The following is a 61,955-nucleotide window of genomic DNA, read 5'->3' as shown; positions in this document are numbered from 1 at the left end:
CATTTTTTGTACCACCAAAAATGGTATAGGATGGGTGATATATACTTGTTCAAATGTGAGCCAATATGCGGACCATCCCATTTTTAGCGATTTAGTTAACTTAATAAAAAATCAAAGATATAATGGAGATCCTTATCCAAATTAATGTTAAAAAAAAAGATTATGACTTACGAATGTGAGCTCTCTTCTCCTTTAAGATGTTGTCACCTAGCCATTGCTGCTTTTGTCACTATTATCGTCATGCTTCATTATCGCATAAGAGGTCACCAACTCGCCATCATAAATGCGAGCCCTCTTCTTGTGTAAGATGCTACCGCCTTACTGTTGCTACTTCATCACTGTTCTCACTACAACTTCGACATTAAGTAAGATATTGTTGTTGTTACTTTTGTCGCTTCAATGATATTATTGCTTCACCAGTACTACTAATGTTGTAGCTTCCCAAGTACACTACTACTATTCTTTTTCTCCTCATCATCTTTCTTCTTCTTCCTTCTTCTTTCACCACTTCTTCCCTCTTTCTTCCTTCCTCCTTCCTTCTCTGTTTCGATATCGCCCCTTCCACTTCTCTCTCTTTTTCTTTCTCGCCAAACCCCCAGCATACACCACCAGTATACCATGTGTTAATATACTAATATAGACTGATATATACCATTCGAAATGGGTTTAATACCTGAAAAGACAAACCCTAAATCAAAGTACAAATTATAACATTTTCAAAGTTGAAATCCATATTTATAAATGTTAGCTTCAATAAAAGAGGGACATCAAATAATCAGTTATCATGCATCACATCAATAAAAATACTATCACCGATGAAAAAAGATAAACCCTCATGGAGAAAATGTAGAGAAAAAGACTCCAACAACAATTAACAAGAGAAGAATTAACATGCTTCTAAGGGGAAATAATGTCATTTAACAGTAATAACTTTGACCTAAAGATGGACTCCTAATTTAACACTATGGAAACTCTTTTTCACTTGAAGAGCAAGACTAGTAGCGGTCAAATGAATGCGCCAACCACCATCTTGTTTGGGGAGAGTAATAATATCCTAGGAAATTAGATAAAGCCATTAGTATTATTAAAGTTCTACTATAAGAAATCCTTAATATAATATTCTGAAATACTTTCTTAAGCATTAAGACATTTAAAACATGAAAAAGGGTGATATTTAAAAAATAATAATGAGGGTGATCCAATTCTATATTTTGATAATAAAATCAATTGATGAGTTTACAAATTAATATACTTTTGAGAGAAGCGGCGTAGGAAATATATCGACCAAAGACTCGAACTATCAAGGGCAAATTGTCGAAGTAGGAGAATCATAAATTATGCTAAGAAAAGTATTATGTTGGACATTGGGCATAGAGTTGGACGATTGAACTTTATGGTATAAGTTTGGGCATCTTGCTAGAAGGATCAGATATTTTGCTAAAATATCAGATATCGTAGAAAAATTGACATGTCGATGGATCGAGCGATATGTCGATGGAAAGGGTGACATGCCGGAGTTTCAAATAAAGTATCGAAAGATTGGACGACTTGCCAAAATAAAGTATTATTCAATATATGTTGTTGAATTGTTAAAGTCTTGTTTGGTGTCTTTTTAGTCAAACTAAGTTAGGATTAGGCCAAAACCATGCCAACTTGTTGATAAAGCCAATAGGCTTTGACCAAGGTTAAATTAGGCCTATTAGAAGGCTAAAACAATGGACTTGAGTTAGCTCGGATAGTGGTACTGCTAGGCCCCAGCGATGGTACCACTTAAGTCAACCGATAAGCACAAAACAATATTTGTCAATGCTATTGGTAGTGGTACCACCTATATTGATGGTGATACTACTTAATATTTAAAAATTATGATAGTTGTATTGTCCAAAAGTCTAAAATTGTAATATCAAAAGTTATAACGGTAGTACTACCATATGTCAACGATAGTACCGCCTATGCCTTAAAATTTTAAGAATTTAAATTTTTTGGCTCTATTTTTTAAGCCTCTTGGGGCCTATAAATAGCCCACTAAGGTTTGGTTGATGGAGCATCAATTTCTGAGTTTGGTGAAGAGTTGTAGCTCTCTCTTTGGATATTATTTGAGTCTCTTTCTCTGAGTTTAGAGGTGATTCTGAGTTATAGGAGATGAGAGATATTATAAAAGAGTGAGTATAGAGGTTCTCTCATAAGCCTATTAAAAGGATAAAAGCTATAATAATGATAGTTGATTTTCATCCATTGGAAAAAAGATCAGTAGTGAAAGCCAATGACCTCGACAAAAGAGAAATCAAGAGTAGATATAGGTCGGAAAGATTGAACCACTATAAATCGATTTGTATTACTTCTCTTAATTTTGATTTGTTGTTACTTACTAATTTACTTTACTCACAACCCTTACTCATATTTTTTGTTAATTTCATTTCCAATATGGATTTATTGATGGACCTTTAAAATCGATTGAAATTTACTGTAATACTAATTCACCCTCCCCTCTTAGTGTCATTATGATCCTAACACCTACTAGCCTAGGATAACTTAGACCTATTCCAAGAATCAATCTTACCATTAAGACCTCAACATAATATCAAAGGGCGATTTGAGAATTCTATGAGCGATGATCATAGTACTAAGGTATTTAAAATAGAACTTTCTCACTTTGATATTAAAGGAATGGACATCATATCTCTTACCAACTCTCATGCTACGAGAAAAAAAAAATCATATTTACTAAGATTAATAAGTTGATTCATAAGAGTCTCATAAGCCTTGAGATTATCCTTAATGGTTTCGCAAAATATTTTATTCACCCTAAAGCATGTCAAAATATCATTTGCATATATAATATGAGAGAAACAGATACATTTTTAAATTTAAATAGGGTGAGCAATTTATTTTCAATAGCCTTAAGAAATAGGCAAGAAAGGATTTGGGCCACAATGATATATAGATATGGGGATAATAGTCCCCAATACCCCTATTGCTCTTGAAATACCTTGAGCCCTTACAATTAATAAGATATAAAAAAATATAAATAGAAATATAATTTTTAATCCAAGACAGAAATTATATAAAACAATTTAAAAGAGTATAAATGTAAAAAATGACATCCCAAGAAAGACGATCATATTCTTTTTCAAGATCAATTTTAAACATAACTAAAGGACTCTTACCCTTATTTCAAATGTAGAATGAATCACTTCTTAAGCTATCAAAATATTATCATGAATACTTCTACTCGAGAGAAAAATTGATTACTCAATATGAAACAAATTATTCAAGAGAGATTTGATATGAGAAGCCAAAAGCTTAGACAAAACATTATATACCACATTACCTACAAAAATGGGATGAAAAATATAAAATTTTTCTAGGAATTAAATATTTAGGGATGAAGACAAAGAAGGTTCTAGCCTAATCAACCAACAAAAAGGCATGAAAATATAATTAATTAAAGACCTCAATAAGATAATCTTTTTTAGTATCTTAGTAGCATTGATAAAATTTAAAAGTATACCCATCAGTCCCAGGATTTTTACTAAAGTCGAACGACCTAGAAACTTACAGATTTTATATTTGTTAAAGTATCTAATTAACTCAGAACCTTGATCATTAAGAATACTATTCATATTAGGCTAAAGGGATTTAGAATTAAAATAAAAAAAGGGCTTATTCATATCCCCACCACAAAATTGAGAATAAAAGAAGATGAATTTATGAGAGATAAGCTCAGGTTGATAAATATACTATTGGTCACTCTGAATATTATGAATGAAATTTTACTTATATCTATCAATAATTAAATTATGATAAAATCTCATATCCTTATCCTCGTTCTGAATCTATTTAAACTTGATCTTAACCTAAGTCTTTAGGTAAACATACATAGTAAAAGTCTGAATGTGATTACAAAGGGATCCCAACTCTATAACATCCTTGTTTAAGATAATAGCAATGACATCTAGAAGCTCTAACTTATTAATATCAACCTTGGCATTAATATCACCCAAAGTATTCTAATTCCACTTAGACAAGACTCCTCTTAAGTAATAAATGTTATTAAATAGAGAAAGCATCTAAATATACCAAATATGATGGTAATTTTGCAATGAGTTACTAATAGAAAATATATTTTTCTAATGGATTTTCTTTCGGATATTTCAAGCTATGACTATAAATAAATGGAACAATTATGTTGTTTAACCTAGTCTTTCTTAATATTTTTAAACATCTTATATATGGCCTTAATATTTTTAAATATTTTGTATATGAAAATAAAATATATAAACCTTATACTATATAAGATCATTGGACAAACACAAAATGATGGTGATTGAAGTATCTAATAATATGAGAATCCAATTTGAGAAGCCAAACTCAAAAGAGGTCATGTTGAACATAAAAGCATTTATGTAGTTGTTAATATAAGATAATCCAATAATATGCTTTTGTCCTATATCAATTTGTGTTGGATTGGGAAGAAGGAAGAAGAGGAAGCAGTGAAGGAGAAAGAAGAAAGAAGATGGATCAACGGAGGGAGGAGGAAGAGGAGATAAAGTAGTGAGAAATGACATGAAGAAAGAAGAGAAGGATAAGAAGAGAGTATGTACCAAAGAGAGAAATGATGACTAATGGGTAAGCACCATCCATGAGAAATATGGTGATTCTAAGGTTTTCATATATAATTTAGATTATATCACTTAAAACAAAAGCAATTCGCATACCGATCCACATCTAGACTAGTACGCATAATATATTTTATACTATTTTAGGTGGTATGATGATTTTTGCTACATATGCAATTTTGTTTGATGGATTTTACCTTCAATTATTTTATTTTAAAAAATCAAAATCTTGCCTAAAAAGAAAATCTTACTTGGATAAGCTTAGGTTAGTTTCATATGATGGTCTCTTTTCCTCTTTTCTAGGTGTTCATATTATGATAAAAATAACATTATTTGTAATATAAAAGAATACCAATGATCATAAAATGTACTCATAGAAGCTTGCAATCAGCTTTGTACAACAAAAACTTTTACATGGCTTATTATATCTTTTCATAAGACATTCTAATTTTAGTGTTTATTATATCACTTTATAAAGCATCCTAGTTTTAATTTAATGATCATTTGTAATAAAGAATTCTAGAAATGATATTTTTTCCACTTTTATTTAATAATAATACTCTTATATCTATATCCCCCAAAACCTCTTTCACAAATTATGGATCTTTTAAAGAGTATTCTAAGTGGATAATAATATAATTTTTTTTAAAGTGATCCAAAGTCTAAATAGTTCTCTTAACATATCAAGTTAAAATGTGATGAAAAGGTAAAAAAACCAATAAATTTTTATCAAAGTTTTAAAAACTGAAACAATCTACAAAATATTTATAAAGGTTTCATGTAAAATGTTTTTGATTTAGAGTTTAATTACCTTAGCTAAATAAAATTATAATAATTTTATGAATTTATGAAGTAGTGGAATCTATTTTAAGAACAATGTATCTCATATATTTTGGTTCTACCTTTTATAAACTCTTTTATACTCTTTATAAATATTTTCTAATCTACTTTATGGATTTCATAACTTATAAATTTAATTTAATTTTTTTGCTCTTTTATCCGTTCTAACACATTTTAATCAAAATTATGTCAAAAATAGCAAAAATGACTTAAGGAAAATTAAATTGATATCTAATAACAACAACCTATATGATTATTTCTTGACAATACTATTATATTTTTAATAATTCATACTATATTTATTAAGATATTAATTAAAAGTATTATTTTATTATTTAATATATCATTATAGTCGTATTTGGTTTATTGATATTTTTATATTTTTTTTGATAAAGGGAGAGAAAAGTATCTCAGTCTTTTACATAATCTAGTGAAGTCATCATTTTCCAGGTAAAAAGAAAAAAATAAAAAGTTTTTCCAATAATCTTATCTTATAAATAAATATAATTTTCTTAGTATTATATTTTAAAAATTAAAATTATGTAAAGATAATCTTGATATGCATAAAAGATATTTTAATGAAAGGATATGTCTCTTACAACAATATCAGTTATGACATTTAGGATGCTTTTTAGGCTCTATAAATAGAATTGTAAATGGCTATAGTTTATTAATTCATATTTCAATACAATTTCTCCTCTTTATTTTTTAAAAATATTATTATTATTATTATTTTGCTACTTGATATGCTAAGAGAGGCTAGTTAACTAACTCTATGATAATATTTATTTATGTTCGCAAAGATAAGATGGATTAAATATTGAGATTAGAATCTCGATCAATCCGATATGTAAGGATGAGTTTTTCATATTAAGACATTGATTACATGTCTTTAAGTTCTTTCTAAATTTTATCTTTTTATTTTTATTATTTTAATATCTTATTTGTTTCTTCATCAAAATTTGTATATCATTGTTTTGCTCCAACAATTTAAGATGAAATTTCAATGAATTTTGGTTAGAATAATAATAATAAATTAATATAATTAAAAAATGATTAATTGTCATGTTTTCTTAATAATTCAAGCATTTAACTATTTATCATCTAAATTGAGAATGGTCAGCATTTACTTCTAGTTTTGTCTAATTGTTCACTGTTTGATCTTTGTTGGATTAATTAGATGCATAATTTATGTGAATGAATATTGTACTAAATTTAAAATTAAAAAATAAGATATATTATAATTTGAGACTCAAAACCTAGTGTATTAATAAAAATATTATCAGTTTATAGATATTATTTAAAAATTTTCTTTTTTAGTGACAAATAAAAGAATATCAAATCTCATTATATTAATAATAATTTTAGTAGTTTAAAAACATTGCTTCGTACAAAAAAAAAAGCCACGTCTTGTTTCTTTAACATACGAATTCTAAAAGAGTAAGGTACACGAAATTTAACGTAGATGATAGCTGTATATAACGGTGTGATGTCAAACTACCCGCTACGTAGATTGGGTAAATATAACGGAACGATTTTAGAATGTAACGCTTGGGCTGGTGGCATCTATATAACCCGAGGGCCCACTCTGTTGCAATCACAACAACTTCTCTCCCCTCGCGCGCTCTCCTCCTCTCGACTCTCGGCTCTCGACTCTCGACTCTCGGCTCTCGGCTCTCGGCGATCTCGTCGTTCTGCGAAGGTCGGAACTGCTCTCCGACGAACACGAACGGGCACAGCTGCGAGGGTCCTTCCCTTCGATTTTTATTGCGGTGATCTCATTCCTTTCTTTTTTCTCTTGTTTCGTTTCGCTTGGTTCTTCATCCGTCGAAATTTTGATTAGGGTTCAGAATTTTTGTTGGTCTTGGGGTTCTTTTAATCGATTCTTGGTTGTCGACTTTCTTGTGGGAAGATCGATCTTTCTGGTTTTCTCGATCGTTTTTCGTCACCTAGCCAGTCTCGTTCTGGTTTCGATTGGAAAATATGTCTTCTTCGCGTTCTAGGCGTGTGGAGTACGACCGCTTCATCCCGTTCCGGTCGGCGATGGACATGGACTACGCACGCTTTGCCCTAACCGGGCCTTCGAGACCGCAGCGTGATGGTTCGAGGGAATCCCCATCGAGCGTGGCGTACCAAAAGCTTCTTGACGAGTGCATTTTGAAGAACAGGTCTCGTATCCTCGCTTTCAAGACTGCACCTGAAGCGTCGGCCAGCAAGCTGCCCGAGTTTGACGAGCCCATTCGGCCGCAGAAGAAGCAGCAGAGGCGAATCCCTAAAGAACCAGAGAGGGTTTTGGTAATCCACGGCTTGTTGGATGATAATGTTTTGAATCTCCTCGACTGGGGAAGCAATAATGTGTTGGCGATTGGCCTTGAGGACGCAGTGTATCTCTGGGACGCTGCAAACGAGTCGACTAAGCTTCTACAACCCGTAGAAGACAGAGGACCTATCACTTGCATCCGCTGGTCGCCAGACTGTGCAGTTCTTGCTGTCGCATTTGGCAATTCAGATTTATCCCTGATTGATCTAGCAACAGGACATGTCGTGGATGGGATGGAAGATGAGAACCAGGCCCCTGTGTCGTCACTTGCGTGGAGAAGTAATTCAATCTTGACAGTCGGAAGATTTGATGGCACTGTTGTTGATTATGACTTTAGAAAGGATGACCTGTTCATCTGTTTCTATAATGGGCATCGGCGTGGAGTTTGTAGTCTTAAATGGTCCGTGTTGTCAGGGCGGTATTTGGCGAGTGGAGGGCAGGACAAACTAGTGCACATATGGGATGCCTGCATGCCTGTCTCACGTGACCATCCACGTCAACGTCAATGGCTTCACAGGATCAGCAGCCACACTTCCATTGTGAAGGCCGTTGACTGGTGCCCAACTCGGAGCAACCTGCTGGCTTCTGGTGGAGGTTGCAATGATCATTGCGTTAAGTTTTGGAACACCGTTAACGGTGCTTGCTTGAACTCGATTGATGCTGGCTCTGAAGTTTGTGCATTGCTATGGGACAAAAACAAATCTGAATTACTGACCTCCCATGGTTCGCCGAACAATCAACTCACCTTGTGGAATTACCCATCCATGACGAGAGTGGCTGAGGTTTCCGGTCATTCATCCCGGGTTCATTCCTTGGCTGGGAGTCCACTGGGAGGTGTAGTAGCTTCTGCAGCAGCAGATGAGACAGTCAAGTTTTGGAATATCTTTGAGACTCCCAAAATAACAAAACCTGAACTGCCTTTTGCCCAATTTAATGTCATCATAAGATGAAAAGGTGGATAGGTGGAAATGATTAAGATTCCAAATGGAAGACTTCTCTAGTGCTTGGCATGAAGATCTGTTGTTGGTAACATTGCGATGGGAAGTTTCGTGGTGTCAAAGAGGCAGTACATTTTCATACAAGTGCATGGATTCGAGATCTTCAAATATGAGCGCAACCGCCTAAGGTAAGTTAGAAACCTTACAGCCTTTTACAGCATTTTAGTAGGCTTATTTACAACATGACTATCATTGCAGCTACGAGTCGGATTTTTGTTTCCTATTTATTGTTTATCATTTCATAGTTATCGATATGATTATTGCCCAATTGATGAAACATGTGGTCTATAATTTTTGCCCAATTGTTATAATCTAATTATGTGGTTTAAAGTGATTTTAATTTGCTTCTCTTGTGTTTCTTTTTTGTAAGTTACTATCTTTGTCTCATTTTTGTTTGAGAATTTTTGTGCAGACTATATATTTTGTTGTGTATGCTAATCATGCATAATTAGATCAAACTGATAGATGCTTATTGTTTTTTTTCTTTTTTGAGTTCAGATTTCTTATGATATTCAATATGGCCTTGATATCACATGAAGACATCACATTGCACACCTAGAAGAGTGTTTGACAATCGAGAGATCTATGCATTATAAGAGGTAATTGCCTATGGCCTTATGTTTCTATTTTTTCTTTCCGATTATAAGTTTCCTATGATATAAGTTAAACTTAAGAATTTTATATTCTTTTAGGACTATAAAGAAACTTTGAAGATTGAACTGTGTAGCTCTAGTGCCAGAACAAAGCACTTGTAATATGGCCTTAAGTATCACATGAAGATATCACATTGCCAAAACAAACTTTGAAGATTGAACCGTATAACAAACTTCAGATTTCCTTTTCCATTTTTTTTTGAGTTGAGATTTCTTATAACATTCAATATGGCCTAGTTATCACATGAAGACATCACATTGCATATCTAGAAGTGTGTTTGACAATCGTGAGATCTATGCATTATAAGAGGTAATTGCTTATGACCCTATGCTTCTTTTTTCTTTTCTAACTATAGGTTTCCTATGATATAAGTTGAACTTCAGAATTTTATATTCTTTTAGGACCATTAAGAAACTTTGAAGATTGAACTGTGTAGCTCTATTGCCAGATCAAAGTACTTTCACATGATGAATTTAAAATCTTGCTATGGTGTCTTTGCTAAATCTTTATTCACAGATACAAAGATATTAAAGCATCTTTGGATTTGCTTAGAGGGTGAAAATATGGAAACTTATGGTGTTGCACAACTATAATCATATTCAACAACTAAGAGATCTATGCATAATTTTGATCTAAGATGTAACTTCTTATGTCTTTATTTTTTGGGTGACTAAAGGTTCCCTAAAATATCCATTAGCCTTCAGATTTTTTATGTTCTTTTAGGACCATTCTAGAACCCGTGAAAACTTTTATTTGGTGTAGATATTATTTCACTACGGAGTACTTCATTTCACTTGAAATAGTGTTTTTTTTATGTTTATTTGCATACACAAAGATACTAAAGCATCTCAGGATTTTGTTTAGAGGGTGAAATAATTTAGAAAATTGTGGAGTTGCAAAACTAGAATTGTGTTTGGCAATCAAAAGACTGTTGATCAACCACTCAGATATTGTTTAAAAAACTGTTCATGAAATGAATAATTTTCAATTTGAAATTTTTCGAAAATAAAGATAAGTTCAAGAGTGAAATCCAAGCCTAAAATTTTTTGTTTTTAGTAAGATGTGTCATAATTTCTGTAGAAAGCAGTTATTTAACCTAAGAGAACTCCAAACCACAGTATATACCATAATAGTAAAGAGATACCAAACAAATAAATCTATGAGCTTGATAAAGGTGAGGCATTGTAATTCTGTTTATTATGTTTTTCCCTGTGAAATAAACAAAAATATCAAATTTATATGTCTTTCCATGAATAGATTATGTCTTCTGCACCATAGTTACACTTCTGATCCTAAGATAGGGCTTGAAAAATGGTGTCAAATGGGATATAATGCAGTTCTAAAGTTTGGAAGTTAGCTTACTAGACCAACAGTTCATAAATGCTTCATTATAGTGATAGTGGAGTAGTTCGGGTCCTTCCGATTAACAAGATCTTCATTAAAGGTTTCGATTTGGATTTATCTTGCTGAATCAGCTGTAGTTGTAGCAGAGTGGTAGCAATGTTCATGAGCTTGATAGACAAGCTTGCTATGTTTCATATAAATGTTCACCAATTAATGACATGGCTACTATTTCAGTATTTTTTCAATTATGCTATTGTGGTCATTTACCATAAGTTTCAGCATCCAAGCACTATATCTGAAATTTACCTTTGTAAGTATAACACCGACCTTTGAGTTGGTATTTCTTGTTTCCAACTTCCCTATTTGTTTATTGAGATTAAGGTAGCAGTAGCGGTTGTGATTATTTATTGCGATTCCAGTAATATCACATGTGGTACCAAGTTTGAATTTGACACGATAATTCCGATTGATTTATTTAAGTCATCATTTTTTTTAATAATCTATTCATGATCTTGTTGGTTGTAATGGAGAGACAAATTGAATATTGGGTAAGCATTTGAAGTTTCCATCACCAAAGTTACCATCCCTTCCAACACCTCTACCTCTGTGCCCCTTGCCATCATCATATATATCTTGTAAACTATCATTGGCCTTATGGACAAGGCTAATGCGGTGGAGATTGATGATCCTCAGAAAGCTCCAGAGCTTGATCGAGACAAACAAGAAGCTGCAGTGAAGCTCATGGCCAACGGTGCGTGCACCCTTTGCAACACGGGGAAGGTGCATATACAACCTTCTTTTTCTCTTGATTAATGGTTGTTGGTGTTTGAATTATAAAACTAGAAATCAGTTTTATGTTGTGAAATTATGCATTTTTTTATTGATGCGCATATGGTTAGCTCACCCTTATTATCCAGAATAATAATTATTCATACTGGTCAAATTTTGTTATTCTCCCCTCTGTTTCAAATGGTCTGAATATTTCGTACCTGATGTGGAGCCATCCATAAAAGATCCTTCTACTAGGTGCTTGTTAGTGTTTGACTTGAAGCCTCACACTTTGAATATAAATTTGAGAGAATTTGTAACATGAATGAACAACTAGTTTACTTTTTTTTTTTCCAAAAGTGGACGACTTTATATAAAATCTCCAAGCTGATATGCTAGACATTGTTTGTCATAAATGAACTAACAAAATGAAAGAAAGCCGGAAGAACTCGCAAGACTGAATGTTACATCTTTGGACAATGTATCATTCGAACTAGAAGCTCAACTTAAACACACACTTTTCCTTCATTTGAATTAATGAATTGGTCCTCCCCTCTTTTTCTGTGCTTTCTGAACTTCTTAATGAAATATTTCAAATTGTTTTGAAGAGTTCAATTATTCCAAGAATTACTTCAATGCATTTTAGTGATATACTAAGTGAACTGGTTTTGCAAAAAACTTAGAAGTCATCTGTTATTTTTTTGTTGAGCCTGCATATGGATTTTAAGAAGGAATATAGACACCATTTTTAAGTTCCATCATATTTTTTCCTCTTTTTCCCCTTTTCCTCCATAAATTTACAGTAAGGGTCTTTCCATAATTGTCAATATTATAACAAATGTCTACTATTATTCATAACCGTCAATATTTTCAGCTTCATACAATGAGATTTTGCCTAATGTCACTGATTATAGATTAAGTTGTTTGCAAATTGTTTCATGCTTAAAGATATTTCACCTCCAACAATTTTCTCATAGATTGACATTTGTGATGCTTCAGTCATATGTTGAGGCTTACCTTTCATTCATGTTATGATCAAGGCACATTGCTTTTTTTTATCATTCAGGGACAAAGAGACTTAGAGCATTGATGTTTCTTTTACTGGAATTTGAGAATCAGGTTCAAGTATCCTTTCTTTGTTGAATATTTTGGTTACTCCTTTACTAGAAAGTATCTATGGTGGTTTCTCAAATTTTATCATTGAAAAGTCTACTGCACTAATTAATTCTCTTTCTTGTCTAACTTCTGGCCTGCCTCTTAACATTCTGTAATCTTTTTATCAAATTAGTTATAATTACTAACAAAGAATTGTGACTTCTATTAGTCTTTCTGTTATGTAAGAAAGAAAAAAAGAGATCTTATCAAATTCTGGATTGCATTCAAGATATTGCTCTTCTATTACAGATTATTCATCAATAATATTTTTAGACATGTTTCGATTCCTTTAGACTTTGTTTTTTCTCCTTTTGTTATATTATTCATCAATAATAGCATTCCATAATCTTTCGAACAAATTAGTTGTCATTACTCATTACTAACAAAGAATTGTGGCTTCTATTAGTGTCTCTGTTCCGTAAGAAAGCAAAAAAAAGACCTATCATATTCTGGAATTGCATTTTAGATACTTCTCTTTATTATAGATCATTCATTGATAATATTTTTAGACACATTTTGATTCCTTTAGACTTTGTTTTTTCTCCTTTATTTATGTGTTTTCCACTTTGCACTATTCTGACTATATATTCTGTAGCTGCTGATATTTAACTAATCGTTTTATCATTTAAAAACTGACAATTTATCATATTAATAATATAGGTTTTCCTACCTTGTTGGATTTGCATGTAAAGGTACTGAACATAATACCTTCGCTGTTGATGAGTCACTTAAAGACTTCGCACGATTAGCTGTCGGACTTTCAGTTGTTGGCTCCACTTTTCAAAATTATTTTTTTTCCCACATTTGAACATGAGGCAGCAAATAGTTTCCTCATTGCTCTAAGTATGCATTTTTAGATGTCTAGAATTTAGGAGTATATTATTGCTTTGGTTGTCATGAACAAGGTTCGCAATATCGTACCGTACCGGTGTTTCGACCTGGGCTCGGTACGGTACGGTATGGTGTACCGACCGGTACCCCCAGGTGCACCGAGCGGTACACCTAATTTCAGTCCGTTAAACCCTCCGAAAATACCTGAAAATAAAAAAAAAGTTAGGATAGGGTTTTCAAGTTATAAATAAATATAGTAATAGTATAAGTTTAGCAAAATCAATGTAAATTAGGTAAGAATAGTGTCACATATCTTTTTCGGGCTTTGAGGTAGTTTTGTTCGAGGTTCGTATTTCAGTCCGTTATAGATTGAAATATCTACAGAAAAATCATTTGAATTGTTAGACTATTTTATTACAATATAAACTCTAAAATTCAAATTAATTAAATAATTACATATGTAGATATACCTGATTGTTGATTTTACCACCAAAACGAACGACGGGTCTCCACCCAATCTAACATTGGCTCTGAATCTTCGTTGTAGAATTGGAGGTCAATGGGATCAATATGATTCAAATATGTAATTTTAATTCAATATGATTTAAATTATGATAAAATCATCATTTATCTACACTAATTATACGATTAACATAGTTAATTTTTCACTAATTGCGTCTCTTTCAACACTATAAACATGACAAATATCCTAATAGGTATTAAAGATATTGAATTGATATAAAATCGAATAAATTTCGATTAAATCATCATTAAAATGACTAATCACAGCATTAAATAACTTTAATAAAACTTAATTAAACTTATTTTACTATCATAAATATTATTCAATATTTAATATGCATGAAACACACTAATCATAATCTTAAAGATCTTAATTACTCTCTAATTAAAGAAATCGAATATATACCTCTTGATTAAAAAGCTCTTCCTTTTAATCTTCCCAAATTAGCCTCGATTGAATTCATAAATCGTTGTTTTGTAAAGTTTAGGAGAGAAAAAAAAGTTTGAGAGAGAGTTTAAAAGAGTATAATGAAATAGGGGAGAAGAATGACTTAAATAGAATGAGAAAGGGCTCCAACGGTCAAATTGACCGTTGGAGCACTGTAGCACTGCTATAGTGTGGTAACGATCGAAATTGACCGTTACCGCTCAATATTACATCGTATCGTTCGATACGAGATTTTTTTGAATGTACCGCCCGGTAGCGGGCGGTCTGCGTACCGGTATGTACCGCCCGTACCGGGCGGTACAATTCGGTATTGCAGACCTTGGTCATGAATATAGAAATTCAGAAAATAAATCTATTTGAGATATTTTTTTTCTGCTGTTATGTAGTCCATTCTCTAATCTTATATAGGAAATATTTTATTGATGTTAGTTATCTAGTTTTACGTGACATGCCATATTTAGTAATTTGTGCATCTCTGTGTATTTGCCTCGTTCAAGATTCAGATTGTTCATTGTACCAACAACAACAAGAAGTGAAGATATCATGGGTAGCTACTATCATTTTCTAAAATGTTGTATGATTGGTTATAACCATTGAGTGTCATACAATTTCAACAATGGTGATTTAGATTTATTTACTCTCAAGTGTTGGTGCTATCAGTTTTTTTGTTTATGTTAATGTTGCTCTGAGCTAGGAACTAGGTCAGAATTTTTTAAAAAAAAATTGAAGAGAATCTCAAGAAGTAAGAAATCATGAAGACAAATGTCCATCTTTAAATATTTTTATGATTTTAAATGGAATATTAAATGCAAAGCTACCTTTCTTGTGATCTTAGAGTTCTCTCTTGGTGATTGTTATTTGTCATAGCTTGATAAGGATTAGTAACCAGATGGCACTCACTTAATATGGGTTGTTTCTCTTTTATTTTCAAAATTTGCTATCAAGTAGATGCTAATACAGACAAATTCCAATGATTTATGACCTCTCCTCGACCTTTAGGTGTTAATGTTGGTGTGTTTGTCTTAATGAAATTTGGGACTCAATTGCTGATGGTTTCAGCTTGGTCATTTCTCATATGATGGCGATTGCAATATGTGGATATGGAATTATGGGATAGTGTCACTTGGTAGAATGTTTTTTCTTTGATTATTAGCTCTTATGTTGTCTAGATTCAACTTCCAATAGCATTTTGTAGTGCTTGTGATCAAGATTTTAGTTATGCTCACTGATCCGAAGTTTTTGTTTTTGTTCACTTATCCAAATTGAGAGATTTACATGAGCTCTTGAAATGTTGCTGAAGTCAAGTCTGCAATTTTGTGCCCTTAACATTGGAACTATAAATTTTTATGATGTGTTGTTAGCAAGAAGTTCTTATGCATTTATGATGCAATTATTACTATAGTTAATAAGGTTTTAGAATGTGGCATTTTATATTGTTTGCTATGCTTTAGCTAAATTGACTTTACTCAACTCGATACTCAAAGAACATCCTTGTGTAATTTTTACGGCCCTTTTTGCTTATCATGTTATTACTTCTAAAATAATTAATTTGTAATTCTACGATGGTAAATGTACAATGTGAAATATTAAGTGTAAATAAAATCTCACTCAAATTGAAATAACTAGCAAAGCAAATTATAAAGGTATCGTACAAAGCTAGTTGTTAATTGGAACATATTTGTGCAGCATTCAACTGATATCTCAATAAAAGATGCTTCTTAATCAGGTTAAAACACATGTACTTATCCATACATTTTGAAGGTACACTCAATCAGTTACGTTTTGATATGATAATTTGAAACTTTTATTTTTAGTCTCCATAGGTTAGGCTTTGTAGAATCACTAGATTTGGGTATAAAAGTAGATGCATAACTGAATCATGACACTTTTGGCTCATATCATATTCTTTTTTATCACTAAATAGGAAGCTAGCTACTTAGTTTTGATGAACATCTTCTATTGTTTATAAAGCAAATTGTCATGCCCTGTAATTCTTTATGTTGTTTTTCTTCTTTTATTTTTTCATGTAATATGGTATCAAAACTTAATCGTTGACCCGTATGCTCGTCCCTCTTGGATTTGTATGCTATGTTTGTATGTAGTTGTTTTTGCTTTTCATGTACTTTCTAACTTCCATGAATGAATTGAATATTGGTACTAATTCTAACGCAATATGATGTGATATAACACAAAAATACAAAAATTGTTAGTTGAAATCTTTAGGAATGTACAATATATTAATTAATGCTAACAAATGATCGGATTGATGTTGTCAAATTGACTCTGTTAGAACGTCAATCCTTAATGTCAATATATCATTCCAACTCAGGCAGAATATCAATAACATCAATCGTTATTGTCAATATACCTTGGTTACTTTAATTATGGCTATCTAAAATCGAAACATGAAAAAAATATTGAGGAAAATAATTTGGAGTACATAAATTAATTTTTATGACTTTTAAACATAATAGAGGTAAAATTCCAAATTATTTTGTTCTGCGTAATGAAATTTGCCACCAAATTGAGAGTATAACTAAATTTCCTTTGTCATGAGAAAAAATAATAGATAATTTTAGAAAGAAATATTGATAACAATTAAGAAGAAGTTGACAAAAACATATAACACAAACAAAACATATAAAATATTTAAAATAATTAGGAAAATATGATTTAATTGAAAGCAGTCTGAAAAATGTTTAAATAAGATTTAACACAATAAAACATGGAAAATTAAAAATCTACTTATGTTGATTAAGATGTTAGAGAAATGTTTACAAATTTATGAAAATTAAAATTTCACAAAAGTTGTCTTAGTCTAAGAATATATTTTCCTCAAATCTTGAAAGTCCATAATAGTTTATCACACAATCAAAATCTTCAAGGGCATTCCTGTAGACTACACCTATTCGATCCAAAACATAGTTATCTAATAAGGGACATGACGAGTGCCTACTGGGCCTCTACCTGAACTTCATTAACTCGGACAAACATAGTTCACTCGATCAAGGATCTCTACTAATTTCCTTGTCCTCACACACCTATTGCATCAATGATAACATGTCTCCTTAGTTTTGATGTAATGCATTACTTAGCTTTTAAGGAATGAACATTTTGATTTTTTTAAAAATAGATGTAATTGAAATAAAGTTTACAAAAGGTAGAATATGGTGATTAGGAATACTTGTTAATTGGCTAAAATATGTTAATTGTTGCCATTTTGTGTGTCTTCATTAAGAATTAATTATAAAAAATACAGTTATCATTTAATAAATATAAGGCATTGTTAGAGATTACATTTTAAAGGAAGGGAGATGCATAGTTGAAAAGGTCATTTTATAAATATAAAGCAGTATTAGAGCTCAAATTTTAGCGGAAGAGAAGCATAGTTGAAATTTGAAAAGATCTACCAAGTTTTCTTTCTAGTCTAAAATATCACATTCTAAATAAAGACCTTAATGATGTTTGATGATGTCTATAATCTATTGTTTGGACTCTGGATTATAGTATCTCTTTCTCTTTCATTCAAATTTGTTAATGATAAAAAATGACTAACAACTTGTTTGTATACCAGGCGGAACATGTTGGTATACTATCTTATATACCAGTACCATACTACTCTGATATATTATTGAAACCGATATCGGACTGAGATTGAAAATATTATTTTTTGGTGTGTATTTTGTTTATTTCAATTTGTTTACAAGAGTAGTTCTGGTTCATTTTTATGGGCATTAACTTTATTTCTGGTAACATGTGGAATTTTACTGCAAGACAACTACGTAGTTTGCCAACATGGCAACCAATTTTAGTGACTAAGACTTTTAGTTAAAAGCAAGAGCTTTTCAATTTTAGTTATTTTGGGTTACATGAAAGAACAAACAGTGTACTTTTTTTTCCCAAAAGTGGACAAATTTAAACATGCAAGATGATATGCTAAACATTGTTTGTAAAAAATGAACTAACAAAATGAAAGAATGCAGGAAGAACTCGCAAGACATTGAACGTTTACATCTTTGGGCAATGTATCATTCGAACCAGAAGCTCAGCTTAAACACATACTTTACCTTCATTTGAATTAGTGAATTGGTCCCCCCTCTCTGTCTTTGTTAAGCCTTCAGAATTTTTTAATGAAATATTGCAAACTTGTTTAAAGAGTTCAATTATTCCAAGAATTACTTCAATGCATTTCTGATTTTAGTAAGATGCGTCATAATTTCTGTAGAAAGCAGTTATTTCAACCTAAGAGAACTGTAAACCACAGTATATTTCATAATAGTAAAGAGATACCAAACAAATAAATCTATGAGCTTGATAAAGGTGAGGCATTGTAATTCTGTTTATTATGTTTTTCCCTGTGAAATGAATAAAAATATCAAATTTACATGTCTTTCCATGAATAGACTAGGTCTTCTGCAACATAGATACACTTCTGATCCTAAGATAGGGCTAGAAAAATGGTGCCAAATGGGATATAATGCAGGTTCAAAATTTGGGAAGTTAGCTTACTAGATCAATAGTTCACAAATGCTTCATTATGGTGATAGTGGAGTAGTTCGGGTCCTTCCGATTAACAGGATCTTCATTGAATCTGAAGGTTCTGATTTGTGATTGTTTCAGTCTATGGGATTTATCTTGCTGAATCAGTTGTAGCTGTAGAAGAGTAGTAGCAATGTTCATGAGCTTGATAGACAAGCTTGTTATGTTTCATATAAATGTTCACCAATTAATGACATGGCTACTATTTCAGTATTTTTTCAATTCTGCTGTTGTGGTCATTTACCACAAGTTTCAGCATCCAAGCACTATATCTGAAAATTTCCTTTTGTAAGTATAACACCGACCTTTGAGTTGGTATTTCTTGTTTCCAACTTCCCTATTTGTTTACTGAGATTAAGGTAGCAGCAACGGTTGTGATTATTTATTGTGATTCCAGTGATATCACATGTGGTACCAAGTTTGAATTTGACATGATAATTCCGATTGAATTATTTAAGTCATCATTTTTTTAATAATATATTGATGATCTTGTTGGATGTAATGGAGAAACAAAATGAATATTGGGTAAGGATTTGAAGTCTCCATCACCAAAGTTACCATCCCTTCCAACACCTCTACCTCTGTGCCTCTTGCCATCGTCATGTACATCTTGTAAACTATCATTGGCCTTATGGACAAGGCTAATGCAGTGGAGATTGATGATCCTCAGGAAACTCCAGAGCCTGATCAAGACAAACAAGAAGCTCATGGCCAATGGTGCGTGCATCCTTTGCAAGAAGGGGATGGTGTATATACCAAGGTTCGCAATACCGTACCGTACCGGTATTTCGACCTGGGCTCGGTACCGGTACGGTACGGTATACCGAGCAGTACACTGCTACAGTGCACTACTACATTGCTACACTGCTACAGTACACTCGGACCGGTAACAGTCGGTCCGCGTACCGACAACCTGTCGGACTGGTACGTACCGCCCGTACCGGGCGGTACGGCTCAGTACGGCAGACCCTGGTATATACAACCTTCTTTTTCTCTTGATTAGTGGTTATTGGTGTTTGAATTGTAAAACTAGAAATCAGTTTTATGTTGTGAAATTATGTATCGAAGAACAAGAGAATGAATGTCTGACAAATTACCAATGAGATCATCTAGTAGTTTTTTTATTAATGCACATATGCTTAGCTCACCATTGTTATCCAGAATAATAGTTATTCATACTGGTCAGATTTTTTTTGTTTCCCTCGTGTTTCAAATGGTTTGAATATTTCGTGCTTGACGTGGAGCCATTCAGAAAAGATCCATCTACTAGGTGCTTGTTAGTGTTTGACTTGAAGCCTCCCACTTTGGATAAAAATTTGAGAGAATTTGTACATGAATGAACAACCAGTGTACTTTTTTTTCCCAAAAGTGGACAAATTTATATATCCAAGCTGATATGCTAGATATTGTTTGTCAAAAATGAACTACCAAAATGAAAGAATGCAGGAAGAACTCGTAAGATTCTGAACGTTTACATCTTGGGGCAATGTATCATTCGAACTAGAAGCTTAGCTTAAACACACACTTTACCTTCATTTGAATTAGTGAATTGGTCCCCCATCTCTCTCTCTCTCTGTTAAGCCTTCTGAATTTGTTAATGAAATATTGCAAATTGTTTTGAAGAGTTCAATTATTTCAAGAATTACTTCAATGCATTTTATTGGTATACTAAGTGAACTGATTTTCCAAAAAATTTAGAAGTCGTATGTTAATTTATAAGTAAAACAAAGGGACGTCGCTTGTTTTTTTGCCCGCGTGGGAGAAGAAACCCTCCCCCCGCACCAAAAAGGGTGACGAGGCAATCACCCCTTTTTATGTTATATATATATATGTATATGTATATATATATGTATATATATATATATATATACATATATATATATATATACATATATATATAAATACATATATATATATATACATATATATATATATACATATCAAATGTACCTCTCGGTATACAGTACCATATCGTACCGAGCGAATCTCAAAACTCCGATATGGAATGAAATTTCAATCCTTGTCCTGAACATACATTTATTATTCATTATAATCCTTGTCCTGAACATATATTTGTTATTCATTATAAGTTTTTGGCTTTTGTATATTGGATCTTAAGTTGCTAAACTAAAAATGTATGTATTGGAATGAAATCCTACAGAAACAAGATGTCTAATTAGTTTATGTCAACTAATCTAGACAAAAGTAAATAAATAATGGGTCGGACGGATAGTTTACATTATATGATTCAAGTTTCAAAAATTCTATATATTCTTGCAAAACTCTTAGGATATGCCGAAATAAAAGTTGCAATTGATCACAACAAGAAAAAAGATATAACTTAATTCCTCGATGGTGTGACAAAATTTGAACATTTTTTTTGTATTACAATATATGTCTCTTTAACTCAAGTCCATGATAGTGTAATCAATTTAATTGTCTTCTTTTATATAAATTATTATCTGAAAGAGTCTTCCCATATTTTCTTAATTTCTGATTTTTTTTATTTTAGTACACTTGTTAATGGAGCTATCTCTTGATCTTCTAAGGCATTCCCTCATTAAGATATTAGGACAAGCTACCCAGTTGATATATGGATCTGAAAATTGAATAAAAGTTACATAAAGATTGTATCTTTCATGAAACAAATAGGATAAATATTTATATAGTTGGGTTTCCTTACCACAAATGGAGTACCAATAGACTAGGTTAATTAAAAATGTTCTCACCTTGAACGTTAGGCAGGAGGCAAGGTTAGGAGGAACAAATTTAAATGGACAAATTTATCTTATATAAGTATGTGTTAGATGTAAATAAATTTTTGCTTAGTTGTAAACAAGATGAAACATGTTCAATCTAGTAGAGTTATTATGTTGATGTGAATGCCTTAATCGAGAACTTCATTTTCTCTAGGATTTTATGCATTGGAAGTCGTTGTGTCATAGGTTAGTGAAATGTTCAGAGATGGCTATGCTTAATTTTCCCCTTTCTCCACCAACATCACAGCCATAGAAAAAACAAACTTTCTTATGTTTTTATGTGTTGGCAAAAAAATGTTTCTCATTGTTAGGTTTAAAAAAGCGAGTAGTGTCATGATTCAAAGGCCTCTTTGTTGTCTAATTAGACAGAAGTATACTTATTTTTCGGATCTACAATTGTCACTTTTAAATTCCTTCTAGGTGTTTCAATTTTGATCTTTCTCAAAGAAAATTAGTTTCTTTACTTGATTTCTTGTTATGAGTACCAATGTTTCTAACACCGCCAATGTCGGTCCCAAGCCCGAATGAAAAAGGTGGAGGGTTGCTTAAGGCCATAAAAAGCTAGTGTTGAAAACATGTTAGTACTCATAAGCATGATCCTAACTGTTTCATGGTAAGACTAGTCTGTCACAATAAATTGATGCAACATATATTGACCTCTCCAGTTATTATGAGAAATAGAGTTTTATGTTCCTAATTCTAACATTTAAAGTGCCCATTAGTTCTTTAAATCAAGGTCTGCAATACCGAATGATATTGCTCGTACCGGGCGGTACATACCGGTCCGTCAATAGACTAGTACACGGACCGCCCGCTACCGAGCGGTACCATCAATTAAGGCATTATCGTTATCGATTGAGGTGTTATTATCGACGGTGATCGAGGGAGAAGACGAAGAAAGAAATAGGAAAAAAAGGTAGAACCTAGATGTCACCTCTCTCCTCCTTGTCTGTCGACGACTTCTCATCTGTGCGCGGGAGAAGATGCATCGGCTTGTGGGGCGGAGAGAAGCGAAGATTTTTTTTTTCTTCTCTTCTTGGGCAATGTCGCCTCGGGCATCATCGCAATATTTTTGTTTTTTAGATGTCGTAATTTTTTTTTTATCTGCGACGTCGCCCCGCATAGAGGTAAACTGTGCGGTTTACCTATATATATATATATATATATATATACACACACACACACACAGTGGTATACCAAAATATACCACTCGGTATATAGTATCATACCGTATCGAATAAGTCTTGAAATTTTGGTATGGTACAAAATTTCAATCCTTGATTTAAGTGACTTCTTTTATGGACTAACATGCAAATATCGGGACTGTGTAACTTATATATCATGAACTAGTATTGTCCATAATGTAAGTTACTCATCTAAGAAACCAACAAGTATGCTTTCTGTGGATGATAATTGTTAGGACGGGAAACCACAGCATGTGGATAAGGTTCTTAATGGTGAAATTTTATAGGTAGGATCAAGGTATGCAATACCGTACCGTATTTGTATTTCGAGGTTGGCTCGGTATGGTACAGTACCGTATACCGAGCGGTACGCTAGGGTGTACCAAGCGGTACACCTAATTTAGGTGTAAGACCCTCCGAAAATACCTAAAAATAAAAAAAAAGTTAAGATATGATTTTTAAGTTAGAAATAAATATAGTAATAGCATAAGTTTAGTAAAATCAATGTAAATTAGGTAAGAATAGTATCACATATTTTTTTCAGGCTTTGAAGAATATCTTATGCAAGGTTCGTATTTCAGTTCAGTACGGATTATCCTTATGTAAACATACCTCTTGATTAGAAAGTTCTTCCTCTTAATCTTCCTAAATTAGCCTTGATTCAATTCACAAATCGTTGTTTTGTAGAGTTTAGGAGAGCACAAATGTGAGAAAAAAAGAGTTTGAGATAGTTTAAGAGAGTATGAGAATGTAATGGAGTGAAATAAAGGAGAAGAAGGGTTTAAATACCATAAGAAAGGGTTCCAACGATCAATTTGACCATTGGAGCACTGTATCACTATTACCGAGCGGTTTTAAATATTTCTTCCTCTTACTGTAGCATTGTAGCACTCTAGCATGTTCTGTCTGGGAGCGGGCGGTTCGCGTACTGGTATGTCGTCGGATCGGTACGTATCGCCCGTACCGGGTGGTACCATTCTAAATTGGTTGGATCAAGATTGACAATCCTTGGAACATGATGAGATAAACTACTCCACTCTATTTGACTTTGTGAACTAAAACTTGATGGTTAATTTTTTTTTTAAACTTTTTATTGGCAGCTACAATGACATATATGAATCTCCAATTGAATTGTGAGAGACACGATGGCTATGCAGGTCCATTTCTCAAAGGATTTGGACTGCCATTTACAAGGACAAGTCTCCACATTGTTAGTTACAGATGTTCTTCTGTTTCTTCTTTGCATTTTGTTCTGTAATATTTTGTGTCAAACATTGAAATAATTATAGATGATGTGTTCCATATTACTTAATAGAAATTCTTTTGCTTTTTGGCTTTCCACGTGTTCAAAAGTGTTCTTTCTTAGTTTAGAGGATTCCACAATAAGTTTATGAAGAAACTAATGTTAATTAAATTATTTTTTCATGCATATTATGTGAATGGATATGGTTTCTTATCAAATCAATTTACAACCTGATTTGGCAATTTTGTACTTGAATAGTTGGGTCTGTCTTCAATATTTGATGAAATTGTTAAAACTGAAGTAACCAGGCACATGCAACCTACTGATACTTGAGCTTGTTTGGGGAAGAATTCAAATGAACTGAAGATTATTGGGATGCTTCTTATTTGAATGTCTTGGATATATCTGCAGCGGAAGAAGGCAGTCCTCGTGTCTTATTTGGATGTGCTTCACAAGTATGTTCTAAATGATCACCTACCCTATAATGTTTTTTAAACTAATTATCCTGTTTTTTTCCTATTGGAATAACTTTTAGCCACCAGGAGTCTGCTTCTGTAACTAAATTGTCGAGTGTTTACATTCTTTTATAATGAATAGATAGCCTCTCCTGTTCTGCAAATTGGCTAACAGTAATTCAAATTTTTGGTCCCTATTACCACTTATACAAGCACTGCTTCCAGGTGAAAGGTCTCTGTTTTAAGTTAAAACTTTTAACACCTTTTACTAGTTTATATATTAATTAATTTGGATGGATTCTGATTTCCTTTCATTTGATGGCACGTCTTCCTCCAATTAGCCTCCTAAATCAAGTTGATGATAGTTTTTCTTTGTGGAAACATCCTTCTGTCCAGCATGCTCTCTCTCAAGTTCAGCAGTGATGCATCTGGGTGATATACGTTACATGCATTTGTATTCTTATCAAAAGTCTCAACAATTCATATTAATCTGTTGTTGCAGATAATAATAATGTCATTGTCATCTTCTTAATGCTTGTGCGGGCTATCTGTCTTCATTCTTATCATCTTGTGTTTGTTGGTTTCATACCAAGTTTAATTATGAATAGACAACTTACTTTTTGGCTTTCTAAGTAAGCATTTATTTTTCAATCTTCAGGCAAAAGCAGCATGTGTATTGATTGATTTATGCTTTGGACCATTATCACCATGGATATATACAATTACTGCAAAGGTTTCATCTTTTCCCATAATAAGTCTACATATTAAGTCAACAACTTGTATTTTTGTAACTGCATCGACCCTTTTTCAGGTTGATCTTGCAATTGAACTTCCGGAGGACCTCTTGGTGTTATTCAAATAATTTCATCATTCTTCTTGTTTTTATTACTGTTATGAAGGCTTAATTCTTTATTATAATGAATGCTCGTTCGGTTGGTTGGTTGGTTATGAAGTCATGGATACAAGTGCAAGATATTGATATGATGGATATGGGCATGTATCAATGTATAATGTTTACTATTTAATGTGACAAAATTTGGTATTTATTTAATGTTAGAATAGGTAGATGTATATAAATCATGATTCATCATAATTAACCTATTCATCATGAAAATATATAAATAATGTTTGGTGAATTATCTAACATAAGCAATTAAAACTATCTATGTTTGATGAGTACTTGATCATTTCTTGGTGCAGATCTGACCTTTTTTGTGGTCAATACATTGTGATTTATTGTGGATGATCAAATTATCAATCATTAATTTTCTCGTGAAATAATCTTCTCATTTTGAGAAAAATGTTATTTGATTTGAACATCATAGTCCCAGCATAACAAAGACTATGAAGTTCAGAGGCAATTTGTTCTGCTGTGGTATAATATTTGATGATGATTGTTCAGATGGCAATTAGTTTCACCATTTGATGATGTATGATAATATTTCAAGTTTGCCAGCAGTGGTTGATGATTGTCGAACTATGTCATGCTAGTATAATACTAGCATGGTGTTTGGTTTTATACCAAGGATGTCCTTGAACACACAATCAAGCACAAGGCTTGTTCCAGCTATATGTTTAAACCGTGCTGATCGGCATGTATTGTACTGACATGTCCATCCTGATGAACTAAAAAAACACTTTCTATGACCTATCGTAGATGATATTTTGTGATCCATCTATTACCTTATTGTGAATATTCCAACAATATCAGTCATTTGTACACTTGAATAAAACCTTGATCTCTTGAATTTAATCATGATCATGATAGCGGTTATTGTGAAACTGAAAATTTTGTCTGTTGGATTGTAGTTTTCCTTTTTTTCTAGAGTGCCAATAAAGAACCTACTGTTTGAGTGTTCTGATGATACAACTATGACACAGCCTTGTACAGAGTTCTTTGGAGTGTTGTGCTCAACTCTTATGGGACTTTTATGGACCAATATAACTACTGTTGTGGCTTGGAAAGCTATATATTTCTTAATGGGTAGCAGATTATTTTTTACATGTTTCTTAGATACCAATATACACTTAAAATATACACTTCAAATCCTGTGAATGCAAGTCCTTTAGTTCTAGTTACTGTCATTTAGTACTTTTTAGTTCATGAACCCTGTATGTGACATCCATCTTTCATCTGTGTGTGCTCAAGAAATTATGAATTTCATCACAATGCCTCAGTTATTATCCAATTTCACTAACAGTTATGTCCAGGATACATCTTGACTCTATGATTTCGCAGACCTGATTTTATCAAGATTACAAAATAGGATGATAAGTTGTATCACATATTATAATTTATAGACTGGCCAAGGACCTTGCATTTGATTAGGTACTAAGATCTTACTGATACTTATTGCATTATAATCTTAATTGTTTACTGATTTCATCAGGCTTTTTTTGGATATGCACAATTGGTCAAAAATAAATCAGTTGGGTCCTGATGCAATACCTTGTTTCTGTGGCATGTATCTAGCAACAGGTTTTAGTATGAAAATGTCTCTTTGTGAGTTCCACACATTGCAGCTACCAACATGCATGTGACAGCTCTCTTGCACACTTTCACTATGTTGTTTCTAAGACTAATGAAGTTTTAGTTCCAGATTGTTTTTAAAGTACAATAAAACATTTTCTTTATGGAACCATATATTCTAACTTCTAAGAACCTACAATGGAATATTTTTAGTGTCACATTTTCTGCAGGCACATTTGACGAAAAGAGCATTTCCTGTTATTTACTTATGGTGGATCATGTTTCTTATGTAGGATAAGATTTTTTTCATGCAGCTTTTATGCATGAAACAATAAGGATCCTACCTGTGAATTTGGAATTAGCTATGGTTGGTTTATTCAAATCCTGCAAGTCCTTTAGTTCTAGTCATTATCATTTAGTACTTTTTAGTTCATGAACCCTATATGTGACATCCATCTTTCATCTGTGTGTGCTCAAGAAACTGTGAATTTTGTCACAATGCCCCAGTTATTATCCAAATTCTATCCACTTCCTCCTGAATAAAAATTCAAGAAAAGGAAAAAAAATCTTGATACACTTCCGTATGACAGATTATGCACTTATTTTCATGCTTCATGTTTGGTTGACTTTGTTCATAATGTCCCTACCAAGTGTTTTCATAATCTGCTAGCCATGCTTATGTTGCTTTGAAGCAAGGTATACAATTTGAATGGTACCGCTCGGTACGGGCGGTACGTACTAGTCCGACAGGTTATCGGTATGCGGATTGTCCGTTATCGCCCGGCACAGCTCGGTAACGGTCGATTTCGACCCTTTCTCATGTTTTTAAACCCTTCTTTTCTCCTATTTCACTCCATTTTATTCTCACTCTCTTAAACTATCTCAAACTTTTTTTTTCTCATATTTGTGTTATCCTAAACTCCATTACACCTAAATTAGGCGTACCGCTTGGTATGCCATACCGTACCATACCGAACCAACCTCGAAACACCGGTATGATATGGTATTTCAATCCTTGCTTTGAAATATATCTTGCTGGCCTTGTCTGGACATACGGATGATGTTTGCTGATCTATATAGCAAGTTTGGTTGTGGCTTTGTTAGCCTGCAAGTTCTTGTTAATTAAAAGAACGATTTTCTATATTGTTCATTATCTTCAATTTCCTGTTAGTGATTAAGTTCTTAAGATCAAGGTTCGTAATACCGTACCGGACCGGTGTTTCGACCTGGGCTCGGTACCGGTACGGTATGGTATACCGAGCGGTACATCCAGGTGTGCTGAGTACTGTAGCACTGCACTCGGACTGGTAACAGGTGGTCCGCGTACCGACAACCTGTCGGACCGGTACGTACCTCCCGTACCGGGCGGTACAGTTCGGTACTGCAGGCCATGCTTAAGATATGCAGTTCCATTGAGATCATTAATGTTTTAGAAAATTGGCCTGAATACTTGAATCTACATGTGATTAAGATAGGGATGTATTATAAAGAGTTATATGTGGCTCTTTACTCTATTCAGAATGTTTTGAATGGGTGAATTTTATTTATTATATTGAAAGGCTATAGTCAATGTCATTTCAATGTTTTGGTAGATTGGTTCCAACTGTACACTAAGCTGATAACAGTAATTTATAATGAAATTTCTCTTCTATGTTAGACTACATGTGTTATTTATTGGTTGATATATGAAATTTTCTTTTGTCAACTATTGTTGTTACTTTGTGTTGTAGGATAGGATGATGATGTTAAAGTAACAGCCAGAACTGTTGGATTGCACCGTCTGATCTCGTTAAATTTTTATCCGTTTCTTCAAAAATATGTTCAGGTAAACAAGGATTTTTTTGCTTATATGTATTTTAACTTGAAACCATACTTATTTGTATTTATTTTTTTTTAGCCTCATCAACGTGATGTCACCGATTTGCTTGCTGCAGCTGTCCAGGCCTGCCATGATATGGTTGTGCTTTTTTTACTGTAGATTTTCTAAGCGTTCATAGTCAAGGCATGCTGTTCCCAGTTCTGTTCTTCAGATAGAAGAACTCATCGAAGCTGTTTTTATTTGAATAGTACCTCCTGATGCGGTTGAACCCTTATTTAAACAAATTGTGAATCAATTTGTGCATGATCGTTCTCGCACAGAGGTACCGCTGAAAATGATATTACTTTCAGTCATGTTCATCTGTTAATTGTTGAACTGTTGATCATGGACTTTCTTATTTGTCTTGTCAGGCCATTGCTGTTGGGCTGAATGTTGTGAGGGAGATCTGTATCAGGATGCCTTTGGTATTGCTTTACATTTAGTCAATTATTTGTTCAAGTTTGTTTGCGACAGGTTTATTCTTTGCATCATCTTGTATGAGATGCATCACAATTCCATGGTTCATGCCTACTTAATATATCATCTTGTCACTTTAGCATGATCTCGTCACATTAGCAGTTTAGCCAGACTCCATCTGAGATACAAGATGTTGACAGTATGATGAACTTTTATAACGTGCCTTCAGATTTTCTAGGAAGTTGAATCTGTGAAAGAACTATACTTGTTATGGAATTCTAATTTTTTTTCATCTATACATTGTCACAAAAAAGTACTCAATGTGGATTTGGGTCCGTTGAATGTTTACTTACTCAAATTCTAGATGCAATTATCTTAATAATTATGTTTTTTGTTTTTCAAAATTTTACCCATCTTCATATTAATTAACTGTAATCTTTTTTTTTTTTTTTTGCTTCAATTTTAGAAATAATAAAATTATTTGAGAAGGATAGTGCACCACTTGAAATAGATATGTACCTGTAAAAGCTTGTAAATGTCTACAAGAAACTAGTTGTCTAACTGTCACATTTTGGTTGTTTACAGTTAATGAATGAAGATCTGCTTCAAGACTTGGTCTTGTACAAAAAATCACATGAGAAGGCAGTTTCTTCAGCAGCTCGCTCCTTGATAACTTTATTCAGAGAGGTTGGAATATGTATTTCAGTCTAACAATTTTTGTTTCATACGTATAGCTTGTGATTGTTATTCTGAGCTTTATTTGTTTTCAGATATGCCCTTCTTTATTGGTCAAAAAGGACCGTGGCCGTCCGGTCAATCCCAAAGCAAGGCCAAAAGCATATGGAGAAGTTAGTATAGCTACTGATGTGCCTGACATAGAGTTGCTGGAACACGTTGATAACTCGATGACTGACAGTTCTGATGCTGAGGCTTCTGCATCAGATTTGGATGATGAGTATGACAGTGATGCTGAGACAGAGAAAGAGGATGATTCTTTGGAAGATGAAGAAGAGGATGATGAGGTTTCAGATGAAAAAAATGAAGAAGATTTAGGTAACAGTGATAACATTGATGGGGAGGAAGATGATGGTGATGATCTTGATGATGATATTGATGAGAATGCTGCCTATGATGAATATGATAGTGATACTAAAGAAGATGTGGATCTTAGTGATGATAATATGGATATCTCCAGTGAGCTAGATGCATCAAGGAAAAAGTCTTCTAATGACATCTGCAATGATGATGACCTCAGTAATCATGAATGCGCTTGTGATGACAACGATGAAATAAAGGAAGAGGAGAAGGCGAAATCAAAGAAGAGGAAGTTTGCGGATTATGTTGGACAACTGAATACTTCAGAATCAAGTCTTCGCACCCTTAAAAGACTAACAATGGACAAGATGTCACAGAAAGCATCAGATGAAACAGATGGAATTCTTTCTAATGAAGATTTTCAACGTATAAAAGAGTTGAAGGTGTGTTCACCAGAAACTTAGTGCTCCTTTTCATCTTAATTATGTGAAATAGATTCAGTAAAATTCTGACACTGTTCATTGAACTTTGTTACTCATACGCTCATGTTATCTGATATGAAGTTATAGTAACATCTGCATAAGCTAGTGTTTCTGAGAAATTTGGATCTTCAACTTTAGTGTTCTGATTATTTTTTAATGTTCGATGAAATAATGGATCTTATATTCTTGATTACATTTTTAATCACCAAAATTCACTCACTATGTAGGCATCTTATAAGCTTTGCCTTTTTTCGTTTTTGAATCTCATAGGCAAAGAAAGAAGCAAAGCTGGTTATGGCTCAGCAAGGTCTTTTGAGAAAGGGTATAGACTCGAAAGTCTCATCTTTCAAAATTCCCTCTTCTGAGCAATTAAGTATAAAGCCAGTGGATCCTGCTATGCTAGAGGTGAGCTCTCATCCTTTCTCTTGGTATGAATGTTTTTCTTTTTCTTTTCCCTATTTGGTAATTCTGTGACTATGTAAGGTTGATAAACTCCTTTTGTAATGTTCCAACTATATGTAAAATTGATGAACTCATTTAATAATGTACCAATTGATCCGATTTTAGCTCTCACATATATTATCATTCTGTAATGCAAATTTCTGGTGTTGTATATGTTGTTCAAGGCATTGATTCTTTTGAGATCACTGGTCCATGCTTTTGATCTCTGGATGGAAGCATATCTGCACGAGAGCTTGTATGAGTATTTTTAAAAGTACATGATGAATAGCTAGATGTTGATGTACTGCTAGCTTTTTTTTTTAATGTACTGGTAGCTATTCTTACTTTGGATTACATTTCCTTTACTTTAAATTATGATTTTATGTCATAAGCTTGTGAGTTGTTCTAAGTTGAACTAATTCTCTTTATCATCAACGAACTATTGTTCTTTAGGTCCACATTAAAAGAAAGCTTAGCAAGGAGGAACGACTGGCCCTAGTAAGAGCTGGGAGGGAGGATAGAGGAAAGTATCAGGCCAGAACTGCTGTGAAACAAAAAAAGGTTATCCTGTATTGGATTTACGACATGTTACGTGACAATTTTTTGTTTTTAGTGCAGATTAAAATATAGTGACATTCCTATATTTTATGATACACATCTTGCCTATGTTCCTTTAAAGCTCGCAATTGGTTTCCTTAAGTACTTTTGGTTTGCTTTTTCAAAAGCTGTTATTTTAACATCCTGCGCTTTAGTCTTCAGAGCATCTGGTACACTTCTGATCTGCATTTCAAGTAAGGTGATAATCTTCTTTAATTATCCCCCAAGTGGAATGTAGATCCTGTTCTTCTCCGTCTCCTTTTGCTTTTCCTATGTTGGTTGGCAGTCTGCAAAATTTTAACACAATGGAAAGGATCGCCTGCCACCCCCCATCTCCCTGCTGCAAATCAAAGCTTCCTCTCTGCCTCCTTTTGCTTTTCCTTCCCCTTCATTAGTCATTCTCTTCTCAGTGTCTACATTAACCAGGCACCTTGTTTTGGAATGAATAGACTGATTGCTTATCTGCGATTTGTTGACAGACGGGTGGTCTAAGCAGTCGCCAAAAGGAACATAAAAAGAAGATGCCTCTTTCTGTCAAAAGAGCAAAAGTAGCTCGCTCTAGGCAGGAGAAAAAACAGCGGCAAAGGCGGTCAGGCAAGCAGTTCCAGGGAAGGAAAGCATGGAAGTGACAAAATTTCATAGCTTCCTAAAATTTCATGGCTTCGTAAAGTGACAAGATTTCGTAAAATTTTGACCCCATGCAGTTTCTTCCATTAGAAAATTTCATTTCAAAAGTTATGATTTCTGCTTAGAATTTTGATTTATTTTCTTCTGTTGTGTAAGTCTTTAGCTGATTTCAGATGAGCTATATGTAAATCAAAGCTGCCTTTTGTCTTGAATGCTGTTGCAAGGAAATAGAGCAACAGATTTTATTGATTGTGTTTCAATGCATCCATTCATGTGCGACAGATTTCCCAGAAGAGTTCGTCAATCTTTCATGGTTGCATGTACAAGTCACATTATTATTAAAATACAAGATTAAAAACAATAATTATTAGCATGTTGTATTTATTATTATGAATTCTATTGCAGGATATATGCCTCTTCAGATATTAAGATCCTCTTCCAGTTAACATTTATTTAAAAAACTCAATTTGAGGTAAAAAGTACTGATTTAGATTTAACCTTTTTTAAAATTCTTGTCATATCTATCTGTCTATCTATCAATTTGAAGTTAAATGTCCCTAATCACAAGGGCATATGTATGGTTTCAAGTTCTGCACGGGCTTATCTGTTAAATACAAATTCAAAATAATTGAAATGTGCAAGTTAGTAAATTTTTTGCTTCCGTTTGGAGAAACATGCAAGTTGGTAATTGTTCTCACATTTTGTCATTGTCAATAAGAAGGAAAGAATACAATATTGTAATTCTTTTTCCTTTACATCAATTCCTATATCATGATAAAAGATAAAGTAGCAATCTTTTTTCAATATGAAAAATTCAAATAAGATATCATTTTAGAAAATGATAGTTGATTTTCACATCGTTTCATAAAAAAAATCAAAAAAATCATGAGTATCGCATGAATCATTCTAAATCATAAATATTTCAAATAATGATAGCATTAAAATATCAAATTATATTACATCCTATCATGCATGATCATAATTTCTCATTTGTGTGTATCAACATAATATCATGAGTATTTTATGCATAATTGTATATCGTCGCATAAAGAATATCAAGAAAAATTAATTGGATGATGAGATGTACAAATCATAATTACAAAGGAGTCATATAAAGATCATGACATGAAAGATATTAATAAGAAAGATCAATTCGTGAATGATTAATCTTGATAAATTTCCTTTTTAGTAAATAACGAATAGAATCATAGGAGGACAATTTGTGAAAAGAATAATCATGATTCATTTGGATGAATGTTTTCTTAAAAGATTGAATCATACGAGAATCAAGAAAAATATTTCATATAAAATACATCTCAAGTCGTAAACATCGATAAATGATTCGATTGGATATATCATCTTATTATTAAAATGAATCATATTAAAAGAAATCTAAAATCATCATCAAAATCACTTTTCGGATAATTCAATGAAAGCAACATAGATAGATTCCTATAAGATTATAAATAGCTTAAGTTCTTTTAGTATCAAATTTTATGATTGATTTTACGTAAGTCTTCCATACAAAAATGCATCATCATTTAAAATCGAAAAACAATATGGATATAATCAAGATACACATTATTGCTTCTTAAAACATATATAGGATTAATCTTATTAAATATATAAGCAATAGATTTAAATCTAACATTTTGTTTCTTTGTCATAAAATATGTAATTGTTATGATCAATATTTTTTTTAACAATTTATATATAATTTTTCTAAACTAATTTAAAAACAGCTGATGAAATGCTTCAAGTAATTTCAAAATTAGGTAAATACATTTCGGGTGAGTTACATAGCTCATTGTGAAAGGTCACCTCATCTTTATTGGTTTGCTCCTCATATTCGGATGTGCTCAATTCGTCCTTGAGTGCTTCTTTTTTCTTTGACAACTTCTTCTTTAGTTTTATATACTATCTTTGTAGTATCCTGACTTCTTACGTTCATAGCAAGTAGTTGTATTCTTTTTAAGTTTATTTTTATTCTTTGATTCTTGTTTCATTAACTTTTTAAGCTTTATTGCTAAGAGTTCAAAGTTATCATCACTTGAGTTCTGAGTGTCAAATCCTTCTTGTTCTTTGAAAGGTTGTTCTTATGCTTATTATGTGCTTTATATGTCATTTCATAGGTCATCAAAGACTCAATAAGTTCTTCAATCGGAAAATGGTTCAAGTTTTTTTATTCTTGTATTGTTATTACTTTTGAATCCCAATTTTTAGAAAGAGATCATAAAACTTTATTAATAAGTTCAAAATTTAAAAAATATTTACCAAAAGCTTTTAAATTATTGATGATATCCGTAAAACGAGTGGACATATCAATAATAGTTTCGCTTAGCTTCATACAAAATAATTTGAAATCATGCATCAAAAGATTAATTTTCGAATCTTTAACTCTATTAATGCCTTCATGTGTAATTTCAAGTGTGTGCCAAATGTCATGCACAGTTTTGCAAATGGAAATCTGATTAAACTCGTTTTTATCCAAAGCACAAAACAAAACATTCATAGCTTTTACATTTAAAGAAAATATTTTTTTCTCAAAGTCATTCCATTCATTCACAGGTTTAGAGGGGGTTTGAAAGCCAAGTTCAATGATATTCCATAAATCAAAGTTTAAAGAAAGTAAGAAAACTCTCATTTGAGTTTTTCAATATGTGTAGTCCGTCCCATTGAACATAAGAGGACGAATGATAGAGTGACCCTCTTGAAAGCCGAAAAGAGTCATTTATCTTGGGTGTTAAACCAAATGAGGAAAAACATGACTTTGATACCAACTGTTAGGATCGAGTTGACACTAAGAGGGGGGTGGGGGGGGGGGGGTGAATTAGTGCAATGATAAAAGTCATGTCGGTTCTAAAAATCTATCATTTCGATAAAAATCGATATCAAAAAGATGAGTTTAACTTGATAGCTCATTTATAAGCGTAGTGAATGTAGTAACAAGTAAGGCAAATTGCAGTAAAGGTAAATAGCAAGAATAGAAATGTAAACCAAGTTTTATAGTGGTTTGGTCATCATGACCTAGATCCACTCCCGATTCCTCTTCACTCGAGGCCACCAACTTCCACTACTGATCTTCTTTCAATGGGCGAAGATCAGCTATCTTTATAACTCGATTTTCCTTTTGACAGGTTCAGGAAAGAACCTTTACACCCCCATTAGCTCCTCTCTTAAACTTCACCAATACTTAGAGCTTGAGAGGAGTTCCCATAAGATTATAACAGTGTTTTTCTTTCTTTTTGCTCTTAATTCTTGTGTTTACTAAGCAGGGATGAGAGGGGTATTTATAGACCCCAAATGGATTCAAAGTTAGAGCCTAAAAGTGTCTCATCTTTGGTTTTTGGGGTAATAGCGATATCACCGCTTATGCTGGGCAGTACCACCGCTTATAATATTGACACTGGGTGGTACCATGCCTAGTCTAAAGGTACCACTACTTAACACAGGCTGGTAGATTGTGTCTGGGCATTACCACCGTTTAGTCTGGCGGTACCATCGCCTAGTCTGGTGGTACTATCGCTTGACATAGTCTTGGAGACTGTCTTGAAGACTGAGCCTTTGGAGGTGCCACCGCTTGACCCAACTGTTGGGTCTTGAGCTTTTCTATTGACCCAAAACAGTCTAATTCGGGCCTAGTTGGCTCCTATTTGAGTTGGCCTAATTATATTCTAAACCGACACAATTACTACTAAGACTACCTCGATCTAGATAAATTATTACATGCAAGAATACTAAGTTGTCCGGCATGTCATTAGTTCATCCGGCGCTTCGTCCGACCCTTCAGCACATCGTCATCTCCTTTGACATATTGCCTTCTCGCAACATCCAATATCTTTAGTGCAATGTCTAATCTTCTTGGCTTGATGCCTAAACTCATGACACGAAGCCTTCTGCCAACACATCAACCATTCCTCTGGTCTGACGTCCAATCTTCTGATATGTTCAATTCCGACCCAACTTTTTATTATTCTTGCTTTAATCAATTTGTCTTTCCTGATCGAAGGTAGTCCTACATCACTCAAAACACAAATTAGATCACAAACACATCAATTAATTTCATCATCAAAATCCGAGATTCAACACTCTAGACCATTGCAATTGATCCAAATGGATTTATTTGGATCAATTAATACAACAAGCCTATGAGGTAGCAAATACGCCTTTGTAATTGTTGATGATTATAGTAGATACACTTAGACATACTTTTGGACATACAAAAGTGATTTTTTAAGTATTTTTTAAAATTTTGTAAACTTGTTCAAAATGAAAAAGGCTTTATAACGAAGTCATGAGATTTGATTCCCTGATCAAATCTTATGTTCCAACTTTGGGAAGCTTGCTTTAGTCCATAAATGGACCTAAGCAACCTACACACCACCTTATTTAGGTAATCCTTAGACATGAATCCCCAAGGCTGTATCATATATACCTCCTCCTCGAGATTGTCATTAAAAATATTGTTTTCACATCCATCTGGTAGATCTCATAATCATACTATACTACAATAGCCAATAGAATTCAAATGGATTTTAGCTTAACTACGGGTGAGAAGGTTTCGTTATAGTCAACACCTTACTTTTGGCAATACCCCTTAGCTACTAGATAATTCAATATTAATGGAAGGATGATCTAAAACATATCACAAGGCTACTCCTCAAAGCTCGAAAAAGATATATGACAATATTTTCTAATTTACATTATTTTTGCTAAAGCTATGCAAAATTTATATTTATATATATCTTAAAAATTCTATTCTAACTTTTTTTTTTTTTTTACATATTTTTGAAGGGATTTTAACTCATTTTAGGCATATTGGCAATATGTCCTAGCATACCATTTGTATGCATACTGTATTGAGCGAGACTCGATACATCGGTATAGATAGAAATTATGAATCATGCTTGAATATGTGTTTTTGCTAGGTGACATTGCTTAAATATAATCATAATATGATGAGTAAATCTTGTGAGACACTTTTAATTTTACTTTTTGTTTCTAATTCTCAGTTTGTTCTTTCCTGATGAAGAATTGTGTTAAAAGAAGAAAGTGTTATACAAATTGATCTCTAGGATTTCAGTTCACGTAACTTTTGAGTATTCTCTTGATGAATCTATAAATTTGGTATCACTCTACTCACTCTATACAGTATTTGATACATGAAAATGATTTTTTATTTTTTTATGTGAATCATAAATCTCTAAAAGTCTTCTGAATGAGACCAGTGAGGGCAACATCTTGAGTTACTTTTTGTACTTGATCAGCCCATCTTTCTCTCTATTCCACTAGCAATAGAAAAGGTAATTTATTCTAACTCTACAACCATATTGGGCTTATATACTTTCTATTTGTAGAAAGATAATTCATGTTTTGTGATGTTTATATGCTCTATCAAACCTTTAGCTTTTGGATAAGTTATGGCCATAACATTCCAAGTTATAGCAAGTGAAATCATGCCTGGTGCTTTGCAGACATGACATTATGGTTTATGGTCATAAGTTAGTCAGTGAATTTATGTGAGAACATTAGAGCTTTCACAAGAATAAGGCCTTTATAGGTAAGTTGTGAAGTTTTATTTTCTTATCTCTCTGCCTTAGCCTCAAACAAGTATGATCAGATTATTCAAAAATAAACATGGCGATCACATCAAGAGCCTTTAGCTACTACAAAATCTTAAGGAAGTTTAAACATATATAAATGTATCCCTCTAGGCCATCGGATATTCATTATATTATTCAAGTCCATAGTACTCATTTGTTACATTAATCATGTAGGAAGAGTAGTGCCTGCTAAATAACAAAAACACTCTACAGATTAGTGGGCTTCATTTATTGATTAGATTTTGACTGCTTGATTATGTTGAAAACTCATAATAATCAAGTAATATTTGAATCTTCAAGAATAAAAAGTAAATAGTATTCGGTTATTTCGTGTTGAATTAGGAGGTAATATTTGACCGCTTGACTATGTTAAAAGTTGAAAATAAATAGGTAATATTTAAATTTCTTAAAGAAAAATTAAACAAGATTTTGTTATTTTCCTAGAAAATATTTTCAAGTATAGATGTTCGTGTTCAATTAGGAGGGAGTTAGTCCTATTGCAACTTTTGATGAAAAAGCACATGATGACATTTATAAGAATAGAATTACAAAGAATAGCTTAAGTGGAATTTCATATTATCTTCGAGAGCAGCATTTGATATCTTTATTTGTTGGTCCCATATTGCTATGTCTTACGATAACACAAAAACTTAATAGCTATGCCAATAATTTGTGTTCCAGAAACGTTGCCACTAAGTTTGGTATTATTTTCCTTTATTTGTTATTTTTCTATTGTATGTTTTTATCTTTGCTTGTCATAAAGATGTTTATCTAATTCAATATATTCCAAAATCATTACCAGTGAGTTTTGTGTACTTATATTTGTGCTCTTGTATATTTATTTGGTGTGTTTTTGTATGTGATAATATGTGTTAAATTATTTTTATAGGTGCACATGACTATATATATGAGGATTATTTATTTAGATACTTCAAATTATATATAAAGCTTCTAAAGGACAAATGAAGTACTCTGAAATGTCTATTTCTATTTGAATAAATTTTAGGATGTTGACTTAATTCAGCCTTGTACAATATAATGTCTTTTGATGGTTGCATGATATTTCATCTGTTAGTGATTATATACTTAGTATCATTCTTTTGGTTGACCTGCTTTAAGCTATAGGTTATTTGGAGCAAGTTAGATATGGCATTAGCAATGCTATGCAATGTCTGAAAACTTAATCATTGGTGAGACATTTGCTTAACAATCCAAACTTTGCTTGTTTGACACGTTTTGATGAAGCAAAGCTTTGGCAAGGTACAAAAGGGCCTGAGGTGAAGCATAGAATTTGGAAGCAAATCCAAAAACATCATGTTTACATTATGATCATTTTATTTAACTATGTGGCCTATTAAATTTACTAAATTTATTTGCAAGTTTCGTTGCATTGATATCTACAGCTATAATAATAAAACAATATATTATTGTAAATCTCTAATAAAAGCTACAACATACTCCTTAGAGTACTGAAAAAATGATCAAGATGACCAAACCAATCTCTATAAGCTAGAAGACTTAGAACAAAGAGCAAAATGTATTAACCATTTAGTACTATTGTTCTCCTCCCTAAACGCATAACAAAATACGCATGCTTGAAGTCTCAAAATAAAAATCCAAATACATTTTAAGCAATTTAATGAACTTCATAGAAGAGATTCTTCTTTGTTAATGAACTTAATAATCAACTTTGCATCATATTCAGCTATCAACTTAGGACCCTCTCTTCAATCGCAAGGTCAATCCCATATTTGATCATAATTTATTCAGGTTTTCAACATATGATTTTTGATAAATTGATAGTCTACCATCATATGTGTCCTTGCATTATTTATAAGAAGGAACCCTATTCCACCATAACCATCCAGCATGTTAAATGCACCATCTGAATTAAGCTGAAACCATCTATAATTGGGTTTGGACTAAGTTATAAGTAATTGATTGTTCCCCAAATATTCCTTAGACAGAATTGAGAAAGCTAATCCCTTAGACAGAATTGAGAAAGCTAATCCCTTAACTCCATTTGAAGGTGGCCTGGGCCTTCTAAATCAACCAAATGTCACAGGCAATCAAGACTCTCAATAATTAATAACTGATTTTAGTAAGGCTCTCCCCCTCTCTGGACCTCAAGTTTTTAATCATTCTTATGAGCAAAGGATATACCAAAATCTCTAGCCCACTCCATACCTACTCCATACTTCACAAGCAAATTTGCACTTCAAAAAATAAGTGATCCTGTATATCCATGCCTTCCCCGTACAATAGCGCACACAGCTTAAAATCACAAATACCAATCTTAGCTAATCTCTTGGTGGTAAGAAGCCTATGATGAAGCAATTTTTAACAAAATAATTAAATTCTAGGGAGGATAAGAACCTTCTATAGCCTCACCTAACACTCCTTACTCAAACCAGTGTTACTAGAGCAACCTCTTAAATACCTATAAGCAAATTTAGTTAATAGTTGCGCCTTCCATACCCTCCTATCATCATAGAGGCTAAGGAAATACTAATCCTTATAACCGAAGGTCCACCCACTAACCCAAATAAGGATAGTATTTTACATGTATCCCATGATTAATTATTAACCAAACCAACATTTATTGTACCACCACCAAAAATGGTATAGGATGGGTGATATATACTTGTCCAGATGTGAGCCAATATGCGGACTATCCCATTTTTAGCGATTTAGTTAACTTAATAAAAAATCAAAGATATAGTGGAGATCCTATCCAAATTAATGTTAAAAAAAAGAGATTATGACTTACGAATGCGAGCTCTCTTCTCCTTTAAGATATTGTCATCTAGCTATTGCTGCTTTTGTCACTATTATCGTCATGCTTCATTGTTGCATAAGAGGTCACTAACTCGCCATCATAAATGCGAGCCCTCTTCTTGTGTAAGATGCTACTGCCTTACTGTTGCTACTTCATCACTGTTCTCACTACAACTTCGACATTAAGTAAGATATTGTTGTTGTTACTTTTGCCACTTCGATGATATTATTGCTTCACCAGTACTACTAATGTTGTAGCTTCCCAAGTACACTACTACTATTCTTTTTCTCCTCATCATCTTTCTTCTTCTTCCTTCTTCTTTCACCACTTCTTCCCTCTTTCTTCCTTCCTCCTTCCTTCTCTGTTTCAATATCGCCCCTTCCACTTCTCTCTCTTTTTCTTTCTCGCCAAACCTCCAGTATACACCACCAGCATACCATGTGTTAATATACTAATATAGATTGATATATACCATTCGAAATGGGTTTAATACCTAAAAAGACAAACCCTAAATCAAAGTAGAAATTATAACATTTTCAAAGTTGAAATCCATATTTATAAATGTTAGCTTCAATAAAAGAGGGACATCAAATAATCAGTTATCATGCATCACATCAATAAAAATACTATCACCGATGAAAAAAGATAAACCCTCATGGAGAAAATGTAGAGAAAAAGACTCCAACAACAATTAACAAGAGAAGAATTAACATGCTTCTAAGGGGAAATAATGTCATTTAACAGTAATAACTTTGACCTAAAGATGGACTCCTAATTTAACACTATGGAAACTCTTTTTCACTTGAAGAGCAAGACTAGTAGTGGTCAAATGAATGCACTAACCACCATATTGTTTGGGGAGAGTAATAATATCCTAGGAAATTAGATAAAGCCATTAGTATTATTAAAGTTCTATTATAAGAAATCCTTAATATAATATTCTGAAATACTTTCTTAAGCATCAAGACATTTAAAACATGAAAAAGGGTGATATTTAAAAAATAATAATGAGGGTGATCCAATTCTATATTTTGATAATAAAATCAATTGATGAGTTTACAAATTAATATACTTTTGAGAGAAGCGGCATAGGAAATATATCGACCAAAGACTCGAACTATCAAGGGCAAATTATCGAAGTAGGAGAATCAGAAATTATGCTAAGAAAAGTATTATGTTGGACATTGGGCATAGAGTTGGACGATTGAACTTTATGGTATAAGTTTGGGCATCTTGCTAGAAGGATCAGATATTTTGCTAAAATATCAGATATCGTAGAAAAATTGACATGCCGATGGATCGAGCGATATACCGATGAAAAGGGTGACATGCTAGAGTTTCAAATAAAGTATCAAAAGATTGGATGACTTGCCAAAATAAAATATTATGCAGGATATGTTGTTAAATTGTTAAAGTCTTGTTTGATGTCTTTTTGGTCAAACTAAGTTAGGATTGGGCCAAAACCATGCCAACTTGTTGATAAAGCCAATAGGCTTTGACCAAGGTTAAATTAGGCCTATTAGAAGGCTAAAACAATGGACTTGAGTTAGCTCGGATAGTGGTACTGCTAGGCTCAAGCGATGGTACCACTTAAGTCAACCGATAAGCACAAAACAATATTTGTCAATGCTATTGGTAGTGGTACCACCTATATTGATGGTGATACTACTTAATATTTAAAAATTATGATAGTTGTATTGTCCAAAAGTCTAAAATTGTAATATCAAAAGTTATAACGGTAGTACTACCATATGTCAACGATAGTACCGCCTATGTCTTAAAATTTTAAGAATTTAAATTTTTTGGCTCTATTTTTTAAGCCTCTTGGGGCCTATAAATAGCCCACTAAGGTTTGGTTGATGGAGCATCAATTTCTGAGTTGGTGAAGAGTTGTAGCTCTCTCTTTGGATATTATTTGAGTCTCTTTCTCTGAGTTTAGAGGTGATTCTGAGTTATAGGAGATGAGAGATATTATAAAAGAGTGAGTATAGAGGTTCTCTCATAAGCCTATTAAAAGGATAAAAGCTATAATAATGATAGTTGATTTTCATCCATTGGAAAAAAGATCAGTAGTGAAAGCCAATGGCCTCGACAAAAGAGAAATCAAGAGTAGATATAGGTCGGAAAGATTGAACCACTATAAATCGATTTGTATTACTTCTCTTAATTTTGATTTGTTGTTACTTACTAATTTACTTTACTCACAACACTTACTCATATTTTTTGTTAATTTCATTTCCAATATGGATTTATTGATGGACCTTTAAAATCGATTGAAATTTACTGTAATACTAATTCACCCTCCCCTCTTAGTGTCATTATGATCCTAACACCTACTAGCCTAGGATAACTTAGACCTATTCCAAGAATCAATCTTACCATTAAGACCTCAACATAATATCAAAGGGCGATTTGAGAATTCTATGAGCGATGATCATAGTACTAAGGTATTTAAAATAGAACTTTCTTACTTTGATATTAAAGGAATGGACATCATGTCTCTTACCAACTCTCATGCTACGAGAAAAAAAAAATCATATTTACTAAGATTAATAAGTTGATTCATAAGAGTCTCATAAGCCTTGAGATTATCCTTAATGGTTTCGCAAAATCTTTTATTCACCCTAAAGCATGTCAAAATATCATTTGCATATATAATATGAGAGAAACAGATACATTTTTAAATTTAAATAGGGTGAGCAATTTATTTTCAATAGCCTTATGAAATAGGCAAGAAAGAATTTGGGCCACAATGATATATAGATATGGGGATAATAGTCCCCAATACCCCTATTGCTCTTGAAATACCTTGAGCCCTTACAATTAATAAGATATAAAAAAATATAAATAGAAATATAATTTTTAATCCAAGACAGAAATTATATAAAACAATTTAAAAGAGTATAAATGCAAAAAATGACATCCCAAGAAAGACGATCATATTCTTTTTCAAGATCAATTTTAAACATAACTAAAGGACTCTTACCCTTATTTCAAATGTAGAATGAATCACTTCTTAAGCTATCAAAATATTATCATGAATACTTCTACTCGAGAGAAAATTTGATTACTCAATATGAAACAAATTATTCAAGAGAGATTTGATATGAGAAGCCAAAAGCTTAGACAAAACATTATATACCACATTACCTACAAAAATGGGATGAAAAATATAAAATTTTTTTAGGAATTAAATATTTAGGGATGAAGACAAAGAAGGTTCTAGCCTAATCAACCAACAAAAAGGCATGAAAATATAATTAATTAAAGACCTCAATAAGATAATCTTTTTTAGTATCTTAGTAGCATTGATAAAATTTAAAAGTATACCCATCAGTCCCAGGATTTTTACTAAAGTCGAACGACCTAGAAACTTACAGATTTTATATTTGTTAAAGTATCTAATTAACTCAGAACCTTGATCATTAAGAATACTATTCATATTAGGCTAAAGGGATTTAGAATTAAAATAAAAAAAGGGCTTATTCATATCCCCACCACAAAATTGAGAATAAAAGAAGATGAATTTATGAGAGATAAGCTCAGGTTGATAAATATACTATTGGTCACTCTGAATATTATGAATGAAATTTTACTTATATCTATCAATAATTAAATTATGATAAAATCTCATATCCTTATCCTCGTTCTGAATCTATTTAAACTTGATCTTAACCTAAGTCTTTAGGTAAACATACATAGTAAGAGTCTGAATGTGATTATAAAGGGATCCCAACTCTATAACATCCTTGTTTAAGATAATAGCAATGACATCTAGAAGCTCTAACTTATTAATATCAACCTTGGCATTAATATCACCCAAAGTATTCTAATTCCACTTAGACAAGACTCCTCTTAAGTAATAAATGTTATTAAATAGAGAAAGCATCTAAATATACCAAATATGATGGTAATTTTGCAATGAGTTACTAATAGAAAATATATTTTTCTAATGGATTTTCTTTCGGATATTTCAAGCTATGACTATAAATAAATGGAACAATTATGTTGTTTAACCTAGTCTTTCTTAATATTTTTAAACATCTTATATATGGCCTTAATATTTTTAAATATTTTGTATATGAAAATAAAATATATAAACCTTATACTATATAAGATCATTGGACAAACACAAAATGATGGTGATTGAAGTATCTAATAATATGAGAATCCAATTTGAGAAGCCAAACTCAAAAGAGGTCATGTTGAACATAAAAGCATTTATGTAGTTGTTAATATAAGATAATCCAATAATATGCTTTTGTCCTATATCAATTTGTGTTGGATTGGGAAGAAGGAAGAAGAGGAAGCAGTGAAGGAGAAAGAAGAAAGAAGATGGATCAAAGGAGGGAGGAGGAAGAGGAGACAAAGTAGTGAGAAATGACATGAAGAAAGAAGAGAAGGATAAGAAGAGAGTATGTACCAAAGAGAGAAATGATGGCTAATGGGTAAGCACCATCCATGAGAAATATGGTGATTCTAAGGTTTTCATATATAATTTAGATTATATCACTTAAAATAAAAGCAATTCGCATACCGATCCACATCTAGACTAGTACGCATAATATATTTTATACCATTTTAGGTGGTATGATGATTTTTGCTACATATGCAATTTTGTTTGATGGATTTTACCTTCAATTATTTTATTTTAAAAAATCAAAATCTTGCCTAAAAAGAAAATCTTACTTGGATAAGCTCAGGTTAGTTTCATATGATGGTCTCTTTTCCTCTTTTCTAGGTGTTCATATTATGATAAAAATAACATTATTTGTAATATAAAAGAATACCAATGATCACAAAATGTACTCATAGAAGCTTGCAAATAGCTTTGTACAACAAAAACTTCTATATGGCTTATTATATCTTTTCATAAGACATTCTAATTTTAGTGTTTATTATATCACTTTATAAAGTATCCTAGTTTTAATTTAATGATCATTTGTAATAAAGAATTCTGGAAATGATATTTTTTCCACTTTTATTTAATAATAATACTTTTATATCTATATCCCCCAAAACCTCTTTCACAAATTATGGATCTTTTAAAGAGTATTCTAAGTGGATAATAATATATTTTTTTTTAAAGTGATCCAAAGTCTAAATAGTTCTCTTAACATATCAAGTTAAAATGTGATGAAAAGGTAAAAAAACCAATAAATTTTTATCAAAGTTTTAAAAACTGAAACAATCTACAAAATATTTATAAAGGTTTCATGTAAAATGTTTTTGATTTGGAGTTTAATTACCTTAGCTAAATAAAATTATAATAATTTTATGAATTTATGAAGTAGTGGAATCTATTTTAAGAACAATGTATCTCATATATTTTGGTTCTACCTTTTATAAACTGTTTTATACTCTTTATAAATATTTTCTAATCTACTTTATGGATTTCATAACTTATAAATTTAATTTAATTTTTTTGCTATTTTATCCGTTCTAACACATTTTAATCAAAATTATGTCAAAAATAGCAAAAATGACTTAAGGAAAATTAAATTGATATCTAATAACAACAACCTATATGATTATTTCTTGACAATACTATTATATTTTTAATAATTCATACTATATTTATTAAGATATTAATTAAAAGTATTATTTTATTATTTAATATATCATTATAGTCATATTTGGTTTATTGATATTTTTATATTTTTTTTGATAAAGGGAGAGAAAAGTATCTCAGTCTTTTACATAATCTAGTGAAGTCATCATTTTCCAAGTAAAAAGAAAAAAATAAAAAGTTTTTCCAATGATCTTATCTTATAAATAAATATAATTTTCTTAGTATTATATTTTAAAAATTAAAATTATGTAAAGATAATCTTGATATGCATAAAAGATATTTTAATGAAAGGATATGTCTCTTACAACAATATCAGTTATGACATTTAGGATGCTTTTTAGGCTCTATAAATAGAATTGTAAATGGCTATAGTTTATTAATTCATATTTCAATACAATTTCCCCTCTTTATTTTTTAAAAATATTATTATTATTATTATTTTGCTACTTGATATGCTAAGAGAGGCTAGTTAACTAACTCTATGATAATATTTATTTATGTTCGCAAAGATAAGATGGATTAAATATTGAGATTAGAATCTCGATCAATCCGATATGTAAGGATGAGTTTTTCATATTAAGACATTGATTACATGTCTTTAAGTTCTTTCTAAATTTTATCTTTTTATTTTTATTATTTTAATATCTTATTTGTTTCTTCATCAAAATTTGTATATCATTGTTTTGCTCCAACAATTTAAGATGAAATTTCAATGAATTTTGGTTAGAATAATAATAATAAATTAATATAATTAAAAAATGATTAATTGTCATGTTTTCTTAATAATTCAAGCATTTAACTATTTATCATCTAAATTGAGAATGGTCAGCATTTACTTCTAGTTTTGTCTAATTGTTCACTGTTTGATCTTTGTTGGATTAATTAGATGCATAATTTATGTGAATGAATATTGTACTAAATTTAAAATTAAAAAATAAGATATATTATAATTTGAGACTCAAAACCTAGTGTATTAATAAAAATATTATCAGTTTATAGATATTATTTAAAAATTTTCTTTTTTAGTGACAAATAAAAGAATATCAAATCTCATTATATTAATAATAATTTTAGTAGTTTAAAAACATTGCTTCGTACAAAAAAAAATGCCACGTCTTGTTTCTTTAACATACGAATTCTAAAAGAGTAAGGTACACGAAATTTAACGTAGATGATAGCTGTATATAACGGTGTGATGTCAAACTACCCGCTACGTACATTGGGTAAATATAACGGAACGATTTTAGAATGTAACGCTTGGGCTGGTGGCATCTATATAACCCGAGGGCCCACTCTGTTGCAATCACAACAACTTCTCTCCCCTCGCGCGCTCTCCTCCTCTCGACTCTCGGCTCTCGACTCTCGGCTCTCGGCGATCTCGTCGTTCTGCGAAGGTCGGAACTGCTCTCCGACGAACACGAACGGGCACAGCTGCGAGGGTCCTTCCCTTCGATTTTTATTGCGGTGATCTCATTCCTTTCTTTTTTCTCTTGTTTCGTTTCGCTTGGTTCTTCATCCGTCGAAATTTTGATTAGGGTTCAGAATTTTTGTTGGTCTTGGGGTTCTTTTAATCGATTCTTGGTTGTCGACTTTCTTGTGGGAAGATCGATCTTTCTGGTTTTCTCGATCGTTTTTCGTCACCTAGCCAGTCTCGTTCTGGTTTCGATTGGAAAATATGTCTTCTTCGCGTTCTAGGCGTGTGGAGTACGACCGCTTCATCCCGTTCCGGTCGGCGATGGACATGGACTACGCACGCTTTGCCCTAACCGGGCCTTCGAGACCGCAGCGTGATGGTTCGAGGGAATCCCCATCGAGCGTGGCGTACCAAAAGCTTCTTGACGAGTGCATTTTGAAGAACAGGTCTCGTATCCTCGCTTTCAAGACTGCACCTGAAGCGTCGGCCAGCAAGCTGCCCGAGTTTGACGAGCCCATTCGGCCGCAGAAGAAGCAGCAGAGGCGAATCCCTAAAGAACCAGAGAGGGTTTTGGTAATTCACGGCTTGTTGGATGATAATGTTTTGAATCTCCTCGACTGGGGAAGCAATAATGTGTTGGCGATTGGCCTTGAGGACGCAGTGTATCTCTGGGACGCTGCAAACGAGTCGACTAAGCTTCTACAACCCGTAGAAGACAGAGGACCTATCACTTGCATCCGCTGGTCGCCAGACTGTGCAGTTCTTGCTGTCGCATTTGGCAATTCAGATTTATCCCTGATTGATCTAGCAACAGGACATGTCGTGGATGGGATGGAAGATGAGAACCAGGCCCCTGTGTCGTCACTTGCGTGGAGAAGTAATTCAATCTTGACAGTCGGAAGATTTGATGGCACTGTTGTTGATTATGACTTTAGAAAGGATGACCTGTTCATCTGTTTCTATAATGGGCATCGGCGTGGAGTTTGTAGTCTTAAATGGTCCGTGTTGTCAGGGCGGTATTTGGCGAGTGGAGGGCAGGACAAACTAGTGCACATATGGGATGCCTGCATGCCTGTCTCACGTGACCATCCACGTCAACGTCAATGGCTTCACAGGATCAGCAGCCACACTTCCATTGTGAAGGCCGTTGACTGGTGCCCAACTCGGAGCAACCTGCTGGCTTCTGGTGGAGGTTGCAATGATCATTGCGTTAAGTTTTGGAACACCGTTAACGGTGCTTGCTTGAACTCGATTGATGCTGGCTCTGAAGTTTGTGCATTGCTATGGGACAAAAACAAATCTGAATTACTGACCTCCCATGGTTCGCCGAACAATCAACTCACCTTGTGGAATTACCCATCCATGACGAGAGTGGCTGAGGTTTCCGGTCATTCATCCCGGGTTCATTCCTTGGCTGGGAGTCCACTGGGAGGTGTAGTAGCTTCTGCCGCAGCAGATGAGACAGTCAAGTTTTGGAATATCTTTGAGACTCCCAAAATAACAAAACCTGAACTGCCTTTTGCCCAATTTAATGTCATCATAAGATGAAAAGGTGGATAGGTGGAAATGATTAAGATTCCAAATGGAAGACTTCTCTAGTGCTTGGCATGAAGATCTGTTGTTGGTAACATTGCGATGGGAAGTTTCGTGGTGTCAAAGAGGCAGTACATTTTCATACAAGTGCATGGATTCGAGATCTTCAAATATGAGCGCAACCGCCTAAGGTAAGTTAGAAACCTTACAGCCTTTTACAGCATTTTAGTAGGCTTATTTACAACATGACTATCATTGCAGCTACGAGTCGGATTTTTGTTTCCTATTTATTGTTTATCATTTCATAGTTATCGATATGATTATTGCCCAATTGATGAAACATGTGGTCTATAATTTTTGCCCAATTGTTATAATCTAATTATGTGGTTTAAAGTGATTTTAATTTGCTTCTCTTGTGTTTCTTTTTTGTAAGTTACTATCTTTGTCTCATTTTTGTTTGAGAATTTTTGTGCAGACTATATATTTTGTTGTGTATGCTAATCATGCATAATTAGATCAAACTGATAGATGCTTATTGTTTTTTTTCTTTTTTGAGTTCAGATTTCTTATGATATTCAATATGGCCTTGATATCACATGAAGACATCACATTGCACACCTAGAAGAGTGTTTGACAATCGAGAGATCTATGCATTATAAGAGGTAATTGCCTATGGCCTTATGTTTCTATTTTTTCTTTCCGATTATAAGTTTCCTATGATATAAGTTAAACTTAAGAATTTTATATTCTTTTAGGACTATAAAGAAACTTTGAAGATTGAACTGTGTAGCTCTAGTGCCAGAACAAAGCACTTGTAATATGGCCTTAAGTATCACATGAAGATATCACATTGCCAAAACAAACTTTGAAGATTGAACCGTATAACAAACTTCAGATTTCCTTTTCCATTTTTTTTTGAGTTGAGATTTCTTATAACATTCAATATGGCCTAGTTATCACATGAAGACATCACATTGCATATCTAGAAGTGTGTTTGACAATCGTGAGATCTATGCATTATAAGAGGTAATTGCTTATGACCCTATGCTTCTTTTTTCTTTTCTAACTATAGGTTTCCTATGATATAAGTTGAACTTCAGAATTTTATATTCTTTTAGGACCATTAAGAAACTTTGAAGATTGAACTGTGTAGCTCTATTGCCAGATCAAAGTACTTTCACATGATGAATTTAAAATCTTGCTATGGTGTCTTTGCTAAATCTTTATTCACAGATACAAAGATATTAAAGCATCTTTGGATTTGCTTAGAGGGTGAAAATATGGAAACTTATGGTGTTGCACAACTATAATCATATTCAACAACTAAGAGATCTATGCATAATTTTGATCTAAGATGTAACTTCTTATGTCTTTATTTTTTGGGTGACTAAAGGTTCCCTAAAATATCCATTAGCCTTCAGATTTTTTATGTTCTTTTAGGACCATTCTAGAACCCGTGAAAACTTTTATTTGGTGTAGATATTATTTCACTATGGAGTACTTCATTTCACTTGAAATAGTGTTTTTTTTATGTTTATTTGCATATACAAAGATACTAAAGCATCTCAGGATTTTGTTTAGAGGGTGAAATAATTTAGAAAATTGTGGAGTTGCAAAACTAGAATTGTGTTTGACAATCAAAAGACTGTTGATCAACCACTCAGATATTGTTTAAAAAACTGTTCATGAAATGAATAATTTTCAATTTGAAATTTTTCGAAAATAAAGATAAGTTCAAGAGTGAAATCCAAGCCTAAAATTTTTTGTTTTTAGTAAGATGTGTCATAATTTCTGTAGAAAGCAGTTATTCAACCTAAGAGAACTACAAACCACAGTATATACCATAATAGTAAAGAGATACCAAACAAATAAATCTATGAGCTTGATAAAGGTGAGGCATTGTAATTCTGTTTATTATGTTTTTCCCTGTGAAATAAACAAAAATATCAAATTTATATGTCTTTCCATGAATAGATTATGTCTTCTGCACCATAGATACACTTCTGATCCTAAGATAGGGCTTGAAAAATGGTGTCAAATGGGATATAATGCAGTTCTAAAGTTTGGAAGTTAGCTTACTAGACCAACAGTTCATAAATGCTTCATTATAGTGATAGTGGAGTAGTTCGGGTCCTTCCGATTAACAAGATCTTCATTAAAGGTTTCGATTTGGATTTATCTTGCTGAATCAGCTGTAGTTGTAGCAGAGTGGTAGCAATGTTCATGAGCTTGATAGACAAGCTTGCTATGTTTCATATAAATGTTCACCAATTAATGACATGGCTACTATTTCAGTATTTTTTCAATTATGCTATTGTGGTCATTTACCACAAGTTTCAGCATCCAAGCACTATATCTGAAATTTACCTTTGTAAGTATAACACCGACCTTTGAGTTGGTATTTCTTGTTTCCAACTTCCCTCTTTGTTTACTGAGATTAAGGTAGCAGTAGCGGTTGTGATTATTTATTGCGATTCCAGTAATATCACATGTGGTACCAAGTTTGAATTTGACACGATAATTCCGATTGATTTATTTAAGTCATCATTTTTTTTAATAATCTATTCATGATCTTGTTGGTTGTAATGGAGAGACAAATTGAATATTGGGTAAGCATTTGAAGTTTCCATCACCAAAGTTACCATCCCTTCCAACACCTCTACCTCTGTGCCCCTTGCCATCATCATATATATCTTGTAAACTATCATTGGCCTTATGGACAAGGCTAATGCGGTGGAGATTGATGATCCTCAGAAAGCTCCAGAGCTTGATCGAGACAAACAAGAAGCTGCAGTGAAGCTCATGGCCAACGGTGCGTGCACCCTTTGCAACACGGGGAAGGTGCATATACAACCTTCTTTTTCTCTTGATTAATGGTTGTTGGTGTTTGAATTATAAAACTAGAAATCAGTTTTATGTTGTGAAATTATGCATTTTTTTATTGATGCGCATATGGTTAGCTCACCCTTATTATCCAGAATAATAATTATTCATACTGGTCAAATTTTGTTATTCTCCCCTCTGTTTCAAATGGTCTGAATATTTCGTACCTGATGTGGAGCCATCCATAAAAGATCCTTCTACTAGGTGCTTGTTAGTGTTTGACTTGAAGCCTCACACTTTGAATATAAATTTGAGAGAATTTGTAACATGAATGAACAACTAGTTTACTTTTTTTTTTTCCAAACGTGGACGACTTTATATAAAATCTCCAAGCTGATATGCTAGACATTGTTTGTCATAAATAAACTAACAAAATGAAAGAAAGCCGGAAGAACTCGCAAGACTGAATGTTACATCTTTGGACAATGTATCATTCGAACTAGAAGCTCAACTTAAACACACACTTTTCCTTCATTTGAATTAATGAATTGGTCCTCCCCTCTTTTTCTGTGCTTTCTGAACTTCTTAATGAAATATTTCAAATTGTTTTGAAGAGTTCAATTATTCCAAGAATTACTTCAATGCATTTTAGTGATATACTAAGTGAACTGGTTTTGCAAAAAACTTAGAAGTCATCTGTTATTTTTTTGTTGAGCCTGCATATGGATTTTAAGAAGGAATATAGACACCATTTTTAAGTTCCATCATATTTTTTCCTCTTTTTCCCTTTTTCCTCCATAAATTTACAGTAAGGGTCTTTCCATATTTGTCAATATTATAACAAATGTCTACTATTATTCATAACCGTCAATATTTTCAGCTTCATACAATGAGATTTTGCCTAATGTCACTGATTATAGATTAAGTTGTTTGCAAATTGTTTCATGCTTAAAGATATTTCACCTCCAACAATTTTCTCATAGATTGACATTTGTGATGCTTCAGTCATATGTTGAGGCTTACCTTTCATTCATGTTATGATCAAGGCACATTGCTTTTTTTTATCATTCAGGGACAAAGAGACTTAGAGCATTGATGTTTCATTTACTGGAATTTGAGAATCAGGTTCAAGTATCCTTTCTTTGTTGAATATTTTGGTTACTCCTTTACTAGAAAGTATCTATGGTGGTTTCTCAAATTTTATCATTGAAAAGTCTACTGCACTAATTAATTCTCTTTCTTGTCTAACTTCTGGCCTGCCTCTTAACATTCTGTAATCTTTTTATCAAATTAGTTATAATTACTAACAAAGAATTGTGACTTCTATTAGTCTTTCTGTTATGTAAGAAAGAAAAAAAGAGATCTTATCAAATTCTGGATTGCTTTCAAGATATTGCTCTTCTATTACAGATTATTCATCAATAATATTTTTAGACATGTTTCGATTCCTTTAGACTTTGTTTTTTCTCCTTTTGTTATATTATTCATCAATAATAGCATTCCATAATCTTTCGAACAAATTAGTTGTCATTACTCATTACTAACAAAGAATTGTGGCTTCTATTAGTGTCTCTGTTCCGTAAGAAAGCAAAAAAAAGACCTATCAAATTTTGGAATTGCATTTTAGATATTTCTCTTTATTATAGATCATTCATTGATAATATTTTTAGACACATTTTGATTCCTTTAGACTTTGTTTTTTCTCCTTTATTTATGTGTTTTCCACTTTGCACTATTCTGACTATGTATTCTGTAGCTGCTGATATTTAACTAATCGTTTTATCATTTAAAAACTGACAATTTATCATATTAATAATATAGGTTTTCCTACCTTGTTGGATTTGCATGTAAAGGTACTGAACATAATACCTTCGCTGTTGATGAGTCACTTAAAGACTTCGCACGATTAGCTGTCGGACTTTCAGTTGTTGGCTCCACTTTTCAAAATTGTTTTTTTCCCCACATTTGAACATGAGGCAGCAAATAGTTTCCTCATTGCTCTAAGTATGCATTTCTAGATGTCTAGAATTTAGGAGTATATTATTGCTTTGGTTGTCATGAACAAGGTTCGCAATATCGTACCGTACCGGTGTTTCGACCTGGGCTCGGTACGGTACGGTATGGTGTACCGACCGGTACCCCCAGGTGCACCGAGCGGTACACCTAATTTCAGTCCGTTAAACCCTCCGAAAATACCTGAAAATAAAAAAAAAGTTAGGATAGGGTTTTCAAGTTATAAATAAATATAGTAATAGTATAAGTTTAGCAAAATCAATGTAAATTAGGTAAGAATAGTATCACATATCTTTTTCGGGCTTTGAGGTAGTTTTGTTCGAGGTTCGTATTTCAGTCCGTTATAGATTGAAATATCTACAGAAAAATCATTTGAATTGTTAGACTATTTTATTACAATATAAACTCTAAAATTCAAATTAATTAAATAATTACATATGTAGATATACCTGATTGTTGATTTTACCACCAAAACGAACGACGGGTCTCCACCCAATCTAACATTGGCTCTGAATCTTCGTTGTAGAATTGGAGGTCAATGGGATCAATATGATTCAAATATGTAATTTTAATTCAATATGATTTAAATTATGATAAAATCATCATTTATCTACACTAATTATACGATTAACATAGTTAATTTTTCACTAATTACGTCTCTTTCAACACTATAAACATGACAAATACCCTAATAGGTATTAAAGACATTGAATTGATATAAAATCGAATAAATTTTGATTAAATCATCATTAAAATGACTAATCACAGCATTAAATAACTTTAATAAAACTTAATTAAACTTATTTTATTATCATAAATATTATTCAATATTTAATATGCATGAAACACACTAATCATAATCTTAAAGATCTTAATTACTCTCTAATTAAAGAAATCGAATATATACCTCTTGATTAAAAAGCTCTTCCTTTTAATCTTCCCAAATTAGCCTCGATTGAATTCATAAATCGTTGTTTTGTAAAGTTTAGGAGAGAAAAAAAAGTTTGAGAGAGAGTTTAAAAGAGTATAATGAAATAGGGGAGAAGAATGACTTAAATAGAATGAGAAAGGGCTCCAACGGTCAAATTGACCGTTGGAGCACTGTAGCACTGCTATAGTGTGGTAACGATCGTTGGAGCACTGTAGCACTACTATAGTGTGGTAACGATCGAAATCGACCGTTACCGCTCGATATTACATCGTATCGTTCGATACGAGATTTTTTTGAATGTACCGCCCGGTAGCGGGCGGTCTGCGTACCGGTATGTACCGCCCGTACCAGGCGGTATAATTCGGTATTGCAGACCTTGGTCATGAATATAGAAATTCAGAAAATAAATCTATCTGAGATATTTTTTTTCTGCTGTTATGTAGTCCATTCTCTAATCTTATATAGGAAATATTTTATTGATGTCAGTTATCTAGTTTTACGTGACATGCCATATTTAGTAATTTGTGCATCTCTGTGTATTTGCCTCGTTCAAGATTCAGATTGTTCATTGTACCAACAACAACAAGAAGTGAAGACATCATGGGTAGCTACTATCATTTTCTAAAATGCTGTATGATTGGTTATAACCATTGAGTGTCATACAATTTCAACAATGGTGATTTAGATTTATTTACTCTCAAGTGTTGGTGCTATCAGTTTTTTTGGTTATGTTAATGTTGCTCTGAGCTAGGAACTAGGTCAGAATTTTTTTTAAAAAAATTGAAGAGAATCTCAAGAAGTAAGAAATCATGAAGACAAATGTCCATCTTTAAATATTTTTGTGATTTTAAATGGAATATTAAATGCAAAGCTACCTTTCTTGTGATCTTAGAGTTCTCTCTTGGTGATTGTTATTTGTCATAGCTTGATAAGGATTAGTAACCAGATGACACTCACTTAATATGGGTGTTTCTCTTTTATTTTCAAAATTTGCTATCAAGTAGATGCTAATACAGACAAATTCCAATGATTTATGACCTCTACTCGACCTTTAGGTGTTAATGTTGGTGTGTTTGTCTTAATGAAATTTGGGACTCAATTGCTGATGGTTTCAGCATGGTCATTTCTCAGATGATGGCGATTGCAATATGTGGATATGGAATTATGGGATAGTGTCACTTGGTAGAATGTTTTTTCTTTGATTATTAGCTCTTATGTTTTCTAGATTCAACTTCCAATAGCATTTTGTAGTGCTTGTGATCAAGATTTTAGTTATGCTCACTGATCCGAAGTTTTTGTTTATGTTCACTTATCCAAATTGAGAGATTTACATGAGCTCTTGAAATGTTGCTGAAGTCAAGTCTGCAATTTTGTGCCCTTAACATTGGAACTATAAATTTTTATGATGTGTTGTTAGCAAGAAGTTCTTATGCATTTATGATGCAATTATTACTATAGTTAATAAGGTTTTATAATGTGGCATTTTATATTGTTTGCTATGTTTTAGCTAAATTGACTTTACTCAACTCGATACTCAAAGAACATCCTTGTGTAATTTTTACGATCCTTTTTGCTTATCATGTTATTACTTCTAAAATAATTAATTTGTAATTCTATGATGGTAAATGTACAATGTGAAATATTAAGTGTAAATAAAATCTCACTCAAATTGAAATGACTAGCAAAGCAAATTATAAAGGTATCGTACAAAGCTAGTTGTTAATTGGAACATATTTGTGCAGCATTCAACTGATATCTCAATAAAAGATGCTTCTTAATCAGGTTAAAACACATGTACTTATCCATACGTTTTGAAGGTACACTCAATCAGTTACGTTTTGATATGGTAATTTGAAACTTTTATTTTTAGTCTCCATAGGTTAGGCTTTGTAGAATCACTAGATTTGGGTATAAAAGTAGATGCATAACTGAATCATGATACTTTTGGCTCATATCATATTCTTTTTTATCACTAAATAGGAAGCTAGCTACTTAGTTTTGATGAACATCTTCTATTGTTTATAAAGCAAATTGTCATGCCCTGTAATTCTTTATGTTGTTTTTCTTCTTTTATTTTTTCATGTAATATGGTATCAAAACTTAATCGTTGACCCGTATGCTCGTCCCTCTTGGATTTGTATGTAGTTGTTTTTGCTTTTCATGTACTTTCCAACTTCCATGAATGAATTGAATATTGGTACTAATTCTAACGCAATATGATGTGATATAACACAAAAATACAAAAATTGTTAGTTGAAATCTTTAGGAATGTACAATATATTAATTAATGCTAGCAAATGATCGGATTGATGTTGTCAAATTGACTCTGTTAAAACGTCAATCCTTGTTGTCAATATATCATACCAACTCAGGCAGAACATCAATAACATCAATCCTTATTGTCAATATACCTTGGTTACTTTAATTATGGCTATCTAAAATCGAAACATGAAAAAAATATTGAGGAAAATAATTTGGAGTACATAAATTAATTTTTATGACTTTTAAACATAATACAGTTGTTTGAGGTAAAATTCCAAATTATTTTGTTCTGCGTAATGAAATTTGCAACCAAATTGAGAGTATAACTAAATTTCCTTTGTCATGAGAAAAAATAATAGATAATTTTAGAAAGAAATATTGATAACAATTAAGAAGAAGTTGACAAAACATATAACACAAACAAAACATATAAAATATTTAAAATAATTAGGAAAATATGATTTAATTGAAAGCAGTCTGAAAAATGTTTAAATAAGATTTAACACAATAAAAACATGGAAAATTAAAAATCTACTTATGTTAATAAAGATGTTCGAGAAATGTTTACAAATTTATGAAAATTAAAAATTTCACAAAAGTTGTCTTAGTCTAAGAATATATTTTCCTCAAATCTTGAAAGTTCATAATAGTTTATCACACAATCAAAATCTTCAAGGGCATTCCTATAGACTACACCTATTCGATCCAAAACATAGTTATCTAATAAGGGACATGACGAGTGCCTACTGGGCCTCTACCTGAACTTCATTAACTCAGACAAACATAGTTCACTCGATCAAGGATCTCTGCTAATTTCCTTGTCCTCAAACACCTATTGCATCAATGATAACATGTCTCCTTAGTTTTGATGTAATGCATTACTTAGCTTTTAAGGAATGAACATTTTGATTTTTTTAAAAATAGATGTAATTGAAATAAAGTTTACAAAAGGTAGAATATGGTGATTAGTAATACTTGTTAATTGGCTAAAATATGTTAATTGTTGCCATTTTGTGTGTCTTCATTAAGAATTAATTATAAAAAATACAGTTATCATTTAATAAATATAAGGCATTGTTAGAGATTACATTTTAGAGGAAGGGAGATGCATAGTTGAAAAGGTCATTTTATAAATATAAAGCAGTATTAGAGCTCAAATTTTAGCGCAAGAGAAGTATAGTTGAAATTTGAAAAGATCTACCAAGTTTTCTTTCTAGTCTAAAATATCACATTCTAAATAAAGACCTTAATGATGTTTGATGATGTCTATAATCTATTGTTTGGACTCTGGATTATAGTATCTCTTTCTCTTTCATTCAAATTTGTTAATGATAAAAAATGACTAACAACTTGTTTGTATACCAGGCGGAACATGTTGGTATACTATCTTATATACCAGTACCATACTACTCTGATATATTATTGAAACCGATATCGGACTGAGATTGAAAATATTATTTTTTGGTGTGTATTTTGTTTATTTCAATTTGTTTACAAGAGTAGTTCTGATTCATTTTTATGGGCATTAACTTTATTTCTGGTAACATGTGGAATTTTACCGCAAGACAACTACGTAGTTTGCCAACATGGCAACCAATTTTAGTGACTAAGACTTTTAGTTAAAAGCAAGGGCTTTTCAATTTTAGTTATTTTGGGTTACATGAATGAACAAACAGTGTACTTTTTTTTTCCAAAAGTGGACAAATTTAAACATGCAAGATGATATGCTAAACATTGTTTGTAAAAAATGAACTAACAAAATGAAAGAATGCAGGAAGAACTTGCAAGACTCTGAACGTTTACATCTTTGGGCAATGAATCATTCGAACCAGAAGCTCAGCTTAAACACATACTTTACCTTCATTTGAATTAGTGAATTGGTCCCCCCTCTGTGTCTTTGTTAAGCCTTCTGAATTTTTTAATGAAATATTACAAACTTGTTTAAAGAGTTCAATTATTCCAAGAATTACTTCAATGCATTTCTGATTTTAGTAAGATGCGTCATAATTTCTGTAGAAAGCAGTTATTTCAACCTAAGAGAACTGTAAACCACAGTATATTTCATAATAGTAAAGAGATATCAAACAAATAAATCTATGAGCTTGATAAAGGTGAGGCATTGTAATTCTGTTTATTATGTTTTTCCCTGTGAAATGAATAAAAATATCAAATTTACATGTCTTTCCATGAAAAGACTAGGTCTTCTGCAACATAGATACACTTCTGATCCTAAGATAGGGCTAGAAAACTGGTGCCAAATGGGATATAATGCAGGTTCTAAATTTTGGAAGTTAGCTTACTAGATCAATAGTTCACAAATGCTTCATTATGGTGATAGTGGAGTAGTTCGGGTCCTTCCGATTAACAGGATCTTCATTGAATCCGAAGGTTCTGATTTGTGATTGTTTCAGTCTATGGGATTTATCTTGCTGAATCAGTTGTAGCTGTAGAAGAGTAGTAGCAATGTTCATGAGCTTGATAGACAAGCTTGTTATGTTTCATATAAATGTTCACCAATTAATGACATGGCTACTATTTCAGTATTTTTTCAATTCTGCTGTTGTGGTCATTTACCACAAGTTTCAGCATCCAAGCACTATATCTGAAATTTTCCTTTTGTAAGTATAACACCGACCTTTGAGTTGGTATTTCTTGTTTCCAACTTCCCTATTTGTTTACTGAGATTAAGGTAGCAGCAACGGTTGTGATTATTTATTGTGATTCCAGTAATATCACATGTGGTACCAAGTTTGAATTTGACATGATAATTCCGATTGAATTATTGAAGTCATCATTTTTTTAATAATATATTGATAATCTTGTTGGATGTAATGGAGAAACAAAATGAATATTGGGTAAGCATTTGAAGTCTCCATCACCAAAGTTACCATCCCTTCCAACACCTCTACCTCTGTGCCTCTTGCCATCGTCATGTACATCTTGTAAACTATCATTGGCCTTATGGACAAGGCTAATGCAGTGGAGATTGATGATCCTCAGGAAACTCCAGAGCCTGATCAAGACAAACAAGAAGCTCATGGCCAATGGTGCGTGCATCCTTTGCAAGAAGGGGATGGTGTATATACCAAGGTTCGTAATACCGTACCGTACCATATCGATATTTCGACCTGGGCTCGGTACCGGTACGGTACAGTACACTCGGACCGATAACAGTCGGTCCGCGTACCGACAACCTGTCGGACCGGTACGTACCACCCGTACGGGGCAGTATGGCTCGGTACGGCAGACCCACTATATACAACCTTCTTTTTCTCTTGATTAGTGGTTATTGGTGTTTGAATTGTAAAACTAGAAATCAATTTTATGTTGTGAAATTATGCATCGAAGAACAAGAGAATGAATGTCTGACAAATTACCAATGAGATCATCTAGTATTTTTTTTATTAATGCACATATGCTTAGCTCACCCTTGTTATCCAGAATAATAGTTATTCATACTGGTCAGATTTTTTTTGTTTCCCTCGTGTTTCAAATGGTTTGAATATTTCGTGCTTGACGTGGAGCCATCCAGAAAAGATCCATCTACTAGGTGCTTGTTAGTGTTTGACTTGAAGCCTCCCACTTTGGATAAAAATTTGAGAGAATTTGTACATGAATGAACAACCAGTGTACTTTTTTTTCACAAAAGTGGACAAATTTATATATCCAAGCTGATATTCTAGATATTGTTTGTCAAAAATGAACTAACAAAATGAAAGAATGCAGGAAGAACTTGTAAGATTCTGAACGTTTACATCTTGGGGCAATGTATCATTCGAACCAGAAGCTTAGCTTAAACACACACTTTACCTTCATTTGAATTAGTGAATTGGTCCCCCATCTCTCTCTCTCTGTTAAGCCTTCTGAATTTGTTAATGAAATATTGCAAATTGTTTTGAAGAGTTCAATTATTTCAAGAATTACTTCAATGCATTTTATTGGTATACTAAGTGAACTGATTTTCCAAAAAATTTAGAAGTCATATGTTAATTTATAAGTAAAACAAAGGGACGTCGCTTGTTTTTTTGCCCGCGTGGGAGAAGAAACCCTCCCCCCGCACCAAAAAGGGTGACGAGGCAATCGCCCCTTTTTATGTTATGTATATATATGTATATATATATACATATACATACACACATATATATATATATATATACATATATATATATATACATATATATATATATATATATACATATATATATATACATATACATATATATATATCAAATGTACCTCTCGGTATACAGTACCATATCGTACCGAGCGAATCTCAAAACTCCGATATGGTATGAAATTTCAATCCTTGTCCTGAATATACATTTATTATTCATTATAATCCTTGTCCTGAACATATATTTGTTATTCATTATAAGTTTTTGGCTTTTGTATATTGGATCTTAAGTTGCTAAACTAAAA

At 32.5% G+C, this 61,955-nt stretch overlaps 3 protein-coding genes across 8 annotated transcripts; all 3 read left to right on the top strand.

Annotated features, from left to right (window-relative positions):
* The first annotated feature begins 7,080 nt into the window (after positions 1-7,080).
* On the top strand, positions 7,081-9,759 carry LOC135599156 (cell division cycle 20.2, cofactor of APC complex-like). The gene is made up of 2 exons (XM_065093950.1): positions 7,081-8,905; positions 9,276-9,759. Exon 1 carries the CDS (start codon positions 7,443-7,445, stop codon positions 8,727-8,729), a length of 1,287 nt encoding a protein of 428 aa, XP_064950022.1. The 5' UTR covers positions 7,081-7,442; the 3' UTR covers positions 8,730-8,905; positions 9,276-9,759.
* A 12,543-nt stretch (positions 9,760-22,302) lies between these two features.
* LOC135599157 (uncharacterized) lies at positions 22,303-32,866 on the top strand. 6 transcript variants are annotated; one of them, XM_065093954.1, is made up of 11 exons: positions 22,303-24,679; positions 25,338-25,412; positions 28,880-28,974; positions 29,047-29,106; positions 29,217-29,290; positions 29,379-29,432; positions 30,010-30,111; positions 30,195-30,902; positions 31,212-31,346; positions 31,836-31,943; positions 32,459-32,866. In XM_065093954.1, the coding sequence occupies exons 6-11, from the start codon at positions 29,424-29,426 to the stop codon at positions 32,606-32,608; spliced, it is 1,212 nt and encodes a 403-aa protein (XP_064950026.1). In that variant the 5' UTR covers positions 22,303-24,679; positions 25,338-25,412; positions 28,880-28,974; positions 29,047-29,106; positions 29,217-29,290; positions 29,379-29,423; the 3' UTR covers positions 32,609-32,866. The 6 variants fall into 6 exon arrangements, with proteins under 6 accessions (XP_064950026.1, XP_064950027.1, XP_064950025.1 ...); XM_065093955.1 differs by lacking the exon at positions 29,047-29,106 and having other exon boundaries at positions 29,128-29,290; XM_065093953.1 differs by having other exon boundaries at positions 29,084-29,290.
* A 15,369-nt stretch (positions 32,867-48,235) lies between these two features.
* On the top strand, positions 48,236-49,522 carry LOC135598259 (cell division cycle 20.2, cofactor of APC complex-like). The gene has a single exon (XM_065091791.1). The coding sequence runs from the start codon at positions 48,236-48,238 to the stop codon at positions 49,520-49,522; it is 1,287 nt and encodes a 428-aa protein (XP_064947863.1).
* Positions 49,523-61,955: the final 12,433 nt, after the last annotated feature.

This window comes from Musa acuminata, chromosome BXJ2-1, assembly GCF_036884655.1.
Source record: "Musa acuminata AAA Group cultivar baxijiao chromosome BXJ2-1, Cavendish_Baxijiao_AAA, whole genome shotgun sequence".
In the NCBI taxonomy this organism is placed as follows: domain Eukaryota; kingdom Viridiplantae; phylum Streptophyta; class Magnoliopsida; order Zingiberales; family Musaceae; genus Musa; species Musa acuminata.
This window is presented reverse-complemented; position numbering and strand designations above follow the sequence as displayed.

Bases quoted from the DNA above. Each gene is read 5' to 3' on its own strand.
- LOC135599156 (XM_065093950.1), top strand. From the start codon at position 7,443: ATGTCTTCTTCGCGTTCTAGGCGTGTGGAGTACGACCGCTTCATCCCG.
- LOC135599157 (XM_065093955.1), top strand. The intron at 30,112-30,194 runs GTTGGAATATGT...ATTTGTTTTCAG, and splicing joins TGATAACTTTATTCAGAGAG to ATATGCCCTTCTTTATTGGT. The intron at 31,347-31,835 runs GTGAGCTCTCAT...ATTGTTCTTTAG, and splicing joins TGGATCCTGCTATGCTAGAG to GTCCACATTAAAAGAAAGCT.
- LOC135598259 (XM_065091791.1), top strand. From the start codon at position 48,236: ATGTCTTCTTCGCGTTCTAGGCGTGTGGAGTACGACCGCTTCATCCCG.